This window comes from Helianthus annuus, chromosome 12 (assembly GCF_002127325.2).
Source record: "Helianthus annuus cultivar XRQ/B chromosome 12, HanXRQr2.0-SUNRISE, whole genome shotgun sequence".
NCBI lineage: Eukaryota > Viridiplantae > Streptophyta > Magnoliopsida > Asterales > Asteraceae > Helianthus > Helianthus annuus.
The window spans coordinates 137,909,449-137,981,537 of NC_035444.2; the positions used below are offsets into that span (position 1 = coordinate 137,909,449).

Consider the following 72,089-nt stretch of genomic DNA (forward strand, 5'->3'; position numbering starts at 1 on the left):
AGGTAACTTTATAGCCACTTTTCCAAGCCTTCAGTGCTGTCCAGCTGGCTTCTATTTGGCTTTCACATTTTGTTACCTGAAACACGTTTAAAAACATTTGGTGAGTGAATCCCAGTTTAATCAAGATAAGTAAAACCACTGTACAGTATTGAGGGCGGTCGTGCAATTACATTTGTTTCCATCTACTTTAATTACCACCCACGGTACTGTCAACCCGACTTGTGGTCATGTTACTACTCACAATGTAGTAACAAATTTTGTATACAAAACCCCAACATACCGACGATAATTGTAGAATAAAAATACTCAATAACTGTTTAATATAATATAAATTAATTGAGGTTTTGTAAAAACAATTTGCAAAAAGGAGATTACTCACAAAAAGGTTTACACAAAAAGAGGATTACTCACATTGTTGTCTTAGGGTTTTTTGCTTTAGGATTTCCTGATGATTATCTATTAATTACAGAAATGCACACGCGTTAGTATAATAACCCAATATTTACATTAGTAATACCCTCCCCGAGACGACATTCCAACAGCTACGTCGGGCAGAACCTCGACAGCCATTACGGAACCCTAGATCAATCGATCAGCGTATCTAATACGTAACCAGGGCTATGATACTTATAACGAGGCAGAACTTCGTTATTTAGGGGGTATAATGCCCGAGTATAATGTCTACTATATAGAAATTGAGAGAGAATGTTTGAGAATTGAACAAGTTGGACTGAAGGCCGATCAAGGGAATTTATAGGGCTGTTCGTCGAGTTGGTCGCGCCCCGCGAAAGCCCACCCGGGATCTTATGCGCCCCGCGAGCTAGGGGTGTAGGCCCTAGCCTCGTCGAATCTCACGCATAGCTTCTCTGGGTGTCCTGCCACGTGGGGGGCTAGGGTTTCGCCACCCGTCACTCGGTCGCGGCCCGCGTAAGACTAAGGCTAGGTCTTCGCAGCCCGCCACAGCCTAAAAAATCTGATTTTTAATTAAATTCAATAAAAATAAAGGTATTCGGGACCCGTTTTCGTATTCGGGGTGTATTTTTGGACGTATTGGGATATTTTATATATTTTTAGGGTGTCAAAATTATTTTGGAGAGTTGTTATATCCTCCCCACCTTGTTTTAGAACTCGTCCTCGTGGTCTACTGGAATAGGTGTGGATATTTCCTTTGCATCTCTGATTCAAGCTCCCAAATATACTCCGGTCCTCTTATGGAATCCCATTTTACTTTGACCAGGACTAATCTCTTGTGATTGAGATTCTTGACCTTTCTGTCTTCAATCTGTAGCGGTCTTTCCACAAACTTGAGTTTTTCATTTACCTCTATATCCTTAAGAGGTACTTCTAGTGATTCATCAGCTAAACATTTCTTGAGATTAGATACATGAAATACATCATGAATTCCTGTCATTTCCTCTGGTAGTTGTAGCTGATAAGCTACAGGTACTATTCTTCTAATAATCTCAAAAGGTCCAACATACCTGGGGCTTAGCTTTCCCCTTTTGATGAATCTTACCACTCCTTTCCAAGGAGAAACTTTCAATAATACCTTGTCTCCTATGTGAAATTCCAGTGGCTTTTGTCTGTTATCAGCATAACTCTTCTGTCGATCACGTGCTGCTTTTAGTCTTTCCTTGACTTGAAAAATTTTGTCGGTTGTTTCTTGCACTATCTCAGGTCCGGATAGTTGTTTCTCTCCAATTTCTGCCCAACAGACTGGCGTGCGGCACTTTCGTCCATAAAGTGCTTCGAATGGTGCAACATGTATACTGGTATGATAGTTGTTATTGTAAGAAAATTTTATCAGTGGTAAGTGATCGTCCCAATTACCTCCGAAATCAATTACACAAGCTTTAAGCATATCTTCCATTGTCTGAATTGTTCTTTCGCTTTGCCCGTCCGTTTGAGGATGATAAGCGGTGCTTAGATTCAACTTGGTTCCCATTGCCTTTTGGAAACTTGCCCAAAAATGAGAGGTAAAACGGCTATCTCTATCAGAAACAATTGATAAAGGAATTCCATGTAATGAAACTATTTCATTTACATACAATTTAGCTAGTTGCTCCATACTAAAAGTCTCTTTCATTGGTAGGAAATAAGCTGACTTAGTTAGCCTATCTACAATCACCCAGATTGTATCATTACCTTTTCTTGTCTTGGGTAATTTGGTAACAAAATCCATTGTTATTAATTCCCATTTCCATACGGGCATCTCTAAGTGTTGTAACAATCCTGAGGGTTTCTGATGTTTAGCTTTGACTTGTGAACAGGTTAAACACTTAGAGACATAAGCTGCCATATCCTTTTTCATTCCTATCCACCAAAAATTCTTTCTTAAGTCCTGATACATCTTATCACTTCCAGGATACATCGTATACTTAGATTTATGGGCTTCTTCTAATATACGGTGGCGTAGGTTTCCTAATTTAGGTATCCACATTCTTTTCTTATGGAATCTCCAAATTCCATCGGTTCGTTGTTCTAATTCTTTACTCATTCCTTTCAATTTCTCAGTATCGTCCTTGATTACTGATTCTTGTGCTTCTCTAATCTGGTCATTTAAATCTATTTGTAGGTTTAATTTAAGAATTCTTGCTTAAGAATTCTAAAGGCTTCTTCTTGTTTTGGTCCCCATTCAAACTTAACAGATTTACAGGTTAGCTTAGTTAAGGGAATGGCTATTCTAGAAAAATCTTGAATAAATCTTCTATAATAACCGGCCAATCCTAAGAAACTTCAAACCTCGGTTGGTGATTCAGGGGTTTTCCATTTGGTAATTGCTTCAATCTTTGTGGGATCCACATGAATTCCTTCATGATTGACTAAATGTCCAAGAAATTGCACTTCTTCTAACCAAAACTCGCATTTTGAAAACTTGGCGTAAAGCTTTTCTTTTCTTAATAAACTTAGAAGTGCATGCAGATGCGCTGCATGTTCCTCTTTACTCTGAGAGTAAATGAGAATATCATATATAAAGACAATTATGAATTTATCCAACTATGGCTTACATATTCGGTTCATCATGTCCATAAATGCGGCTGGGGCATTGGTTAAACCAAATGGCATGACAGTAAATTCATAATGGCCATACCTTGTTCTGAAAGCGGTCTTAGGAATGTCCTCTTCCTGTACCTTTAATTGATGATACCCTGATCGTAGATCGATTTTAGAGAAAAATCGAGCTCCTTGCAACTGATCAAACAAATCATCGATCCTCGTTAATGGGTACCGATTCTTAATCGTGACTTTGTTCAATTCAAGGTAATCAATGCACATTCGCATCGATCCGTCTTTCTTTTTGACGAACAGTATAGGTGCTCCCCATGGCGATGAACTCGGCTGTATGAATCCTTTCTCCAACAATTCGTCTAACTGCATCTTTAACTCTTGCATTTTTGCTGGTGCCAGACGGTAGGGTGCTTTGGCAGTTGGTGTTGTTTCTGGTAGTAGATGGATACTGAATTCAACTTCTCTGTCTGGTGGTAACCCTGGTAATTCTTCTGGAAACACATCTGGAAACTGAGATACTACTGGAATATCTTTTAGTTCCTTTCCCTTAGTGTTAGTGACTATAGAAATCAAATACACTAATGATCCTTTTCTTATATAACTAGCTGTTTTCATCATAGAGATGAATTTGTGGATCTAGGTGGTTTGTCTCCTTTAGTTGTGATCTTTTCACTCTTGGGTGAATTTACATGTACTGACTTTTGATCACATAAAATACTGGCTTTATTGGCTATTAACAATCCATTCCTAATACAACATCAAATCCTGCCAGATTTATTGGGTAAAGGTTTGCAACAAACTTTTGATTTAAAAACTCTATTCTTGCTCCCTGTAAGATTTTGGAAATCTTAGTGGTTTCCCCATTTGTTGTCTCTACTAGACATTCTTGTGGGAGTTTAGTTAATGGTTGATTGAGAAGTTTGCAAAACGAAGTATTAATAAAACTTTGGTTTGCACCAGAGTCAAATAATACTTTAGCAAAAACATCATTAACTAAAAACGTACCAGCAATCACGTCCGGAATCATCTTTGCTTCTTCTGCGTCTAGAACAAATGCTCTAACATTTTTAGTAGTCTTGTTGTTCATGGCTGGAGCTAGTTTCGGACAGTTCGGCTTGATATGACCCTTTTCTCCACAGTTAAAGCACATTCCATTATTAGGTTTCTTCCTACAGTTTTCATCCTTGTGTCCTGGTATCTTGCAGAAATTTACAATAAGTGGAGCATCTTCCTGAATGTTTCTTCTTGCAGGCCTTGCAGTAAGGTGCAGAGCTAGAACCTATATTTTTCCCACGATTGGAATTACCGTAGCGGAATTCCTGGGTAAGCCTTTGAGCTAGGTTTCTCCTCTGGTCTTCTTCTCGTGTATGCACTAATTCATCAGTCAAGGTATTTGCTAGTTCTACAGCTTCTTCTATAGTTTGGGGTCTAGCTGCCTTGACTACATGCCTAATCTCACTGATTAATCCCCAGATGTAACGGGAGATTAATACTAGTTCCGGTGATGCAAGGGTTGGCACTATTCTAGCATATTCAAATAATGTAGTAGTATAACCCTTACTATCCACTCCAGCCATTCTAAGGTTTAAGAACTTATTTGCTATCTGTTCTTTTTCATTGGGAGGGCAGAATTTCCTTTCTACCATGTTCTTAAATTCCTTCCATTCTGTTGGTGCATGCGTCTGTCGACTTCGTCTTGTATCGAGTCTTGTATAGAACTAGTTAGATCAGGGCACGAAAAACAAGAAAGTGTGAATTAGAGGTGATTCCGCTTGAAATGACACCAGGTCATTTCAAGCGAAGTCAAAATGATTCTAGTTCCGCTTGAGTTAAAATGTTGATTTCGCTTGAATCATTTATGTTATTTCCGCTTGAAATGAACATGGTCATGTTCAACCGGAATCACAATGCCTATATAGGCCATTCCAAGCGAAATCAGATAAGAATTTTCCGGTCTGAGCAACGAAGTGTTGCCGAAGTGTCGTCACGCTGTAAAACGTCATTATATCAATAATATCGACATTTAAAGTGTAAATCTAGCTGAATTGACCTCGATACGTCTGTTTCTGCCTTTCGTATTGAGAAAAATTCTTCTGATCGACTCGTTCGGGTCTGAAAACGATCCTACAAGTGGTATCAGAGCTCAGGAGGAAGAGTTCATACCAATTCAGCTGCAAATTCTGATTTCTACACCTTCTTTTTAAGAATTTACAACTTTTCACGGTCAAAATGTCTTGATTTTTACACATCTTACTCGGAATTGTGTTTTAACAAAACCTTGAAAGTTTCAGGCTAAAACTCGATCTAAAAGTGACAAAATTTCTAATTTTGCTTCAAAATCAGCAAGAGAATGATGACATCAGTAGCATTTCAAATGGAATTAGAGCTTAATTCCGCTTGAAACCGGTATTCCGCTTGAAATTTCATCGTGTTTCCGCTTGGAATTTGTCCTGATTTCGCTTGAAAGTGGTATCTCGCTTGAAATTGTTTTGTTATTTTGCTTGAAAACGATATTTCACTTGGAGTGATTCCGCTCGAATCACTATTCCGCTTCAAAGTTAATCCTGCTTGAACATACCTGGTGATTCCGCTTCAAGGTGCTATTTCGCTCAAAGTGTATTCAGCTTGAAAGTTGATTTCGCTTGAAAGAAATTTTTGAGAATTTCTTGAAAACCAAAACATGGCAGAGGAATTTTATAACGCTTTTGCTACCCCGATCATAGTTGCTCAGCAGACAATGCTGGAAAACGAAATAGGCACTGTGCAAAAACCACCCAAACTCATGAACATCGAGGAGTATAAGGGTTGGGAAGAATGTTTTGAGAACTGGGTGCAAGCTAATTACTTGGATGCTTGGGAATGCGTTGAAACAAAATACGTTAGACCAACAAATGATGACGAAGATGTGATTCCTATCAAAGATCTTAGTGCCGAGGAGAAAAAGAAATACAAAAATGAAAAAATGATGATCAGTTTACTACAACAGGCAGTTAAAGAGGATATCTTGGTCTTATTACAACACACTGGGAGTACATATTCGATTTGGAAAGCATTACGATCTAAGTTTGTTGGAAGCCAAGAGATGATCAAAAACAAGAAATCACTTCTAAAAAAAAGAGTTTGATTTATTCCGTGGTTTGAAAAATGAAAGTACAAAGCAGATAATTGAAAGATACTGCAATCTGTTGGTAAACATGAAGAGACTTAGCATCAACAAAGAGAATGAAGAGTTGATTGAGAAACTGGCTGATGCATTACCACATGAGACTTGGGGTACATACTTAATGATGCTAAGAAACAAAAAAGGTTTCAACAATCTAACACTGAGCAAGTTCATTGAGAAGCTTGAAGTCCAAGAAATGGAACAGATAAAGATTTCAAGAATGAAAGTGTTTGATGGTGAACAAGACATCAGTTTGTACTACAAAGCAGGATTGAATAAAAAGACAAACATGTCACCGAAAGTTGAAACTGCATTCAATGCAAAGGGTTCATCTAAAGGATCAAGTAGCAAAACAAGTTTTTCTTCATATCCATCATTTGATCCAAATTTGGCAACAACAAAGAATGGCAGGAAATTACAGTGCAATATTGTTTTGAATCTTGAGGATGATCAAGATTACACAGAAGAAATTGCAAAAAGTCACATGTCTTTGTTGGGAACTGTTTTAGAATCATATGGAAGTTTTGTTGCAGGTAGGATCGGGAATCCAATGCTCACTAAGGAGGATTACGATCAGATCAATGCTGAAGAGATGGAGTTAATGGATATTAAATGGTGTTTAGCTAGTGTGTTGTGGATATTAAATGGTGTTTAGCTAGTGTGTTGAGGAGAGCTGAGAAATTCAAGCAGATCACAGGAAGAGATGATCTTCGTGAAGCTAATGTTTCTACTTTAGGTTTTGATAAATCTAAAGTCACTTGTTTTCGTTGCAGGGAAAAAGGACACTTCAAGAGGGAGTGCACTAATCGCGAAGCAAGTGGAGCTCAAAATCCTTTCAACAACAATGATTACTACCGAAAGGCCATTTACCATCAAGTTGCTCAACAACCAATTCAACAACAGGCACAAACGGCACATGGAAGGAATGTGATTGAAGAATCTTCAAAGAGAGCTTGTATGGTGAATTAAGATGAGAAGAAGTCATCAACAGGATTTAACTGGGACAAATATATACCAGCTGATGGTAAAGCATGTGTGATTGATCAAGATGATGAAAAATTACCTGAAGGGTTTAGCTGGGAGAATTTCAATTGGGATGATTATGATCCTAACAAAACTCCAGTTCACACAGCTTTCGTTGCCCAAATTGAAGAAGATAGTGATGATGAAATTGAATATTATGCAAAAAGAATGAGGGATCATTTGAAAATGCTGGCTGAAAGTGACAGTGAAGATGAAAAAGCGAAACAGAAAAAGAAAAAGGTCAAAACACCGGTCAGTAGTGATGATGAGGATGTTCCGGTGGTCAGGAGAAAAGTTAAAGAAATTCCAAAGTTCAAGATTAGTGAAGAGGTTGATGCCAGAGAGATTCCTCTAAATTGCGAAACCTGTGAGATTATAAAAAAGAAAAATAGTGAGCTGATCAACAACATGAACAGGTTAAAGGAATCTTATGATGTGTTGAACAAAGCCATGAATATGTACAATGACACAAGTGAAGAACAAGCAACAGCAATGAAGACACTTCAAGGAGCGTTCATGATCAAACAGAAAGTTGTGAACAACTACATTGAGAAGTGTGCTGTTTTAGAACAGAAACTGGAGGCTCAAAGATTTGAAACTGAAAGAGTTAATCATTTGTTGAAAAGTTACTCATGTACTTTTTTTTTTGGGTAAGGGTTACCCCGATGAATTTTATAAATGAACCAATAAAAACAAGGGTGTGTCAAAGCAACACACCAACTAGGCTTGGCATACCAAGCCTAGGAAAACAAACAAACAACCAACAAAATAAAACAACCACACAACATATCAAGTCCTAGACACAACCACGGCCAACAACACGACCGAAACAAAAGTCTAAACTAAACAAAACTTCTAGCCCGGATCAGGATGATCATCGTTGCTGTCATTAATCTTCCAGGCGCTGAAAATCCTCCTCCTAGCCGATTCCAACCGAAACTTGAAACCCATTAGTCTTAAACGAACCGAGCTTTTAATCCTCTCCGCAACCTGTGTCTCCGTCAAATGACATGAACTAAACAACCGACTATTTCGCTCTTGCCAAATATAATAGGAAGCCGCAGCAATTACCAACTTACACACGATATCATCCACTTTTTTTGACTTGGAAGATTTATCAATCCAGCCCATTAAGGAGTGCCATGTATTATCCACACTCTCTAGATTCACCATGCTCTTCACATTTGTCCAAACTTTGCTCGCAAAGGCACATTGAAAAAACAAGTGATCTCGACTATCTCTTCCATTTTTACACAACGGGCAACACATAAGGTTTAGGTTAGTTGCACTCCCAGCTTCACAAACCGCTAAACGATCCTGAGTCTTCAGTTTGTTCTTAATGACCAGCCACATATGAAAAGAGTGCCGAGGAACACATTGAGAGAACCAAACCATATGAGCCCAGTTCGCAATGTTATCCCTGTTTCGAATCGTGTTCCATATTTGAGCTGCTTCAAAGTCACCAACATTACCCTCCAAGTCTTTCCAAACCAAGCGATCACAAACATTTTCAACTAATTGAGGCGTTTGAATAGTTATTAGAACCGGAAACAAATCAAACCAAGCTTGGGGCCATCTCCAATTCCCATTTGCATCAATAACATCCGCAACCGACAACTTCAAATTAAAACCTGCATTTGCTATAGCACGAGGAGTAATGAAAGAACGCAACGGACTTACATTGCACCAATTATCGCTCCAAACATTAGCTTGCCGACCACTTTTGAGCACATACCAGATGAAAGGTCTCATAATACCCCGAATGGACAATATTTTCCTCCAACCCCAACTCATGCTACCCCGACAAGGAACCTCCCAAAAATTCCCCCCTTAAGCTTGTACTCATGAATCCATTGCACCCAAATAGAGTCACGTTTACTTATAATACTCCAAATATGTTTGGCCATGAGCGATTTATTTACATCCGAAATGGATTTAATGCCCAACCCCCCCCTCTTCTTTAGGCAAACAAACATCTTTCCAGGCAACTTTAGCACGAATTTTACCCTCCGAGCCCGCATTCCACAAAAATCTTCGAATTCTTTTCTCTAGCTCATTGATAACACGAGTGGGGATAATGAAAACAGAAGCCCAATAAATATGCAAAGATGAAAGAACCGAGTTAATAAGTTGAAGCCGGCCAGCAAATGATAATGCCTTCGTCATCTAATTAACAATCTTCTTATCAAGACGCTCAATAAGGACTTTGCATTCTTTAAAGCTAAGTTTGGAAGAAATGAGCGGAACCCCCAGGTAACGAACCGGTAACTCACCTTCCTGAAATGGCATGATATCCAGAATTTCCTGTCTAATCACTTGAGGAACATTGCAGAAAAAAACAGTGCTTTTCGCAGGACTAGGAACCAACCCAGAAATATTAGTAAACGTATCAAGAGCCTGCTTAACCTTTTTAACCGAGATAACATCACCATGCACAAAAATAAACAGGTCATCAGCAAACGACACATTAATTATTTTTTGCTTAGCACAATTAGCATGATATTTGTATGGAAAACTAGCAGCCTGTTGAAGCAAAAGAGATAGAACCTCCATGATTAAAGTAAATAAATAGGGAGACATTGGATCACCCTGCCGAAGCCCGCGTTTGCCTCTAAAATAACCATGAAGATTACCATTAATGCTCAACGAGTACGAGACTGTAGTAACACAAGTCATAATCCACCCAACCATTTTATGATGGAACCCAAATCGATTCAAAACCTCTTCAAGAAACGACCAATTAACCGTGTCATAGGCTTTCTGTATGTCAATCTTGAAAGCACATCTCGCCGGACCCCTATTGAGGTGGTAATTATGCATTAGCTCTTGTGTAAGTAAAATATTATCAGAGATCTTTCGCCCTGGCACAAATGCAGATTGATTGATGCTAACAAGAGTTCCCAAACTTCCTTTTAAACGGTCCGTGATGATTTTGCTTATGCATTTATAGATCACATTACAACAAGAAATCGGCCTGTAATCTAGAACTGAATCAGGAACATCTTTTTTCGGAATCAAAGCAAGGATAGTGTGATTAACCTGATTTAGAATCTTCCCATTTTCGAAAAATTGTAACACTGCATCAGTGACCTCATTGCCCACAATCTCCCATGCATGTTTAAAGAAAGCAGATGTATACCCGTCAGGCCCCGGGGCCTTATCCTCTCCAATACTAAACATGGCATTCTTGACTTCCTGACGAGATACTTGAACAACCATATGATCTGCAGCCTCCCTACTCAATACATTAACGAAAAGATTATCCATGTTAACATTTTCAACCGTGCCATCAAATCCCAAAAACTCCTTATAGTGCGAGAGAAGAGCATCCGCAACATTATGACCTTCATGTCGAACTCCCAAACGGTCCGTAATACTACATATTTTGGTCCGAGCATTTCTGGGCTTCACATAATTGTGAAAGTACCGAGTATTAGAGTCTCCCGCTCGAAGCCATGTTACCTTCGATTTCTGTTTTAAGAAACACTCTTCGTCATATGCCGCTGATTGAAAATCTTGAAGGCATTGAATCTCCATTTGCCTAAGCCGAGCATCCAAGGGGTTCTGATCAATCCGGCTCTGAATATCATCCAAAGACTTCCTCAAGTCATTCACTCTAGCATGTAAATTACCCTGGTTGAACAGAATCTTCCTCAACATAGGTTTCAAATTCCTCATTTTCTTCACAACAGAAAGCATAGTGATACCTTCAACTGTTTTAACCCATTCTCTATGCACCACCTCCTTAAACTCAGGTTTCGTCACAATAAAATTCGGGAATTTAAAAGGTCTCGGCTGATTCCCAATAGATGTCAACGTTTTTAAAATGCACGGGGTATGGTCGGACACTCTAAAAGGATGAAACAAAGCAAAAGCATCTAGAAACTGATCAATAAAAGCAACATTACCCATAATTCTGTCTATCTTTTTGAGAAGGCCCACCCCACTCTTTGGCTTTTGACTCCAAGTATATTGCAATCCATGAGCCTTAATATCAAATAATTCAGCTTGCTGAACACGGTCATTAAATTCACGCATTCCAATAGACGAGTTGGAAGGCCCGAACAAAGAATCTTCTATATTGAGAGCCGAATTGAAATCTCCCAACACTACCCATGGCTTATCATGACAGAAAGCCTTATGCTTACATAAATCATCCCAAAGGCGTCTTCGATCCTGATACTTGTTCTTAGCATAAACAAAAGAACAAAAAAGAAGCTTTTTGCTATCTTTAAAAATAACCTGAACATGCGTAAGCTGATCTGATTGAAATAGGACCATAATATCAAACACATTAGGATTCCAACCGAGAATAATCCTTGTACCCCGAGAGCATAACCCACCATTAGACGTCCAGCACCAATTACGGAACACATACTTACACACTTTAGCCAACTTAGAGACATCTACATGAGATTCAAGAATAGCACACATATCTAGTTTGTTATCTATAACAATAGAACGAACCTCACTTTGTTTCAGGGGCCGGTTCAAGCCCTTAACATTCCAAGACATTATGCTACCCATTTAAACCATTCAGCCCGGGAGTGCTTGCCCCCTCAGAATTAGTATACTGATTATTAGACATAAAGTGTGCCATCTCAGTCGGAGTAACCTCCTTCACCTCGTCACCTGTGTTCGTAGACCGATTAGTCTCCACATGCAGCCTAGTTTCTTTATCAACATCTCCAAGCTTCTCTCCATATCCTTCCACACTCGCTAAAACTTCAAATGGATTCACTGTTTTAATATGACTAGACCCCGAGCTGTTGTCATGCTTCGTTCCTGAAGTGCTCGCACCCGATTTGTTCGGTTTTGGCTTGTAAACAAACTTTTGTTTCTGTTTTTTCTGTCCAACCCCAAACCTAGCAACCTTTCTTTTATCCGTGACAAAACCTTCCTCATCCACCGTTACTTGCTTTTGGCTAACATTAACATTCTTAGGACAGTTTTGGTCATTATGACCAAAAATGCAGCAATTAGCACAATGATGCGGTTTCCATTCATACTCAAGTTTAACTTTTTCCATGATAAACCCATCCTCTTCCAGCTTTGGTATAGCAACAACTATTTGGTCCTTAAGAACATTATCTGCACTAACTTCAATCAAAGCTCTGGCAAAGCTGCTCCTACCCCAGCTATCCGCACACATGTCCGCTGTATAGCTATCCAACCTTTTCGGTGTTCCAATTTTCGACGCCAACAAACTCAACCCATCATCCGTATAGATAGAAATAGGAACATTATGAAACTTATCCCAAATCGGGACCGACTTAATTCCTTCTTTTTTCAAGCTAATCGAAGGAGACCAGATGTTAAGAAAGATAGGGACTTTACGAATCAGCCAAGGCCCGCCCTCAAGAGCTTTATTCATACCTTCCCTAGTATCAAATTTAAAGAAGAAAAATCCTTCAGCATTCATCATGACTTTAGCCAACCCAAACTTTGCCCAAACATTTTTAACATAATACTCCACAACAGGAAATGGCAACCTGTTCCCCAGAAAATAGCCAAATAGCACGTTCTCAAACCTGTCTTTAACCGTTTTAACTACCTCCTTTGGAATGACAATGTCAGCTTCCTGATGAGTCTCTGTTTTATCCAGCTTCCTAAAGTTAACTTTACGATTAGACTTAGAGTTCATCATCACCTTCTTGGCATAAGATACCTGGTTCTCCTGGTTCTCTTGTTGTTTATCAGCATAAATGTTCTCAACCGGAACCGTTATTTTCTCCAATTCATCCAGAACATTAATAACCCGAGGCTCAGTCCGATCATTCACAACCACTCCACGTCTCGGTGCCATCGTTTTGCCATCAATATTCAGAATTTTACTCCCCAAACCCTTCAGCACGGTTGACGGCTTCCCATACACATCACGGTAATCAACATTCAAAGATGGTGGTTTCCCAAAATTTTCATTAATATCAGGCGGTTCAGAATTCATCTTCGTATGAACTAATCACATGCAGACGTAAAAAAAGTAGCTAAACAGGATACGGAACAAACCCTAATCAGCCGCTAAAGGAAATCCCACGCGAATCAATGACCAAACCCTAATCCGGCAATAACCAAGAACTTGACAAAAACAGAATAGTAGCTAGACAGAAACCCTAATCCGCCACCAAAACAGTATCTTGCAACGTACCAGAATTATCAAATCAAGAACAACCCAAGCGACTTGGCAGCAAACCCTAGCAACAGAAACGAAAAAAAACAAACCCTAAACCTGATTTCAAAAGATTAGGAACCACGGTAGAAGTCTAGAAACCGTACTCAGAAGGATCGACAACACCACAATTGCTAACCCAGATTAATCAAGAATAAGATCAGAATGAACAAGAAGCTAGGGTTTCTCAGTAATCACCAGAATCGCCCAGAGCCATGCTTTGTAAAACAATGTCATGTTCTTAAGTTACTCATGTACTTCTTATGTCATTGACAGGATTTATCCAACTGTTGAAGGCATGAAGGCATTTGAAGAGGATGAAGTGACAAAAGAACAAACTGAAGAAAAGACTCCAGAGAAGAAGAACGAAAAGAAGAATGACACAAAGAAAAAGACTGACAAGAAAAATTCTGGTAAGAAACAAGGTGTCAGCTATAACAAGTGTCCACTCCGCTGGAAAATGGATATTTGCCCAGAAATCCAAATTCTGAAAGAGTCCAAAAGGCAACAAACTTACAGTGGGAGTCGGAGTCCTAAGTAAATTTGCCAGAAAATATTGATGTCACATTTACATCGTCTGACACTGATCAACATTCTCAATTGATGAAGGAAGTGGTGGATCATGTTTTAGATAACGATGAAACAGAGGATTCAAAGTTGGAGTTTATGTCGGAGTCAAAGTTCGAGTCCAGCACTCCGGGTCAAAATGAAAAACAGGGCAAAAGAGTTTATGATAAAGAATTCCTATTATCAAAATCTAATTTGAATGATGAAACATTTAAAGTGGCATATACTTTGAATGATTCGGACAAATTATATTCTAATGAGGAATTTCCAATAAGAGGTGTCAAAACTGAGATGATAAGAAAGGTTTTTAAACTAATAGAAATCAATATTTCTGAAATAAAAGATATAAATCTTACTGATAAACCTAAAAAATACACCTCAAGAGTTCAACAAAGATTAAACAAGAAAAACGGTTACAGTTCTGGTTCTGGTTTTCAAAAGAAACCAAACCATAACGGTAATTTCAAAAAGAAAGGTCTTGGTTTTACTCCAACAGAAAAATAGAAAAATGAAAAACATGTTCGAGATTTTAAATCAAAGATGACATTTGTTTCAGGTACATCTTCTGAAGAAGAGAAAGAAAAGTTATTCAGAAAGCAGTCAAACAGAGAGTTCCTTGTAAAGAAGCAAGAAGAAATGAAGACTGTTTATCAGAAGAAGGAAACTCGAACCTGTTTCAAGTGTGGAAAAACTGGTCACATTTCCATGAAGTGCTCACAGGCAATTCAAACCAAACAGGGTGTTTCTAAACTAAAAGAGAAAGTGATTGAGTTTGAATCACCAATTGATAGAACCAAATTATTCAAAAATTCAAAATTTGATATTGGTGAATGTTCAAATAGATTTTACAAGAAAAGAGCTAAATCTGACAACCAGAAATGGGTTGTTAAGAAGTCTGGTGATAGTTCTAGCGATGATTCTGATAGGTCAAAATCAGAGGAGCTATCTTCTGGCGATGAATCTGATTCCACAAAATCAGAGGAGCCACAGGTTGAAGAAAAAGGTGAAAAATTAGTTCCGACTGTGGATGATGAGAATTTTCTACCACTTCGGGCTGAAAATTTCAAGAAGAAAATTGGTAAAGTTGAAATTTCAAACCAATTTTATTCTGACAAAAAGGTTTTTGATGTTGAAAAGGCCTTTAACCCCAAAGTGAAACACATCTTTGGAAAAATGATTGACCGAAAAGTCAAAGGGGTTAAAGAGTTCTATGAGAAGAAAATGGGAGGTAAGAAACTGAGCGCTGGTAACTCGGTAACACCCAAGGCTGGTCAGGCTTGGGTGGATATATTCTTTGAATAGAAAAACCTGACTTGCCGGAGATCCCAAGTTTGTAATCGTGGATCAGGAATCGGCATCATTCTTAAAAGATTGTTTTATGAGAAAATCTTAAAATGGTTAAATTTTACAGGTTGTGACTTGCCGGAGCTTCCAGGTTGGTAAGTGTGAAGCATGAATCAGCATCTTTATTGGTAAAATGAATTTGTGTAGATGTTTTATTCCTACATGTGGTTAATAGGTTGGGATAAACCTTCAAGTGGTAATAGGTTGGTTCTTACAAAGCGATTAATCAAGGTCATTAATTTGAACTTGATGTAATCTTCATACAAGTGGTTAAAAACAATATGGTGAATTGATCCCCATTTCTTACAAGTGGTAAAATCAACAAAACTTATTTTCCGGAAAAACCATTTTGATTAAAACAAACTTAAGTGTTTTGAAATCTTAAATGGGAAAATAGTTTGTTGAGAGGGGGAGTTCTGATTGTTTATGCCGAATGGATGGCGATTTGAAGCTATTCATAACAGTTGTCAAATTTCTTGTACAGTTTGTTTTCAAATTTCTTTTTTTTTGGGTAAAGGGTTACCCCGGTGATTCTATATATTCACAACCAAAAAAGAACAAGTGGTGTAGAAAGCCTACACCAGTTCAATCATGAGACATGCCCCATGAAAGTAAAGCCAGTAAAACAAAACCAAAAGAAACCGAACGCAACAACCGGACATAAACACCTAGACACTCATCTAGACAGAACCGAAACTACAAATAAACTAACTAATTAGCCTCCGTCATCTTTCGTTTCAGTTGCAACATCCCAATCCCCAAGCAGCTTCCGCACCCTAGCGTTGATCTTCAGCTTAGCTCCCATCAGCTTGTATCTCACAGTTTTCAGAATAGCATCCTTCACCATTTCAGGTGGACGTAATTGGTTTCTGAATAGTCTAGCATTCCGCTCTTGCCAAATCGTATACGCAGCAGCCGCAACTAGAAGCTTCGCGACATAAATCTCCACTTTCTTTGACCGAATGCGAGCACATAGCCACTCGGTGATATCCGCCCATCTCGAACACACAGCCTCCATACCCACTTTACCCCGAATCATATTCCAGACTTCGTCCGAAAATTTGCATTCAAAGAATAAATGCTGATGAGAATCAAAGTTCTCGTAGCACAATAGACAGCACATCATATTCATGTTTTTCCGCCTTGAGAAATCCCACTGCAGAATCTTGTCTTGAGTAAGGAGCTTTCTCTTCATAATCAGCCACATCATAAACGCGTGCCTAGGGATACATTGAGCAAACCAAACAATACCACTCCAATCAACCTCTGATTCTCTATGACGAACCGAGTGCCATACGGCTGACGAAGAGAAATCCTGACATTCGTTCCCATCTTTCCATAGCAATCGGTCAGATTTTGACGGGTCTAAACGAAAGTGATCCAGCTGAATAAGAACAGGGAAAAGATCCCTCCATGCGACAGGCCAATTCCAAGTATCGTTAGAGAAAATATTGAAAACAGTGTCATCTAACCGAAAATCAGCATCCGTAATAGTCCTTGGTGACAGAAAATCACCAAGAGGGCCTAAATCACTCCAAAAATCAAACCAAGCTGATGTATCACGGCCATTACCCACATCGGACCAAACATATTTCCGAATAACATGCCTCAACTGAATGATTTTCCTCCATGACCAAGTAGAATTTGAAGTAGCTTTGCAAACCCAGAAATTCTTTCCTTTAAGCCGATAAGAGTGAACCCACTTGACCCAAAGAGAATCCCGCTTCATCACAATACTCCAAATATGAGACGCCATCAGGGCTTTATTCATATCCCCAATCCGTCTAATGCCTAAACCACCTTCATACTTAGGAGTACAAACCACTTTCCACGAAACTTTAGCTTTACCTCTATTGAACGACACATCTTGAGACCATAAGAAATTTCTCATTCTAGCTTCAAGCTCCTTAACAACCCGCACAGGAAGCAAAAACACAGAGGACCAATAAATATGCATTGAAGAGAGAACTGAGATAATCAGTTGAAGCCGCCCCGCAAACGATAACAATTTATTCTTCCAGTGCATAATACGTTTCTCTAATTTTTCCACGAGCACACGGCAATCACTGTACCTAAGCGTAGAGGAAATAAGAGGGACACCCAAATACTTGACCGGTAACGTACCTTCCACAAAAGGCATAATGTCCAGAATCTCCTGTTTAACATGATCTTTCACATTGCAAAAGAAGACCGTACTTTTCTGGTTGTTAGGCACTAGGCCCGACATCTTAGAAAATTTTGAAAGAGAGGTCATAATACAATTGGCCGAGTTCACTTCCCCTCTAGCAAAAAGGAACAGATCATCCGCAAAGCAAAGATTTATAATCTGCTGTTTTTCACATCTGTTATGATATTTGAAGGAGGAATCTATCCGAACAGAGTGCTGAAGAATACCCGTCAACACCTCCATTACAAGAGTGAAAAGATAAGGAGAGATAGGATCCCCTTGCCTTAACCCCCGTTTACCTCTGAAAAACCCATGAACCATTCCGTTAACACAAACCGAAAATGAGGTAGAGGAAACACACATCATGATCCACCTCACCATATTATCGTTAAACCCAAACCCACGAAGCACACTTTTCAGAAACCTCCAGTCCACCGTGTCGTACGCCTTCTGAATATCAACCTTAAACGCACATCTTGGAGGCCCCACACTTCGATGATAGTTGTGCATTAACTCTTGCGTTAATAAGATGTTGTCCGAAATTTTCCTGCCCGGGACAAATGCCGATTGATTAATGCTAACAATCTCATTCAAACCTCCCTTTATCCTATCAGCAATTATCTTGCTGATACACTTGTATAGAACGTTACAACAAGCAATCGGGCGAAAATCAGTAACAACCATAGGCGTTGGCACTTTAGGAATAAGAACTATAAGCGTATGATTCAGCTCCCGAAGCAAATTACCAGTATCAAAAAAATCTTTAATGGCATTAACAATATCATTACCAATTAGCGGCCAAGCATTCTTGAAAAACGCAGCCGTAAAACCATCCGGACCCGGAGCTTTATCATTGCCAATGGAGAACATCGCCTTTTTAACTTCCTCCTCCGTAACCGGCCGCACCATACTCGTAGCAATATTGTGGGGTAAAACTTTCGGAAATAAATCTGGAGTAGGTTGTAAGGAGATATCATCTTTGTTGCCAAAAAAATTTCTCATAATGTTGGACGAATGCTTTAAACACATTATCACCTTCATAGAGATTCCCTTGAGTATCTTTAATGATATCGATCCTACTACAATGATAACGAATTTTCAAAGAGGAATGGAAAAATGCCGTATTCATGTCGCCCGCACTCAGCCAATCTACCTTAGCTTTTTGTTTCAGAAAACGCTCTTCATCCAACATAGCAACTTGAAGATCACGGCTAGCCGCAGCTTCCTCGTTCCGCAAATCAGCATTATGCGGCTCTAAGTCAATCTTTTGCTGAATATCATCTAATTTCAAACGGATAGTTTCAACTTTCTTGTGGAGATTACCCTGTTTAAACAGCAACGACCGAAGCGGGTGTTTAAGCGACTTTAATTTCTTGACAACTCGAAATTGGTGAACCCCATCAACATTAATTGTCCAATGTTTATTAACAATCTCCAAAAATTCTGGTTTAAAAACCAGAAAATTAGCAAACTTAAACGGCCTTGGTTTGAGTTTCAACGCTTCCGGAATAGACAAGATACACGGGCAGTGGTCCGAAAGTCTATATGGCTTGAACATGGCAACCGAGTTCGGGTATTCAGTAAGAAACGGAGTGTTTCCCATTACCCGATCGATTTTCTTTAGTAATCCCACACCGTTTTTAGGTTTTTGGCTCCACGTAAAATGAATACCTGAACGATTAATATCCACAACTTCGATGTCATCAACACATTCCTGAAAATCCCTCATACCAATCGAAATTGATGAAGAACCCATCGAATTATCTTCTATGTTAAGAGCCGAGTTAAAATCACCCATAATACACCATGGCCGATCCGCGACAAAAACCTTATGCATAGACAGAAGATGCCATAACTCCCTCCGCGTAACATAATAATTATCGGCATAAACAATGGAACAAAAAAGCACTCTCTTATCCAATTTAAACACAAGCTGTAAATGCATAACCTGAGGAGATTGAGCAACGATCATAACATCAAAAATAGCTGGGTTCCACCCAATGATTATCCTTGTACCTTTGTTACAGCACCCGCCATTTGAAGTCCAATCCCAAGAACGAAACACAGCTTTACACACATTGCCCAACTTACCGACATCCACATGAGACTCTAGAATAGCACACAAGCTCAAATTGAAATCCTTGACTGCCTGCCGAACCTCTATTTGTTTGAGAGGGCGGTTCAACCCCCTTATGTTCCATGCAGCGATACTAACCATTGGTAACTTTCGGAGAAGGAGTGCTTGCCCCTTTGTGATTCTTTATATTCCGGGTACCATCCATTATAAACCCATCCATTTCATCATAAATTTCCTCCACATCGTCATCATCCGAGTCCCCATCATTCAAGTCCGGTTGCCTTTTACTAGGCCCCGGTTCGTCCTCCACCTCATTAAGAACATCAAACGGATTGGCTGACCGAAAAGAATTATTATTTGAAGTACCATCCATACCGTTCTGAGACTTAGGTTTAGTAGAATCTCCTTTTGACTTTTGTCCCACCGGACGATATTCAAAATTAGGCTTCTGTGTATTCACGGGTATCCCAGTTTTCTTGGCCGCTTTCTTCCCATACACACCTGTATATCCCTCCTGATCCACAACAGGAGACTTTTTACCTTTCGGGTTCTTTGGACCATTCCGATTTTGCACCTGATGCAAGTTATTAGTCTTTCTCACAGGAAGTTTTGGACAAGTCTCGGACGTGTGGCCAAAGACACAACATGAAGCACAACGATGCGGGTTCCATTCATACTCCACATACATCGTTTCTTTTGTAAAACCCTCTCCATCAAGTTCAGGTATCGCCATTGTAATTTCCTCTCGCAATTCTCTATCGGCTGAAACTTCAATCAACGCTCTAGCGTAACTACTACGTCCCCAAGAGTCCATACACATTGACGTGGTAAACGAGTCCAACATCTTTGGTTCGCCAATAGTTGTTGCAATCAAGCTGAGGCCATCCTCCGTGTATGCCGCAATAGGAACTTCGTGAATTTTAACCCACACTTGCACTTTCGTTACCTCTTTCTTTTCGAGTTTAGTAGTTGGGGTCCAATGATTAAGAAACAAAGGCTGAGAACGTATAATCCATGGCCCATCCTGAAGAACATTCGCTATTCCAGCCTCATCTCTAAACTTGAAAAAGAAAAAACCATTAGCGTTCATCATAGTCTTTTGTAACCCATATTTCTTCCAATTCATCCGAACAAAGTAGTCAACCACTGGGAAGGCAATTCGATCCCCCAAAAAGTACCCATAAAGGGTGTTAGCCAACTTATCCTGGACCATACGTACTGATTCTCTCGGTAACACAACATCACAACCCTCCTGATTAGCAGAACTAGCAAGCGACCGAAAATTCACTTTTTTGCCATTATTTGCATTTACCGACTCAGCATATGACATGGGCTTGACAACAACCCCAGTAACCTTATTAGCCATCGTGGACGGTTCACCATTGGAGAAATTTTCAATCGGTTTGGAAATACTCATCAGCCCGTCCAAGACCGATACATTAGATGTAGAGAACATACCTCTTCTCGGAATTAAGGGATTGCCTTCAATGTTAGTAACTCTTAACCCGATCCCACGAATAGGTGCTGTTCCAGGTGTCGGCAACTCCTCACCAACAGGTTCATTCATACTATCAGCTCCCTCTACGTTGGTCGGTTTATTAGCAAAAGAAACAAGCGGGTCAGGCGGCTTACCACGATCATGCAGAACACTAGCAGTAGCGTCACCAAACTTAGACTGAACATCCATAACAAATCAATCAACTCTCACGTGAAACAAGAACCTTAAACAACCATGCACTCGATACCCCAAAACCCTAACGCCGCAACAAACGAAAACAGGAACAAGAACGATAAACCCTAATTCCTAAAACCCTAGAATCAGTCTGCCACCCTTAACCGATTAAGTTGGAGTTATCAATCTAGCTAAATTAAACTCAATTAACCGCAATCAACAACAACCAACGTAATAGATCAGGGTTTCATCACAGATACCTAAGGCGGCGATTAACGCAAAAAGAAAAGAGAAAACCCTAATTTAGATCGATCACTATTGCTAACGAGTTCGTTATAGAGTATTGAAAGGATCAAAACTCTAATCACAGACTGTTATACATCAGATCACGAAGAAAAATCAGGTTTCAAGAAGAACATGAAAATCGCCATAGGAGAGAGAGCATTAGGGTGAACCGTGACTCTATGGTTTTGTTTTCAAATTTCTTTTAAATGTGTTTGCATTTTAGGGGGAGTAAAAATTTCAGAAAATCCAAAAACATTAGAAAATTTGAAAAATACAAAAACATGATAAAATCAAAAACAAGTTTTGTTGTGAAAAGAGGAAATGATAGTACATTAGTGAACTATCACAACACGCTAAAGAATTGGAGAGTTAAATGTGATAAACAATCTCACTGTGGATGTGCCAGTAGGTTTTTACACATTCAGTAGATTGTTTCCGAGATATAAACCTAAATTTCAAACTTGTTTATCTCGTGGGTAACATTTCTTGGATATATGGGTAACCCCCAAAATCTTGTTTGAAAGGTCCCTCTTTCTGAGATACTAGGTCTTTATACTCAGTGATATCTGGGGTATTATCCCGGGACTTCTGATTTTGCGGAAGCAATGGCCTAGGTCCCGTATAATACGTTGCAAATTGCTTGAAATATAGCGCAGCCCTCAGTACAAAAAATGATGAAAGTTTGAAAAATGCTAATCATGTGCTGTTGAAGAAAAGATCCTCTAAAGGGGACACACCAAAAGTCGAGTCGTCATCTCTCTGCTGAACCGAAGTTCTGACCTGAGCTCTCACGGTTTCGCATCTAACCCCTTACAGATATCATCTAGGTATACTCACCTGTAAGACTGAATATTGGGATCTGGATACGAGAGTATATTCAAGTGGTGGGACATGCGAATAAGTTTAAGTTCTTAAAATAAAACATTAATCTAGTATCTCGAAACAGTTGAACTTTGTGTGAAAATTTAAAATGGATCAGTATACTTACAATCTAGGTGAATTGTTTAGAATTTAAAATGAAATAAAGCTTAACAATGTTGGTGATTTGTCTCAGAAACTGATATGATCCTCTTATACAAACTCACAAAAAGATTGTCTGTAAATATTCTTTACTGCATTTCTTTTATATAAAAATTTCAAAAAGATTTTTAGTGTGTTTTAGCATAAATTTTTGAAAAATCCAAAAAGATTTTCGACAACTGGTGTTGAAGAGCTGATTTTCAAAATTCCAAGTGCTAAACATGATGAACATTATTTTGGGGAGAAGATTGTGTTTAAAAGGTTTTAAAATCTTTCTTGCAAGTGGTTCATTAGAGATTTGCAAGTGGTGTCTAAGATTGCAAAATTTTTATGGTATAAAACTTATGATTGTGGAAGAGAATGTGCAGGTTTGAGTAAGAGCTGGGTTAATCGATCCTGAGAAGCTTGTGATTGAAGAGAGCCAGGATTTCGATTCTGAGCAGAGTGTTGAGCCAGGCAATGTTCTTGAACCTGTAAAAGCCAGACTGCGATCCCAGCTTATTGAAAGGGGGAGTCTGAAGATGCTAAGAGCCATGTTTTATTTCTGGAAGCTGGTAGAACACAAAAGTTGCTGATGAATTTAAAGATTCAACATTCGAGAGGGAGAGTATTTGTTCGAGGGGAGTCTGATGGTGATGATAGAGAAGAAAAGAGAGAGATTTGAGGATGCTTTTCAGTGTTAGATACTTCGAAGAGAAGCCCGAAGGCTGATAAAGACTGAAGATGCGAAGACTCGACACTTTAAGACTCGTCAACATTCGAGGGGGAGTCTGTTGGTGCATGCGTCTGTCGACTTCGTCTTGTATCAAGTCCTGTATAGAACTAGTTAGATCAGGGCACGAAAAACAAGAAAGTGTGAATTAGAGGTGATTCCGCTTGAAATGACACCAGGTCATTTCAAGCGAAATCAAAATGATTCTAGTTCCGCTTGAGTTAAAATGTTGATTTCGCTTGAATTATTTATGTTATTTCCGCTTGAAATGAACATGGTCATGTTCAAGCGGAATCACAACGCCTATATATAGGCCATTCCAAGCGAAATCAGATAAGAATTTTCCGGTCTGAGCAACGAAGTGCTGCCGAAGTGTTGTCACACTGTAAAACGTCATTATATCAATAATATCGACAGTTAAAGTGTAAATCTAGCTGAATTGACCTCGATACGTCTGTTTCCGCCTTTCGTATTGAGAAAAATTCTTCTGATCGACTCGTTCGGGTCTGAAAACGATCCTACACGTTCCATATTATAAACCCTGTCACTTCCCCTAGACTGGAGGATAGTGTTCCACCATTCTAAGGCTGAGTTCTTAAACAGATTGGAAGCAAACATTATCTTATCCTCTTCCGCGCACTTGCTTATTTTTAAAACTGCCTCAGTCTTTTCTATCCAGCGTAGAGCTGCAATGGGTCCTTCATTGCCCAAGAATTCTATTGGTTTGCAGGACCAGAATTCCTTGTAAGAACAACCATAAGACATGGTTCTTCTTCTTTTGGGAATGGGCACTTGAAGTATTGGTCCATTGTTTACGCTGTGTTCTGGTTCAGTAGGTCGCTTACTGCCATTGTTACTTTTATTATCCTTAACTGTTTTAATAATATATGACATTGCGTCTATAATCCCCTGTGCCACTATGTGTTGGATGACACTATTATCCACTTGGTTTCCATTATTATTGTTGTTCGGGTTATCGTTATTCTAGTTTTCCTGTTTCACTTCGTTGTCCATCTGGATTTTAAATATTTATCACATATTAATATCACAAAATTTAATGCAGACAATCACACAATACGCATATTGATCAAAATCGTCGAACATTGCGACTTACTCTATTTTATACTATGCATCCATATATATTACAATACAACTGAAATTGAAATTACAATACTATTGATGTGAGTAAAATACACATATTTGTCCCCTGTAAATTGTATAATTAATGTATAGTTTTTATTTGTTTTATTTAGCTATTAGTAGTATATTATATTATTTTGTGTTTTGCCAGGTGCTGGTGCAAATGGAGCAAAAACAAGTAATATGGAAATGACCAGCCAGTTGGGTAGAGTGGAGTGCCAGAGACCGAAGTAAAATTTGCAGCCATTTTCCATGATTTGGCCGAACCCACTTATCTCTATATATTAATTGAAGAAAGGGCTGCCTTATTGATTTTATATCTTAATACATCAACAATTACGATAAATATGTTATGTGTTAATTGAAGTGGTCTAGGCTGCTAAAAAATTATCAATAAGAAAAGGGGACCAGCCAATCAAAAGCATAATAAAAACTAGTGGGCTGAAAAAAATATGTTTATATCCAACATGTTTACGTGAGTAGGAATTTGGTGGGTCATGTGAAGATGTAAAGCCCATTGCGCATAGAGGGATCTTGGGACGCAAGGGGTTACTTTTGGTGGACAGCAATTGACGTCAAATATAAAATAATCATATACAACATCAGACGCAAGATCAGAGGCAGTTGGACGAATTTTAAGATCTTTGGTGCAAGAAATCAAGGCTACATAATCTACGGGATCGAGCGGGATGCTTGGAGAGCAAGGAATAAACAGGTTCTTCTACTCGATTTCTTTAGTTTTCTATTTTTCTTTGCTCGTTGTCGATGAATTCAGAATTGTTTATGATTGTTATTGCGTTTGTGGACATGTTTAGCGGCTAAATATCATAAACTACCTAGGCTTATGACAACGGTTTAATAAAGTTTGGATTTTATTCGTTAATAATATGGTTTATAGGTTTTCTTGAAAAGTAAACGATTATGGAATTTTGATTTGGTGTATATGCGTGCTTGATATTGTTTGATCATTGATTATTGCTTCGTACGATTCTTGGTGACGGTCTTTATCACATAATAGAGTCGTGCTAGGGTTTTAGATTTTGGTGAGTGTCTATATCACATAATAAATCTTTAATTCTTTAGGGTGAAATCGCGCGAAATAACCTTAGAAGTAATATTCGGTAATCGTATAAAATCAAGTGTTCTACTAATCTTGTCGCTGTAAGGCTCGGGGTTATTAATAGGTCTCGGTTTGGTATATAGATAGGATTAGGTTTTGTAAGAAATCGGTCTTAGTTCCCTAATCAATCTCGTGTCTATTAAACCAAGTTAGAAACCATAGTTGCCTTAGACTTTCACGCTGTAAGGTAGATTGTCATATTAGGGCACTTTTCAAGAAGTTAGAGGACTGTAAGGAAATCTAACAACCGGTAGTCGTAATGGCCTAGGTAGTGCCATAAGTTTCACCTCGAGAAGGGTTGAGGGGCTTAGTTGGTGTCTTAATAGGTTTTGTATCAAAAGATCCCGGTTTCATATCACATTAGTTTCGAATAGAAATCCATTCCAAGTTAAGCTTGCGTCTAGCCTAGGTAGTCTTCATCATCACTGATTTAAAACCTTCGTCCGAAGTCGCGTCTAGTTAGTCTAGTTAATTAGTTTAATTTAATTTTAATTATTAGGATTTTTAGAAACCCCCTCAAATATAAAAACAGTTAGAGTTTGTGTCAGTCTAAGTCTAGATAGGGTCTAATTAGCGTAATTAATTGAGTCTCGTGGGTTCGATACTCGGATTTACTTAGGCTATACTACATTGACCGGTACACTTGCCGGTTGTGTGGTCTAGGTTTTAGAGAGTCTTAGTTTATAAATTTAAAACTTAGAGAGTCTAGTTTAGGGTTTAATTTAGCTAATTTAATTAGACCACTTTTAGCACATCAACTATTAGGCATCAGTAGCTATTGTCTAGATTTTTTTTTTCAAACATACACACATATTATATATTATTATTTTATTATTACTATTATTACTAATGATAGGGGTTCATCCAAAAGTCCATATTACGCTCATCATATTTCCAGACGAGTCGTTCTCCTATCTGCCTCATCCTTTCACTACCTTCTAAAATCTCCTCACCAAAGGTTCGGAGTTCTTGCAAATTTTCTGCACTCATTGGGGGTGCAGGTGCTGGTATTGGGTTTGGGAACTGGGGCATGAGTTCTTGGTAAGGGTAAGGATTCTCTAGAATTTCCCTGATGTATTGATCATTATCATAATATGGGCCTAGATCTGGGTAAGCTGCTAGGTTTGGCATAGGTTCTTCGGGTATTGGGTAACGTTGCTGGTAATCCCTATGGTCGTCAAACCACGGGTCGTAGTTTGGGTCTAAGGGATTGGGTACTGGCACTCTAGGTATCTTTGCTGGGTCAAAATCATGCATTTGGATTTGGTTTTCTGGGTTGGCTTCAATCTCCATTGGTTGCGTGGGAAACAAGGGTAATGGTTGGGGTGCTATGAGTTGCTCTAGATTAGGGTCTGCAGCTGTAGTTGCTAAGATATGAAAGTTTGCTAGACTCCTATTGAGCATATCCTAAGTGTGAGCATCTGTTTTTCTCTTAGCAGCTGCTAAAGCACGTTGCTGTTGTAACTTTCTCATTCTTTTCCTACGTTCATGCGCTCCTCTGCTGAACCATCCTCTCTTCTTAGGAGGGAATGGCTCTTCAGATTGGGCCTTGAACACGAATATCTCATCTTCATTGTCAGCTGAATACCCTGAAAGGGTAGGCTGTGAAGAGGTGCCTTTGTCCTTAGGTGAGCTGGACAACTGACGGTAAGCGTCTGAAGGTCCTTGGTCGTTCATACTGTAAAATAACAAATAGTCAAATAACACACAATAATAAAATACAGATATGCACGTAGTTCCGTAGATAATTTCCTAACATTTTGAATAATATCTTGGTGTCAGCAGAACACTTCTGTGGCTGAATCAGTGGCTTAGCTTTGATACCACCTTCTGTCGCAACCCCCGTCCCCTAATAACCCGGGAACTGGCGGCCGCGACCAGTTTCAGCGGTATCGGTGTTTATCATTTTGGCAGCGGTCATTACATCAGGACCGTAGTTAGGAAATGTTTTATCAGAGTAAAATACCACACTTTTATAATATTCAACACGTGGGAAAAATCCCAAGGTTTAAGTACACACAGTTTCATAGGGATAAACCCTATTTTATTTAATAAAAACATCTCTTTATTTTAGGTAACTTTATAGACACTTTTCCAAACCTTCAGTGCTGTCCAGCTGGCTTCTATTTGGCTTTCACATTTTGTTACATGAAACGCATTTAAAAACATTTTGTCAGTGGGAAATACCGGTGAGTGAATCCCAGTTTAATCAAGATAAGTAAAACCATTGTACAGTATTGAGGGCGGTCGCGCAATTACATTTGTTTCCATCTACTTTAATTACCACCCACGGTACTGTCAACCCGACTTGTGGTCATGTTACTACTCACAATGTAGTAACAAATTTTGTATACAAAACCCCAACATACCGACGATAATTATAGAATACAAATACTCAATAGCTGTTTATTATAATATAAATTAATTGAGGTTTTGTAAAAAACAATTTGCAAAAAGGAGATTACTCACAAAAAGGTTTACACAAAAAGAGGATTACTCACATTGTTGTCTTAGGGTTTTCCTTTAGGATTTCCTGGTGATTATCTATTAATTACACAAATGCACACGCGTTAGTATAATAACCCAATATTTACATTAGTAATACCCTCCCCGAGACGGCATTCCAACGATTACGTCCGGTAGAACCTCGACAGCCGTTACGGAACCCTAGATCAATCGGGCATCGTATCTAATACGAAACCGGGGCTATGATACTTACAACGAGCCAGAACTTCGTTATTTAGGGGGGTATAATGCCCGAGTATAATGTCTACTATATAGAAATTCAGAGAGAATGTTTGAGAATTGAACGAGTTGGACTGAAGGCCGATCAAGGGAATTTATAGGGCTGTTCGTCGAGTTGGTCGCTCCCCGCGAAAGCCCGGGGGGGGGGGGGGTCTTACGTGCCCCGCGAGCTAGGGGTGTAGGCCCTAGCCTCGTCGAATCACACGCATAGCTTCTCCGGGTGTCCTGCCACGTGGCGGGCTAGGGTTTCGCCACCCTTCACTCGGTCGCGTCCTGCGTAAGACCAAGGCTATGTCTTCGCGGCCCGCCACAACCTAAAAAATCTGATTTTTAATTAAATTTAATAAAAATAAAGGTATTCAGGGCCCGTTTTCGTATTCGGGGTGTATTTTAGGACGTATTGGGATATTTTATATATTTTTAGGGTGTCAGAATTATTTTGAAGAGTTGTTATAAGTTTGATCGCGTCTAGGAGGCATTTTAAAAGAATAAGGAAACATGGGAAACGTGTGAGATTGACATTTGAATAAACAAAAGAGGTATTTGAAAATATCGACGAAATACGAAGGTTGTGACCATTCGTTCGTTAACTAAAACAAACAAACGTCACGGTGACTAATCAAAGTAAGTGGGTCTTTATAATGTATCGCGAATATATGCTTTAGCCTATAGGCGGACACTCACCCCAAGAGTTCCTAGGTAAGAGTGACTGGTCCGATGATATGGATTTGTACGAACACTCTAGCCTTAGACAGAAAACTCAAAGTACAGGCACCCACCCTTCCGGATTGCACATATTCACATTATTAAAGCCCAAACTTTGACGAGAGTTGAAAACAGCAAAGGTTTAAAAGCCTAAAACAAATCATCTAAGGATAGATGATTTCTTGTGAAGTTCTGGAAAAAGTTTTGACTCGAGAGAATGAATTGTGTTTTGTTTTTGTTAATCACCTAAGGATAGGTGATTGGTATTGTATTAAGAATCTAAACGCAAGAAAACCCGCGTTAGGGTCCTAGGAAGGTTATAGACTAGGTCAAGAGCATTACTAATAACCTAATTCCCTATAACCATGAGCTCTGATACCAACTTTTCTGTAACACCCCGACCGCGTAATATAACAAACCGCGGCGGAAATGTCGGGGAGTCATGTCACATAATCATTTTTTCATAACACAGGGTAATTTAAGTTTTGTTTTATTTCATTAATAGATACATTGTTTTGATACAAACTAAATAAGTACAACAATTGTCTTTCAAGTTTTATGTCACTAAAGCTCGCGTCCATTCTACATGAAGCAAACAATCAACAATTGTCACATAATAGAACCTGAAACATATGTGAAAACAGTCAGCATAAAAAAATGCCAGTGAGTATATAGGTTTTGTATGTCAAATTCATGGCTTCGAATTCATATTGTAATACCTCGACCAACTACGAGAGTTGTCGAGTATGTACCTTGAAATCAAAAGTGTATGATATTGCAATATGTTTTATCAACTTTACAAGTTGATATAAGTAAAACAAAACATTTGTAGCCAATTATCTTAACTGAAAACATTTGTCTTTGTAAAACCAAGTAGTAAATCGTCTTGCATGAAAAATCGTATGGTTTATATCTTTAAGTAAACCTCGTTGTGTGTCATTATTTGAAAACATTCGTCCAAGTGATCTAGATAACGCTACAACACGTAATGTGATAAAAGCACTTATATATAGGAAGTACCAGCGGCGTATCCACCATGCTTTTATCACATTACACCCGTCCCGTTATCTAATCACTTACCATAAACCAATCATTCAAAATCGTTCAAATCGTCCGTGTTACAAACCATCGTTCAATCGTTCGTGTTATAAACCATCGTTCAATCGTTCGTGTTTTAATTGTGAAAACAACTTTTGGTCGTTCTTTAAAGAGTACATTCAAACCTGTGTGACTCGACTATACCACCCATGGGGTATCTTTAATAGACCCCGAAAGGCCTCTTTAACAAGACTAACAAACCAACACATGATTTGTTAATCAGTAAACAGTTTCTGTCGTTACCCACATTACCCCCATATCCACGGTGATAGTCTGATAACGGGATTTGTCAGATCCTATGGTACCATAACATACTACTGGTCGGCTTGATCAAAGCTAATGAATGTCATTCATGTTATGTACTAACACACCAACAAGTTCGTTCACATTATTGAAATCGTTATGTTTTATATAAACCATAGACTTTGTTTATGAAAAATTGAAAAGCATTTAGCACATATGAATCACCCCAAAACAATTAAAAGCGTAAAAGAGTTGAGCTATGTACTCACCTGAGATTGCAAGGTATCCTTGATTAAGTGAACTAACAAAGCTCGGGAAACCAAGGAATCAAGTGGCACCTAGTATGGAATCACTATGTTAATAATCGGGACCTAAATCGGGAGATCGGGTATAATGAGGTCTTGTAAACCAAATGAGTGTTGGAACTCATATGATATGGTTTAACAAAGCCTACATTCTGATTTGAAATCAACCCTAAGTGCTTTTGACCCGTTATGACTCGTTAAGATAGTTTACGCTACTTTAACGCGCGCGCAGTTGCGTGCTCGGATGGTCTAACTAGTCCTATGATAAGTGTTATATGCCTAAACATGTTTAGTAATGTTGCACAATCAGTTTACGTGTCAAAATTTGGGTTACATATGCTTAAATTGAAATTATGCGCAAAAAGGGCATTTTGGTCATTTTCCTAAGGCATATAAACTACCTATCATACAACTAATCAAACGTAGTGACCATAAGGTATAACCTCAGAAGGTTATTCCCTATACAGCTATGGTCACAAAATATGTTTGGTCGGATCTTAATGATCGACCAAATGGGTCGGGTTCGAAAGTCTAAGCGGTTATTGAGACCGCTTGACTTACGACCCTAAACAAGCACTAAACTAAAAGTGACGAGTTAAACATGTTAAAACATGTTTAACTAAGTTAGAAAACAAATTTGATATCAAAACAAAGTGTTTTGATACCCGAAAATAGTTACGTCGCAAAATGCACATAATCGTGCATTTTGACCGAAACTTGTCACACCCCGACCACGTAAAACAACAAATCGTGGCGGAAACGTCGGGGGAGTGTTGTAACAAAATCATTGTTTCATAACACATGGAAATTGAAATTTTGTTTTATTGATTAAAAGTAGTTGCAATGTCTTAATAAACAAAGAAACATAACATAATTAACTAGTCTTGCGTCTTTTAATGTCACTAAGGCCCAAGTCCGCCTAAGTGTATCTTGATTAATCCTATGCATCATTTCCTGAAACACATGTGAAAATAGGTACGTCAGCATAAAAATGCCTGTGAGATACATAGGTTTTATTGATTTAGGATTCATGACTTATAAGCTTAAAGAAAATGTTTAACAAAAGTAGTCATGATCCTTGTAAAACGTTTTTGTTTTATAAATCATAAAAAAATCGATGAGGAAATCGATGATATAAAAGAATCAATGCAAAATGCAGTGAATAACCAAGTAAAGATGAGTTTGTATAAAATGTTGTTTGTAAACAATGTTTCATGAAAATATGATATAAGTGTAAAAATGTATTATGTCTAACTTGAAATGGTTTAAATAACGCTACGATATGTAATATCATAAAAGCACTTATATATAGGAAGTACCAGCGGCGTATCCACCATGCTTTTATCATATTACACACGCCTCGTTACTTAAATCACTCACCAAACAAACCACCAATGTAAAAATGTTTATGTATAATCAAATGTCAAAATGTTTATGTGAAAACCGTGTCTAATGTCAAATTTAAAGCATGTAATGTATAAACAATGTATGATGAGCAAAAAGTAACTACTTAACCATATGTAAAAGTGTACAAAACAAAGTGTTTGAATAAATCAAAAGTTATGCTTTGTGAAATAATGCATGCTTTACTGATACAAACATCTATGCGGTGTTGTGAAAATGCATACATTCAAGCCTTGTGACTGTGGCGATAAGCCCCTAAACGGATTTAAAGGTTAAACTGAGTTATGTTTATCGAATTCGGTCATTCCTTCCATCCAAACATACCTAGGATGTTAGGAATGAGAGTTGTCAATTCCTATGGTACCACTGCCTACTAACGAACAACGTGATCAGTGTTAATGAATGTATTTTGGTCCCATTTAAACAAACCAAATGTCATACCAAAATGTAAGCATGTGATGAAAAGCAAATGTACTAAGTATGCAACAAATGGACATACATAGCATGTGACGTGAAACAAATGTACTAAGTATGCAACAATGAACATACATAGCATGTGATGTAAAACAATGCACTAAGTATGCAATAAATGGACATACATAGTATGTGACGTGAAACAAATGTACTAAGTATGCAACAATGAACATACATAGCATATGATGTAAAACAATGCACTAAGTATGCAATAAATGGACATACATAGCGTGAAATGTAATGTAAAACAATGTACTAAGTATGCGCAAATAAATGGACATACATAGCATAAAATGACATGTAAAACGACGTACTAAGTATGCAACAAAGGACATACATAGCAAAAACACAATGAAATCATGTACTATAAGTGTACTAATGAACATAACAAGCATATGATATGAAAACATGGAAAGCATGAAAGTAACAAGTAGGTACATGTGTTTCACCCCAAAACGTTTGAAAAACAGTAAAAGAGGGGTCTATGTACTCACTTAAGCGTGCTTAGAAGTCTTGAATAACAACGAAGCAAAGCTAGAGGGATCACGGAATCAAACGGCACCTTAGGTAACTATGTAAATAAACGGACCTAAATCGGGGGATCGGATAAAATGTGGTTTCGTAAACCAAATGAGTATAGGAACTCATGTAATATGGTTTAACAAAGCCTACATTCTAAAATGAAACTTATACTAAGTGCTTACGACCCATTACGACTCGTTAAGATAGCTTACGCCACTTTAACGCGTCGTTTGCGTAAAACGCGTACGGAACGGCTACCTAGTCCTATGACAAGTATTATATGCCTTAACATGTCTAATAATGTTTCCTAATCAGTTTGGATGTCAAAAATTATGTTACATATGCTTAAAATGAATTTTGGCGTAAAAAGGGTATTTTGGTAATTTACCTAAGGCATATAAACTACCTATCATACAACTAACTAAACGAAGTGACCATAAGGTATAACCTTGGAAGGTTATTCCCTATACAACTATGGTCACCTAATGTGTTTTGGTCGGATCCTAATGATCGACCAAATGGGTCGGGTTCGAAAGTATAAGAGATTGATTAGATCTCTTACCTTACGACCCTATATAAGCATAAATCTAAAAGTGACGAGCTTAAACATGTTAAAACATGTTTAACGAAGTTTGAAAACAAGTTTAATATCAAGACAAAGGGTCTTGATACCCAAAAGTAGTTTGGTTACAAAATACGCAAGAATACGCATTTTGGCCGAAACTACGACTCGTCACTAAGCCTAGATAACGTGGTAATCGGTAGGTATAGTCGCTAGGGACTATAACCATCGTGATTAACCTCACGTTATGAAGTTCAAACGGACTTCAAGTTGACCTTAAACTGGTCAATGCAGAAAGTCAAACAAAGTTTGACTTTCACGACAAAAACGCGTAAAAGAACGAAAGAATACTTACAACAGGTCCAAGAACGGAAGCTTTGATCCAAATATTCTCAGGTATGAAGTGATAAACACATCAACTTAGAGAACCAATTCAGATTCAAAGGTGTGAGTTTGAGAGTGAAGTGGGTGTTGCTATTTATAGGAAAACCAAGACCGTTAGGATCGTTTCTTGAAATCCGAGCTTCAATCTGGACTTTCCAAGTGGGCACAAGGTTTTGGAATACTAGGGGTGCCTCAAAACCATCAAATGGTATTGAAAATGTTACAAAATAGTCCCTAAACTTTAAGTTAAATGCTGAAAATGGACCTGCAATTGCAAAAATGGAGTTTCTGCCCAGATGAGGTGCTGGCGTTGCGCCACGGCAGAGGCCTGTGGTGGTGGCGCAGCGCCACCAGGTACCAGTTCCAGAAATTTTCAAATATTTACAGTTTTGGTCCCTGCACATGTTTAAGGCCTATTTTGATGCGTTTAAACCCCGTTAATCCATTTTCAAGGCTCATTAATGAATTTTAAGTATAGGGAACATGAAACATGCTCAAAAACATCTCGGATGTCAGTTCGTTTGGTCGTATGGTTGCGCTGTTCGGTTAATTACGACGAAACACGAACGGACGCGAAAAACGATCCAAATTACGCGACGAATGGATTTTTATCAAGCCAATCACTAAAACATAATATTTTAATGATTACATAAATTTTTGGATGTCCGGATGTATTCAGGACGTAAGTTATGCGCGAAAATGCAAACTTATGCACTTTTTGATGCTTTTAGTCCCTGAATGACCAAAAAGTTTATTTTAGCACATCGAACTCCTCAAAGCCTATTTCTAAGCTATGTAAAGGATATTTAGGGTATGTTTAACTTATGATCATGTTCCGGAATGTCTGTTACAGTACGAATCGGCATACTTTCGCAGTTTGTTGAATTTAGTCCCTGTAAGCGAATAAACTTGATTTCGGCACACCAAACCTTCCAAAACTTATTTCTAAGTTATGTAAAGGTTATTTAAGGTATTTTAAGCCTATGTCACTGTTCCGGAGTGTTTGTTGCATTAAACTAGTTATATTTACGCATCAGTGCGCGTTTAACCTTCCAGAAAGCGATTTAGAGCTCGGAATTGAACAAGAATTGATATGTGCAAATGATACACATATTTATATAAATCTCAAGTATGAAATACAATATTTCATTGGTTTGGTATTTGTTTGATGGTTGAAGTGACACAGGTGTCAAAGTCTCCCCTACTTCAGGAAATTTCATCCCGAAATTTATCTAGAGGAAACTTGTGAGAGCTTGAAACATGAAGTTGAAAAGATCAAACAACACTGGTTAGAGTCCTGAACTTCTAGTAACTTTAAATAACATCGTGCTTGCAATGTATGAGGGACACTTACATACAAGTATATAAAGCGCCATTGGTGCGTCCACCGCACCTCCATTACATTGTTCACATTTCGTTATTGTTGCCACTATCGGTTCTTACACATAATAAATCTTACTGGGTTCCTATGCACTGAATTTCATAATTATGTACGCGTCCATAATTACGTAATTCGTTGCATAGTTCACAAAGTGTATTTTATAATGTGTAGGGGAAAACCAATGAACAAACCTGTGATGAGTGTGACCAGACCACCCTAGGGTCCTTTTAATTGAATCAATAAATGATCTCTTTAACTAGACCACCAAGGTGTCTTTTCAGCTTGTATCATCACATATCATTCTTAACCAGATTCTGAATCAATCTTTTTGACTAGACCACTCAAAGGGTCTCTTTTTGAATCATGGAATGGCACTATAAAATCCATGGGTCTTAACTATCACGGAGAAGCCCAATTAAGGATTTAAGTTAGTACCTTTTGAATATCCTACTATGAATCCCTCATATGAAGATATGGAAGATTCTACGAGGATTTGGATAACGAATTATCCAGATTACTCAAAAACACAAAATGCATAAAAGAAAACACAAAATGCATAAACACATAATCACATAATTGTTTAACTTGATTTTAAATTTGTTATCATTTTGTCAATTTGTTTTGTTAATTGTGCACATGTATTCAAAGCACACCAGAAATCCAATCCATGGATTTCATTTGGCACTTTAAACTTTTCCAAGAATCTAATTATGAAGATAGGGAGATCTCAGAAGAAAATTCGATTTCGATTTCAAAGAATCGTAATATTCGAATTATGGTACACAAGGAATCCAATGAAGGACTTTGATTAGAGCGATGACCATCCTTAAGGATCTAATTATGAAGGTAATAAGATCCCATATGGATTTTTTTTTAGAATTTGAAAAGCGGGAGGCGTTCAAGACCTTGCACTAGACGTGCTTAAGTCAAAACATGAGGTAAAATGCTTATGAAGTTGAGGTGCTAGATATGCCAAGGCGACATATGAAGCAGAATTTGAAAGTTAAGTCAATGTATGAGGAAAATATTTTTGAAAACTATGCATGGAGTTCTTAAAAAAATGTGTTTAATGTTTCTGAAATCTTACATAATACTTTTTGAAATCATAAAGTAGGTTTATTAGATAAGTATATTTATAAAATATTTTAAAATCATGCGAGATGAATTTTGAAATTATGTATAAGGTTTTTGAAAACATGAATGATGCTTTTGAAATCATGCACTTGATGTATTAAGTAGATATACTATGTTAAAAATGTTTTCAGACTATATGGAACATTTTGAAATCATGAAGGTTGTTTTTGAAAACATAGACAATGCTTTTGAAGTCATGCTTTTGATAAATATACCGTGTTAAAACTGTTTTCAAGTTATATGAAATATTTTGAAATCATGAAGGTTGTTTTTGAAAACAAACATATACTAGGTATATTGTTATGAAAACCAAAATGTGATGATACGGGTATGAGATAAAAAAATACCTTAGTTTTCTAACCAAGGAATTAAAAGTACTGATGTGCAAAAGCACAATTACTCATAATGTCACTTTATTTCCTGTACTTCATTTCTTAGAATGAAATGAGTACTTTAGAATTTCCGAGGAAATTATGAGCGATCACTTGAATCGGAGAACCACAAGAGTAGTTTGTAAGAACACAGTTCCTTGTTGTAGGTATCATTGGGAAATGCCATACACACATGTAACTACACTTGTACATCAGAATTGTGAACAATCAATTTATTTATAAACAAAATAGATTGTTTCAGGGTTCAACAAAAGATACAAAGCATGAAAGTTCAGATTATTTAAAGCAGCAGCTTCTTTTGATCGGCCAAACGCTCATTCGTGGGTTGGATTTGCATTGACAATCTTTGGGCATTTATTCCTGAAATAGCTCGTCTCGCCGTAGTTGTACCAAATACTAGATGGTAAACGAGCTTGAGCAGGGTTGACTTGGGGTTGGTTTGGACCACCTTGGATTGGGTTTAATTGACAAGCATTTGCCAGGTGACCGAGTCGTCCACATGAAGCACACAGACGACAATGCAGGTAAGCTCGGTGAGGTGCATTACACTTGTTGCACATCAGTGCAGTACCGGCATAAGGTTTCCTTGCAGGAGGTTGAGCAGCAGCAAGGTTTGCAGCAGCTCTGTCTTGAATAGCAAAGCCGAATATGCCAACCAAATGTCCCCATTGTCCACAATGGGTACATTTGAAGCAGGGTATCTGATTTGAATGATGACGGTTGCACCGATTGCACCATGGGGCAGCTCCCAAGTATGGCTTCTTGGCTGGTGGTGCTGTCACCAGGCTAGGTTCTGCCTGTTTTGGTGCAACGACTGGAGGGTTCTTTGAAGCTTTACGCTTCCTTGACCTCTTCAAAGGCTTGGCTTCTGCTTCTTTCGATGCTTCTTGGGTGGCTCCATCATTGAGACGAGACATGGTGATACCTAAATCCACAGACTTCAGGATTACCTCGCCTATTTGCTGGGCAAATTTGGCAGTTTGCTTGGACATTTAAGTGTTGCTGAGATGAAGAGACATTCTAGAAGAAATGAAAAGCATAGGAAGAAACAAGTGAAATGTCATCGGATAAACAACACAGAATGGCAATGCATAAAAATTGCGATCATTTGTTTGTTACCTAAGGCAAACAAATGAGATGGTGACTAATCAAAGTAAGCGGGTCATAATAATGTATTGCGAAGACATGCTTTAGCCTATAAGCGGACACTCACCCCAAGAGTTCCCAGGTAAGAGTGACTGGTCCGATTATGTGGATTTGTACGAACACTCTAGCCTTAGACAGATTACTCAGAGTACAGGCATCCACCCTTCCAGATTGCATGTGTTCACATTATAAGACCCAACTTTGATGAGATTTTGAAAACTCAGAGGGTTCAAAACCTTATAATAAATCACCCTAGAACAGACGATTGGCTTTCAAAGCGGATTTGAAATTTGTGTTCTTGTTGTGGTAATCACCTAAGGATAAGTGACGGTATTGTTTTAAGATCTAAACACAAGGATCTTGTCTTAGGGTCCTAGGAAGGTTATAGACTAGGTCAAAGCATTACTAATAACCTAATTCCCTATAACCATGAGCTCTGATACCAACTCTTCTGTCACACCCCGACCACGTAAAACAACAAATCGTGGCGGAAACGTCGGGGAGTGTTGTAACAAAATCATTGTTTCATAACACATGGAAATTGAAATTTTGTTTTATTGATTAAAAGTAGTTGCAATGTCTTAATAAACAAAGAAACATAACATAATTAACTAGTCTTGTGTCTTCTAATGTCACTAAGGCCCAAGTCCGCCTAAGTGTATCTTGATTAATCCTATGCATCAGTTTCTGAAACACATGTGAAAATAGGTACGTCAGCATAAAATGACTTATAAGTTTAAAGAAAATGTTTAACAAAAGTAGCCATGATCCTTGTAAAATGTTTTTGTTTTATAAATCATAAAAAAATCGATGAGGAAATAGATGATATAAAAGAATCAATGCAAAATGAAGTGAATAACCAAGTAAAGATGAGTTTGTATAAAATATGTTGTTTGTAAAACAATGTTTCATGAAAATATGATATAAGTGTAAAAATGTATTATGTCTAACTTGAAATGGTTTAAATAACGCTACGATATGTAATATCATAAAAGCACTTATATATAGGAAGTACCAGCGGCGTATCCACCATGCTTTTATCATATTACACACGCCTCGTTACTTAAATCACTCACCAAACAAACCACCAATGTAAAAACGTTTATGTATAATCAAATGTCAAAATGTTTATGTGAAAACCATGTCTAATGTCAAATGTAAAGCATGTAATGTGTAAACAATGTATGATAAGCAAAAAGTGACTACTTAACCATATGTAAAAGTGTACAAAACAAAGTGTTTGAATAAATCAAAAGTTTTTGTGAAATAATGCATGCTTTACTGATACAAACATCTACACGGTGTTGTGAAAATGCATACATTCAAGCCTTGTGACTGTGGCGATAAGCCCCTAAACGGATTTAAAGGTTTATCTGAGTTATATTTATCGAATTCGGTCATTCCTTCCGTCCAAACATACCTAGGATGTCAGGAACGGGAGTTGTCAATTCCTATGGTACCACTACCTACTAACGAACGAGGTGATCAATGTTAATGAATGTATTTTGGTCCCATTTAAACAAACCAAATGTCATACCAAAACCATCAAATGGTATTGAAAATGTTACAAAATAGTCCCTCAACTTCATGTTAAATGCTGAAAATGAACCTACAATTGCAAAAATGGAGTTTCTGCCCAGATAAGGTGCTGGCGTCGCGCGACGGCAGAGGCCTGTGGTGGTGGCGCAGCGCCACCGGGTACCAGTTCCAGAAATTTTCAAATATTTACAATTTTGGTCCCTGCACATGTTTAAGGCCTATTTTGATGCGTTTAAACCCCGTTAACTCATTTTCAAGGCTCATTAATGAATTTTAAGTATAGGGAACATGAAACATGCTCAAAAACATCTCGGATGTCGGTTCGTTTGGTCGTATGGTTGCGTTGTTTGGTTAATTACGACGAAACACGAACGGACGCGAAAAACGATCCAAATTACGCGACGAATGGATTTTTATCAAGCCAATCACTAAAACATAATATTTTAATGATTACATAAATTTTTGGATGTCCGGATGTATTCAGGACGTAAGTTACGCGCTAAAATGCAAACTTATGCACTTTTTGACGCTTTTAGTCCCTGAATGACCAAAAGTTTATTTTAGCACATCGAACTCCTCAAAGCCTATTTCTAAGCTATGTAAAGGATATTTAGGGTATGTTTAACTTATGATCATGTTCCGGAATGTCTGTTACAGTACGAATCGGCATACTTTCGCAGTTTGTCGAATTTAGTCCCTGTAAGCGAATAAACTTGATTTCGGCACACCAAACCTTCCAAAACTTATTTCTAAGTTATGTAAAGGTTATTTAAGGTATTTTAAGCCTATGTCACTGTTCCGGAGTGTTTGTTGCATTAAACTAGTTATATTTACGCATCAGTGCGCGTTTAACCTTCCAGAAAGCGATTTAGAGCCTGAAATTGAACAAGAATTGATATGTGCAAATGATACACATATTTATACAAATCCCAAGTATGAAATACAATATTTCATTGGTTTGGTATTTGTTTGATGGTTGAAGTGACACAGGTTTCACAAAACTTTGAATCGTCACTTCGACTAGTCAACGTGGTAATCAGTAGGTATAGTCGCAAGGGACTATAACCATCCTGATTATGCTCACGTTGCAAAGTTCAATTGAACTTTGACTTGACCAAATCATGATCAAAGCTGAAAGTCAAACACTGTTTGACTTTTAGCTTGAAATAAATAAACAAGCCAAGGAAGAACACTTATAAGTGCTCTAGGATGGAAAAGAAGTCTAAGAATGCTCAGGTATGAGGCCTCCAACAAGTGTGGTAGCCTCAACTTAGAGCTTAGAGAGAAGTGAATGGAAATGAGCAAAGAAGAATGAAGATGGGGCTTGCTATTTATATGAATTCTTGAACCTTTTGGATCATGACAAGTGTTTTGTGTGGTGATCAAGGAAGCAAAGATCATTACAAGTGTTAGGCCAGGAAATTAAGCCTTGTTGATCACACAAATAGCCCACAATAATCAGAAACAAGGATTGAAAACAAGGGCAGCAGGCTGTTTAAATGAAAAACTGGTTTCTGCCTGCATCGTTTCTCGTGCCCCGCGACCCAAACAAAGGTTTCTGTCGCGGCTCGCCAGCCAGGGTAGTGGTCTGAAGTTTCAGTTTTGGCAAAACAGGTCCCTACAGCTTCGAAACTTGTTTTTCGACGCGTTTAACCCCCGTTATCCCAATTTCAAGGCTCTAAAAGGATGTTAAAGCATAGGGGACTTGAAATATGCTTGGAAATATCACAGATGTCGGTTCATTTGGTCGTACGATTGCGTTTTTTGGTTAATTATGATGAAACTCGAACGGATGCGAAAACGATCCAAATTGCGCGACAAATAGTATTTTTGCATTCCTATCACTAAAATATAATATTTTAGTGATTACAAAAATTTTTGGTTGTCCGGATATGGTCAGAACGCAAGATATGCACGCATTTGCATACTTTCGCAGTTTTGACGCTTTTAGACCCTGTGATCAAATAAGCGTATTTTCGCATACCGAACCCTTCAAAGCTTATTTCTAAGCTATGTTAAGGATATTTAAGGTATTTTTAGCTTGTGACCTTGTTCCAGAGTGTACGTTGTTACGCGAATCGGCAGACTTTTTCAGTTTGTTGCAAATAGTCCCTATGATCGAATAAACTTATTTTTGCCATACCGAACCCTTCAAAACTTATTTCTAAGTTACGTAAAGGTTATTTAAGGTATGTTAAGCTTATGTCACTATTCTGGAGTGTATGTCGCGTTAAACTGATTACGTTTACGTAATAGTTTTGCGTATAACTTTCCAGAAAGTGTTTAAAAGCTTGAAGTCGAACAAGAATTGATATGTGTAAATGTCACATGTAATTGTACAAATCCAGAGAATGAAACACAAGATTTCACTGGATTCGTATTTGTATGATGGTCGTAGAGGCACAAATGTCACATTTAGCCCACAATTTACCTCAAGAACTTAACAACGTTCATCCAAGGTTTCATTTCTCGAACCTCAAGAAGTGTCTAGCTGAAGAAGGACTTCAAGTTTCTCTCGAAGATCTCCAAATCAACGATACTTTGCATTTTATGGAAAAACTTGTCAAAATCATGGACCGAGGAACCAAGAATTTGAGGCGCAATCAAATTCCTATCGTTAAGGTTCGATAGGAAGGAAAACGTGGCGCTGAATTTACTTGGGAACTCGAGAGTGATATGAAGACCAAGTATCCACAACTTTTCATTAGTACTTCCTAAATTCGGGACGAAATTTCCTAAAGGAGGGGAGACTGTAACGCCCAGCTTTTTCGTACTTCCCATAATTAGAAAGTCTTTTTTGTATTTCTATTTTTGGAAGTCTTGTGTTCTTTTAATCGTCTTTCCGTTGTAATCAATGTAAAATCCGAGACTTGAATCATAATGAAATTCGTATTCTCTTTACATTCATGTTGCACACATTTCATACTTATTCGTACAAATAGATTGATCAAACATATGACACTTTATTCACCATTTGTGCAAAATGCGTCAAACTTACAAAGATGTGACTTTTATGCAAATTTGATACTAAATCATGACAAATATGCTTAATTATACTTATTTACATTATTTTTATGATTCTATTTCATTACATATCCTTACTTATGTTCATTGTGCATAAAATACCTTAAAATACGCTCATTGTGCTTAAAATACCCTAAAATATACTTAAAACATGCTTATATGAAAGTCTAGGGGGTGATTATGTCAAAAATCAAACTTGAACCACATCCCGGGCGGCTCACCGGTTGCGACTCGGCCACCCTATGTGGGTCACGCCCCGTGAGTGGGTTCGATCCGCAGAAACATTGAACAACTCGTTTTATTGGTGGGTTTTGGTGTTTTTATTGAGTTTAAACTTGTGTTTTCTTCACTAATTGCTCACCAAACTCAACCTATCTCTTCCCTATAAAGCCAAGCATCTTCCACACTTTTTCCACTTTGCAACTCACTCAAAACACTCTCAATTCACTCTCAAATCTGCTGGAAATCAGAAGCAAGATCAGAATCATATCAAGTCACTTAAGTGAGCAAAACTTCATCATTCTTCAACCTTTTTCTTTGATTCTTCTTTATAATCACTTGGAACAACATTAGGATACGTTTCCACAAGTTTTCCATGGAAAACCAAGGCCTGGAACATCACCAAAACAGGCTCCAAAGTGAAGAAAACTTTCTGTTTTGATTTAAACACTTGTTAAACTATTTAAACTTGAGGTTTCTCATAAACATTCCTATGTCCTTATGCTTATAATTAAACCTATGGTTAGTTGGGCTTAAAAATAAGGTTTTGACATGTAAAATCAGAGGTTTAATCCTCATAAAAGTTCTGTTTTGATAGGGTTTTAACCCACAAGTAATGAACAAGTTTGAAGCTTGAAGATTGTGTGATTTTAAGGTTAGCTTGGGCTATCCTACTTGAAAATCCACACATTACTTGATGATTTCTTAGATTAGTTGTAGTTAATTCATTCTTTATTGTATGTTCATGACCCTCCTTGTTGTCTATGACAACATGTGTAGTGGTGGACACCAAAGAGGTACCTAAATGGAAGACTTGTTTTTCCTACCTCATACATGACTTATGTGATATACAAAAGAGGTTTCTAAATGGAGGATTTATCCTCCTACCTCATGCTTGACCTATATGATATTATAATATACTATATATAACTTACATATTATTCAAGTAACCAAACTTTTGATGATGAACTAGTGGTCATTTGTCAAGATAGTAGGTTACATCATCTAAAGCCATGATACTTGTTACGATTCTAATGGGCATTTTGACCCATGAAAAGATTCTAACTCTGTTGAGTTTCATAGTGTCAAGAACAAGTATTATGTGTGCTAGGTGATTACTTTTCTCATTTTACTTTCATGTGACTCAAAACTCCAAATCTTTACTCTACCGTTATCCATCCAATACTCACACGCCTACGTTTCTTCGTGTAGAAGGACACGGTGTTCCATTCTAATCAACCAAACACTCGTGGGATATCAAGTAGGAAGCTTACAAAACCGTGAGTATACTCGATCCCATTTTACTTTTTCATTTTGGGTGCAACATGTATGCTATACAAAATCACACAACACTTAAACTATTTTAATCTTTATCCATGCTTAACATGAAACTATATGATGCTTGTGAATCTTGTATGCTATGTAAACTTCTTGTGTCGATATATGCTCATTAACTTTGCTAGCCTACCTTAACAATTATAGCGCTATAGGATTAAAGCACCGCCCACGAAACTTGGGGTATTGTTAAGTTAAACATGTTAACCTCCCGTTATTCTTTGGGATAGGCAAAATTAATGCGTTGCATACTTGGGTTTGAACATATATTACACCGTTTCAGCATATTAGTAACTTGCATATTGTGATTCATGTTGGATACAAGACTTTAAACTTTTTAATCTATATTATGCTATGTATAAAAACTTGTATACTCGCCAACTTTTTTGTTGATATATTTTAATACATGTTGCAGGTTGAGACGAGATGATGCTAAGTCAAGAAACGAGATTTAGGTGGACTTAGATACACACCTAGATTAAACTTTTATTTTGATGTTATGAAACAATGTCTTTCTTTATTTGGATGTTGTATGACATTTTTTGTCTTCCTATGAAATGAAATTTAAATTTTATTGTCACATAGTGTTATGATGTTTTGAGCAATTTGTTCGTCTCATCCCGCTGTTTCCGCCATCGGTTGGGGTGTGACATTAATGAATCGTAACGAATTATTAATAGTGCCACGAACGCCAAAAAATTGACCAAGGAAACGCTATAACGCCAAAAAAACTATCTATGTGACACAAAAACAATTAATTAAACGTGACAGGTCTAAGAAACATAAAATACCAAGTAGTTAATGAATATAATTAACGCCAAAATAATCTTAGATGCCAAAAATGAAGCAGCATGTTACGCATAATTGGGAAATAAAAGAAGATTGAAAAGACAAAAAAACCCCTCACGCCCTGATCATATTCCACGCCACATGTTGGGCCAGGATGCGTTCTCACCGTTCTCACACTTTATGGTGTTTTCTCCTGACCCCTCACGCCCTTAAAGCACAAAGTTGGTGGCTTTTACGCCACCGACCCTCCCCTTTTCATAAGAATACAAAGCCACCCCTTCCACTTTTCAATAAAATACAAGGCCATCTCAACATTGAGAAATAATATTTTTAGCCCTTACTCTATACAATATAATAAATCCAACCCCTAACTTTGCAAAATGGTATTTTAGCCCCTATTGCATTTTACTCCCACCTCGTATACTTTCAAAGTTTACATTTTTAACTCTTTTACTCTTAGTTTTACGTTTTTTCCCAAAGTTTCGCCACATTACAATTTTAGTCCCTTGGCTTTACAGACGTCAAAGTTTACATTTTAACTCGAATTTATAGTGATACCTAAATAATATGCGTTTTTTACATGTTATTTTCTTTAATGATTTTCGTTCGCTAATTTCTTTTTTGAAGAACTAATTTTTCGTTAATCTCCTTGAATTTCAAAAGTTTCGAATTTACCCTTTTTCGTTCCTTTACTTGAGACAAAAAAAATTTAGGTACGGATTTTTATGTACGTGTCGGTATAAATTCAAGTTGATCTACGTTCAGATGTAACTTTTTTAATGATTTTTGTTTGCCAATTTTTCTTTAAAGAATTAATTTGTCGTTAACCTCTTTGAGTTTCAAAAGTTTCGACTTTGCCCCTTTTCTTCTTTTAATTGAAAAAAATTATCTTTTTATATGCGAATTTTTATGTAGGTATCAGTATTAAAATCGTTTTGATCTCTTTTTAGACGAAAACTTATCTTGGGAAATGAGTCAGTGCAAGTATAATACGTTTTTTACATACCATACCGAGTGTCATTAAATATAATATATTTTCATTCGATGGTATAAATTCGAGTTACTATGCGTTTCGTATGTTTTCTATTTTTTAAAGCTATAATAAGTCCCTTTTGATTGTTGCGCATCGATCGCGTTACATAGCACTTGCGCTAATCCATTGAATATTTGCAATATACCCGCGCCGCAACGCGCGTGGGTCTATTTACTAGTATAATATATATATATATATATATATATATATATGGGTCTATTTACTAGTATAATATATATATATATATATATATATATATAGGTACGGGATCAGGAGAAAACGCCCTAAAGTGTGAGAACAGTGAGAACGCATCCTACCCAACACGTGGCACGGGATATGATCAGGGCGTGAGGGGTTTTTTTGTCTTTTCAATCTTCTTTTATTTCACAATTTTGGGTAACATGTTGCTTCATTTTTGGCGTTAAGATTATTTTGGCGTTAATTATATTTATTAACTAATTGGTGTGTTATTTTTTTCTTAGATCCGTCACGTTGAATTAATTGTTTTTGTGTCACATAGATAATTTTTTTGGCTTTATAGCGTTTCCATGGTCAATTTTTTTTGGCGTTTGTGTCGTTGTTAATAATTCACTACGATTCATTAATATTTTCATAAGATTACAATAAGACCAATTTTTTTTATTGCGTTTAGTCAATTTTTTTGGCGTTTAATACTTTGACAAGGTGGGATTTGCCAGCACCCGTTCTCACCGTTTTCATACTATTAGCGTTTTGGTGTTTGTAGCTTTTGGCGTTTTGTAAGCAATAACTTTTTGTAGTATTTTTTTTGGCGTTTTGCAACTAAATAGAGAAATATAGAATTTAATTATCTTAAGAAAGAAAAGATTACACAGAAGAAAACCAACCAACAAAAAAAAATTAAAACTCCTCATCAGAAGGTACTTTATCCGAGAAGTATCCATCACTTCTGTCGTCTTCTTCCTCGGAGTCTTCATCTAGACTTTCATCCATGTCATCACCTTCACTTTCATCGGCTTCTTTTTCATGAAGATTCTGAAGCCTCCATTTGAGCATGTCCTGCATCAACGCCATTTTTGAGTCCATGTCTGTGTTCAAACAAGTGGCGTTGTGCAATTCTTCCATGAACCCAAGCCCCTGCTTTGTCATGATGTTTTCAAGCAGGTAGTCTTCCTGCTCTCCGCTGTCGTATATAACGGTCAGCATGTCTATTTCATCATCAAAACGCCATGATGTCATGACAGGGTTCGATTTTCCATCTGTTTTGATTGGTCCAAATTTCCTTGTTAATGTTTTCATAAGCTTATGTGTTTCATGACATTCGTCATCCAGAGCGATGCCAAGCGATAAGATACCCCATGTACCTCTTCTTCCATCTTCAAAATTGCCTTGATCGTCCTAACATACACCCTCCTTCTGTTGTTAAAACGTAGGACAAATCGCCTGATTGCCAGAGTGTATCTCCACCAAACGATGGTTGCCGTTTTTGGTAAAAGAAATTTTTGCAAAATGATAGATTGAAGTGATTATAGAAGCGATGTTTAACGTCGTTTATATCATGATATTTTTGGCGCGTAATTTAGGAGGGAATTTCTTCTAGTAAATGTTAATAACTGAATTTCAGTTACTGTGTTGTTTCCTCTTCTTGTAATCTCCAACGCGTTTTATCACTAATTTTTGGCGTTTTGTATTTAGTGGCGTTTTATTTGTTTTGAATGGCGTGTTATCATTTTTTGTTGGCGTTTTGATTTTGAGCGTTAAAAGACCCTTTTACCATTAATGAAGGGCGTCCACTTAATAGAATTGGTGTTATTTACGATAACGCCACCGCGCCAATATAGTCCATAGATTGTTTTGATCTGACGATCCATAACCGTTCTCACACTTTCCCCTGTTTTCTCTAAATCCTAACCCTATATATATATATATATATATATATATATATATATATATATATATATATATAGGAATGAGATCAGGAGAAAACAATTTGAAGTGTGAGAACGGTGAGAATGATTTTCAGCCATAGGATCTTTGTGATTTGTGGCTAAGATGAGGCGGTGACATTTTTGAAAATAATCGGAACCTTATAACTAATAGAAGGGGTAAAATTGGAAGATCCAAACAAGGGGGCACATGCTAATCACATGCCATTTTCCCCATCATATTTAAACGCCAATAACTTTTTTATACGTGATTATTTTTCTAAAAAAATTACACCATGAAACTCAACGTATTTTTATCTTTCCAACGAGTATACTATTGATATACTTTTCGAAAAAAATGAACTGGGTTTTATGGTGTTTTTCTGAACTGAGTGTTTTATGACGTTTTAAACAAGGTATTTTCATGGCGTTTTTCTAAACTATATGTTTTATTGGCGTTTTAACTATGATATCTCATGCAATGCCGTCTCATGTGAGGGAGGGTATTATTATTATTATTATTATTATTATTATTATTATTATTATTATTATTATTATTATTATTATTATTGAGTAAATTACAAGTTTTCTCCTTTATGTATGTACCAAATTGCAGGCGGTGTCATTTGACTTTAAAATTGACTGGTTTTGTGCTTAACATTTCAAAATACTTCACGTTATGTCCTTTAACCCTAACCTAGTTAGATTTTTTGGTTAAGTATGGTCATGTGCAACACATGAGGGTATTTTTGTCATTTCACCTTCTTAAGGGGTATTGTGTAAAGAACTTTTAATGAGGGACTGTTTTCTACAAAACCAAAAAACAAAAGGATTTATATAAACCTCTCTCTTTTCTTTCTCTCTCTCTCTGATCTGATTTTCCCCCTCTCTCTTCTCTCTCTCTCTCTCACTCTCTCTCTCTCTTAATATAATCTGAAATTCCATCCATATCCTCTCTCAAAAATCCGGTGGTAAGGCGGGGTTGGTGGGTTGATGGCGCTTCGGTAACACCAATGTTCAGACGTGGTGCCATGGCGGTGCTGTAGTGGTACGGTGGTGGTGCTATAGTGGTGGCGACTTGGTGGTTGTGTCGCGGTGTCGGGGGTCGTTATTTGGAGGAGAATCAAAATGGTGGCTGTAAACACCAACACAATAACAAATTGAAGTCAAAATTCTCAATTTTATCTCGCACTTAGTTCTTTGACCAAGCATATATGCTTTTAAAAAAAGATAAAAATTAAAAACCATAGTCTTTAGTTCAAGAAGCTTAAAAAACATGAAATTCAGAATCAAAATAGTGGCTATAAACACCAACACCAAATCCGGGTTTGTCGGTAGTGTTAGAGATGGAGTGAGAAGGCAGCTGTGGCGGTTTCGTTGTATGGTGTCGGAGTGGCGTTGATGGCCGGTGGTTGGGTGGGTGGCCATAGCTCGTGTAGATGGTATGGGGTGTAGATGGCCGGTGGTTGCGGTGTAGATGTCGGTTGAAGTCTGGATAAAGGATAAGAGAGGGGGGAGATAAAATGATAATTGTAAAAATTGCATATAAGTTATATATATATATATATATATATATATATATATATATATATATATATATATATATGGTAGGGATATGGTAAAAAGTGTCCAAAGTGTAAGAAGTGTAAGAAGTGTTTTAAACCATTGGATCTTTGATCTAATGGTTGAGATCAAAAGGGTATTAAAATGTAAATTGTGTTTTAATTAGAAGGGGCTTTTGTAAAATTGAAGGGCAATAGTGTCTTTTCCATTCTTTCAAATATGGTAACCGTTTCAAACACAACCATCAAACTCCTAAAAATCAGCGAATTATATGTAACCGCCATCAATCTCCAAAAAAAAATCAGCGAATTTCTTCATACTTTAAAACATTCCCAGATTTTTAAAACGTAATCGCAGATTCAAGTCATGGTGTTTTATCTGGAGACATTGTTGATGGCGTGGTGTTTTATCTGGAGACATTGTTCGTGGCGTAGTGTTTTATAAATACAAAACATTCCCAGATTTTAAAACACCAAGACTAGGATTCAAGTCATGGTGTTTTATCTGGAGACCTTGTTCATAGTGTGGTGTTGTAAAACATCTATGATTCAAGTCATGGTGTTTTATCATGAGACATTATTCATGGCGTGGTGTTTTATCTGGAGACATTGTTCATATCGTGGTGTTTTATCTGGAGACATTGTTCATGGTGTGGTGTTTTATCTGGAGACATTATTCATGCCGTGGTGTTTTATCTGGAGACATTGTTCATGGCGTGGTGTTTTGTCTCCAGATGTTTAAAACACTATGCCATGAACAATGTCACCAGATAAAACACCACGCCATGATTCAAGTCATGGTGTTTTATCTGGAATCCCCAGCAACCTTCTATATAAAACACCATGACCAACATCATAGTCAATTTATCCAGTTGTTTTAAAACACCACGCCATGAATCTGATTATAGATCTATTTATGATAAAGTATGAAGAAATTCGTTGATTTTTTGGAGATTGATGACGGTTACCATATAATTCGCTGGTTACCATATAATTCGCTGATATTTGAATTAAATGACAAAATGTACAATTACAAAACTACCCTTTTGAATTAATTAAGAGGATGGACACTTGTCATTCCAGGAATATTTCTTACACTTCTTACAAATTAAGCACTTTGTACAGGATCCTAAACCTATATATATATATATATATATATATATATATATATATATATATATATATATATATATATTACACAATACTCCCTACATATAAGTTATTTACACCAAAATAGTCCCTGAAAATAAAATGACAAAAATACCCTCATGTGCAAGGCACATGACCAAGCTTAACCAACAAAATTAATTAAGTTGTGGTCAAAGGACATAGCGTGTAACATATGAAAACATTAAGTACAAAATTCCTCAATTTTAAAGGAAAATGTCACCACATGAAATATGGTATAAAGATAAAGAACAAAATTTGTAATTCACTCTATATAATTTATATCATGTAATTTGAATAGTGGATTTACCCAACTATAAAAGTTTAAATATATGTTACAACATTTTTTATCACAATATTAAAAAAAACCAACATAAGATCTCTTGTTTAAAATAACGATTAAGCATGTAAAATCCTAGTAAAACCGATACTAGCCTTGGTTCAAATGTCATGAAAATCTTTGATATCGTCTAATCTTAGGTTAAATTCCAAGTTTCACTCATTTGTTTGGTTCAGTTTATTATATACAAGCAATTAGAAACTGAATCAGGTTGTCATTGAACAAAATTTAGAAAAAAAATTACCTCATTCATATATGCAATATATAGCCTCATGTTCTTTCTCAAACGACCAAACATGCAATACAAGTTTTGAATCGGTTTGTGATACTTGCATAGACTCATAGGTTGAAGGTTACTTGATTTGAGTGTTGGTCCTAGGTGGTATCGCAGTGATTTCAACCCCTACGCATCAAACGTGATTGGTAGAAGTGGGCAGTGCCTACAATATTTCCCTCTCTCCTCTCTATTCTTGGTTGAGATTTTGTATGCAAATGTTGCATGCATTTCACTAGCACCTTGAGTGAATGTGTTCTTGGTTTTTCTCTATAAGAAAATCAACTACCACGATATACTTCTTGCTAGTTCGATTATACGGAAACTTTAGAGTGAATAGGCGGATTGAAGATGGAATTCTTCAAGTCTCACAATTATATTGCAAGGGATTGATTGAAGCTAGTATGTCATTGATCCATATAACTCGTTTTTCGTGTGGATACATGTTCAGGGAAGCTATATTGGTTCATCTCCACCCTTGTCATCTAGGGATCAAATCAGCAGGAAGCCATAATTTTTTTCCTATCTTATCATTTTTTTTTAAATACTCAAGTTTATGATAAACCAAAGTCAATTTTTTTGGATTGGGTTGGGTCAGGTCAAGTCGAATGACATACTAAATGCCGATATCATTATAAAAGTACAATATCATTAAAAAAATGTGACAACCGGCAAAAATAATGGTAAATCTGTACAACTTAACAATATATGTATACTTTAATTGCATTCATTATGACTTAATTGATGCATGATTAGGTCACGTAAAGTCTAGCAATCATAGGACATGGTTAAATTTTTCAGATGATAATGAAACATTCGTCGCGTCGCGAGAAAACAACAAACTATGTCCGAAATGTTGGCTAAAATTCTAAAAATTACTATTCACTTGAACACACTATTCATGCCAGCTAGTTCTGAAACCTGTCCGAACGAGCAACGGATGGGATGAAAGCTTATTATCATTGAAACATGAATAAACACCCCTAATTAGGGGCACAAAATGCTAAGACACATTAACTTTTCGGAAAATGCATATAACTATAAAGTGTCCGATCCGTGCCAAACTGTAACAATAATATTTGTCCGCGATGCTAAAAATTCAGCATTTTAATATTCGTAAGACTTGTATATAACGTTAAACATCTTAAATAAGCTTAGGGATATCAATGGGATACCAAAACATAAGCTTCCGGTATCACGCCGCAACTTTCACAACTTCCCTGATTTCGAGCCGATAGGCGGACAAGTGGTTTTTACCATTCAAATGCGTAAACTAGGAATCTAGCGAACCAGTTAACCATCATTTGACGTCATAAATGCCTTCAATAAATGCCAAAGCATCAATGGTAGATTAAAACCATCGCTCCCGGTATTATATCACAACTTTCACATGTTAATCAATTTCAAACCGACAAACGAACTAGTGGCGTTTTACTATCCAAGATCAATATCCACTAAACTAGTGAACTAGTTAGGCTTTATTTAAATCCCTAAACTACCATTAACCCCTAATTACCCTAATTAACTTAATGACTAAAACATATACAAGTTTAATATATGTGCACATGTTTTATATGTTAAAAAATAATATTAATCACCATACCCCCCATTCGGCCATACCCACCATCATCCTTTTCATTTTTTAATTAGATAGTGCATGGTCTTGAAAGATCATGCTTTGACCAAGTTGCAAGAATTGGAACTTTATAACATTACCTTATCATCATCCTTTTCATTTTTCTACAACACTACAAGAAACCAAATATCTCTCCACTCCCCTCCTAACCTTCGGCCACAACGACACCACCACTAGCCACCATTTTCATCCATTAAACACCATAATTTACACCCTTTTTAGCAATTACAAGAAGGTTTAAGGAACTTGCAAGCATGGAGGATCATTAGAGGTCATTTTGGAACTTTCATATCTTCTTAATCTTCATCTAAAAGTCCACTAATCACTTGCGCAGTTGTAAGGCTTCATACACTCCTTTTTAAGCTTGTTATGTTATGTAGATTTATAGAGTGCATGTTAATTATCTTGAACCTAACTTAAATCAAAGATTGAAACACTAATCTCAACATAAAAAGTCTACTAATATGATGTATCTTGTGTTGATGATGTTGCTTAGTGCTAGTTAGGTTATAAACTCTTGATGTTATTGTTAAAGCAAGTTGTTTAGCTTGATGATCTTGTATGGAACTTGATTAAAAAATGGTGATTTAAACAACTTGATGTTTAAATCTTATCAAGATCATCATCCACATAATCCATTAACTTTACCACAATATAAAAGTGATTTTTAACATGTTATGACTTTTATAAAGGTTAAACACCATGATTTACACTAAGAGGATCTTAAAAAGTAGCTTAAACAAATGTGTTTAGACAAAAGATCAAGACTTTAAAGTGTGATAAAAATAACGGTTTAAGTAATCTTGTTAAAAGATTTAAAAAGTGTCATCATTTTTTTTACTAGAAAGGGTGGTTAAAAATATATATAAAGATCAAGGATTATGAGGATAGTTATGTGTGAAATGTTACATGCAAAAATTGGGTTTTGAAACTTGATTGGAAGTTGATTGTGATTAAGGGGCTTAAACATGGATTAAATACATTTTTAAAACGTGGAAAACACCATAGTTTAGGGGAAACTATGGCGAAATTTTCTTAAAATCTAATCGCGATTAAAGTATAATTAATGGGGTGACTAACAAGGCCAAACGTGATTAGTGACCTTAATCGTGATTAAGAAAGTTTTAACAAAAAAGTTTAAGCCCTAATCTTCCAAGGACTTTAATAAACAATTACATATATTCTTATAAGTTAAATGGGTATTATATATATATATATATATATATATATATAGGGGACCGCTAAAATGAAAACCACCTCCAGTTGTAAGAACCGCGGGAACCACTTTCTGGCCATTAAATCTTCAAAATGGATGGATGAGATTAAAAGTAGTTAAAAGTAATATTAAATTCTTTTTGTCTTATTATGTCTTTAATATTTTAATCTAAAAGGGTATTTAAGTAATTTTGTTTTTTTTTTGTCTTATTAATTTTATTGTTTTTTATTACATTTTTGTCATATTGCATTAATTGTTTTTTTTTCTAAATCAGAATTTTTTTATTAAACAACATTTTGAAATCTGATTTTTTGATAAAAAAAAATTTACGCGTGTATTTGACCCGTTTTTTACGCGCGTTTTTTATGACCCGTTTTACGCTCCGTTTTTTCACCCCGTTTTTGCGACCGGGTTTTTTAGTGCCGCTTTTTATGCCCGGTTTTACACACCGTTTTTTGCCGCGCCGTTTTTTACGTCACGTTTTTACAAGCCGTTTTTACGCCCCATTTTTTACGTCCCGTTTTTACGCGCCGTTTTAGCGTCCCGTTTTTACGGGCCGTTTATACGGCCTGTTTTAGCGCCGTTTTTTACGCCCCGTTTTTTTCACGCCATTTTTGCGACCGGGTTTTTACGTATGGTTTTTTATTCCCGGTTTTATGCACCGTTTTTTAGCACGCTGTGTTTTACGTCCCGTTTTTACGCACCGTTTTTCTCCCATTTTTTCTCGTCGTTTTTTACTCACCGTCTTTTTACGCGCCGTGTTTTAAGCCTCGTTTTTACGCGCCGTGTTTTAAGCCTCGTTCTTACTCGCCGTTTTTTTCGCGCCATGTTTTTTACGCCCCATTTACGCCCAGTTTTTTTACGCCCCGTTTGCGCCCGTTTTTTTATGCGCCGTATTTTACGACCCGTTTTTACGCGCCGTATTTTACTCCCTGTTTTTACGCCCCGTTTTTAACGCGTCGTTTTATACGCCCCGTTTTTACTCGCCGTTTTTTTACGTTTTACGTTAAAAAGTTCATGTTTTCCGTTAAAAAGTTCACTTTTACGTTAAAAGTTTACATTTTACGCTGTACGTTTTACGGTAAAAAGTTTACGTTTTACGTTTTACATGAAAGTTCACGTTTTTACGTTTTACATAAAAAAATTTTACGTTTTACGTTGTACGTTTTACAATGTACCTAAAAAAGTTTTACGTATTACGTTTTTTCACGAAAATGTTTTACGTTTTACGTTTTACAATTTGCGTAAGTTTTACGTTTTACGTCAAAATTTTTATAGTTTTACGTTTTACGTAAAATTTTTCAAGTTTTACGTTTTACGTTAAATTTTTTACGTTTTATGTAAAATATACGTTTTTTGGCATCATCACTTCTTAATCCTTGCCGCGCCATCGTAATCAAAATATACGTTTTTTTTTTGGCATCATCACCGCCTAATCCAACAGATCAAACCAACAGGTGGCGCGGCAGCAGAAGGTGGCCACCACCGGTTCACACCCCCTTCACCCACCCATTGCCGGAGAAAATGACAGAGAAACCCAAGTCCGTTACCAATAGTCTACATGTGTTATAAAAGCCACCATACAAGCATTGAAAAAATAAGTTACTGGTTCTTTGCTTGAATGTATAAGAAAATACATCTAAAAAAGGAAAAAAAACAAAATAGTAATTGCCAAGAATTCACAAAACATAACTGGGGATAATCTACTGGTTCCCGGAACAAATTATAAACAAAATAATTAAAAACTACATTTTTTTTACAACATGTTAATGTGAAGTTGGAATTTATAACCAAGTTTTGGTAATCTCTGTCCTTAAATCATTTGAACTCTACATAACTTAAAATCCTCCATACTCATATTCAAAAACCAAATAAATTCATTCAACTATTTCAATCTAGCTCAAATACATCCCAAAATATAGCATCTGTATGAAAAAAAAAAAACAGAACTTTTTAAACATAAACATTTGAAGAATGTAAAAATGGGGGAAAGTTAAAGGATGAAGACATGAGTAATGAAGATGAATAAATAGAATGTAGAGTTAAATACCTGATTGTGTTGTAAGAATAGAATGGGAGTGATAAATTAGGGCTAGGGTTTTCTCAAAACTACTCGGATCGACGCCGTGGAGTTTAGGAAGATATTTGCAAGATAAAAATGGGTAGATGGAGGAGATTCAAGTGACTGATTGAGCAAGATCATATGCCGGTACCCATGTCCGTCGTCGCCAACCGGATTACTCCAATCACCACCACCATTACCCCCCGTTCCGCGGCCCGTCATCGTCGTTGTCCCTTTGACTCGTCGGAAGACACTCGTGTCAGATCTAAGGGGTTGTGGTGCTGCTGTTGTTGTTGAGGTAGCAAGAAGAAGGTGGGATGAAGAATTTGGTTGTGGAGGAGAGAGACTCTTATCTATTAATGACAGATAGAGACAAAGAAAGAAGGGGTCGCATTAAATGTTGAGAAAAGGGGATTTGACATTTGGGGTAAAATGACCAAACTATCCTTTTGGTTGGCAGAATATGATTGGTGGAGAGTGGTTCTCATGGTTCTTACAACTGGGGGTGGTTTTCATTTTAGTGGTTCCCTATATATATATATATATATATATATATATATATATATATATGTATAGAGGATCAGGATTTAGAGAAAACGGTGAAAAGTGTGAGAACAGTGAGAACGGTTATGGATCGTCCCATCGAAACAATCTATGGACTAGATTGGCGCGGTGGTGTTTTCGTAAATAACACCAATTCTATTAAGTGGACGCGCTTCATTAAGGGTAAAAGGGTCTTTAGACTTCTCTACCCAAAACACCAAACTCATGAATAAAACGACATTACAGGCCAAAACACATCGTATATAAACAAACATCTCAGACATTCATTAAACACACCCCGAACCGCAAACGCCATATTTACTACTATATATCATTCATCTTAGAAACGCCAAAAAACCCAAAACATCAAACACACCAAGCTCAAAAATGCCATATTTTACTATATATCAATCATCTTAGAAAACGCCAAAAAACTCAACATCAAAGATTACAATCGACGTTTCTTTTAGATACACTATTTTCTCAGTAAAACGCCAAAAATGACAAACATCGTTTCTTGTATATTCAATATTGTTCTACGCGAAGTTTCGTAGAATGCATTCTTAGCTGAGGGGGTGTAACACGATAACATTTTGCTGCATGAGATGGACAAATCTTCAAGAAAAAGATGCTGATGTCAGACTTAAGTCATTTTCTGGGATTTGTTCTTGTTGAATATTTGAATGGCATGAAGAAACGGATGACACTGATGAGTGGTTGAAGATAAAAATGAAGATAAAGATAAACTTCAAACAAAAAACTCACGTCATTTGTGCTTCCAAACAGCGACAAAAAGGCTACTTCAACAACAAAAAATCAAAATGAAGCATACCAAAGTCAAACCGCCAGTGAACATGTTTCAAAGAAGAAAGAGACTGGTGACAGTGAATTGTTTCTATTTTTATTTTTTAATTTTCTTTTTCAGTTGTTTATTATGTATTTTTCAGCTAAGAACAAATACGTTATTTTAATAAAAACACCACACAGACACAATGCTTGTGAAACGCCATCATGCCATAAAACGCCAAAACTCCCAAACTATAATAAAAGTACTTTGGACAAGTATTATTAAAAACTCAAAAAAAAAAAAAAACGCCAAAGACTACGTAACGCCATTAAAAAAACGCCAAACTTGGAAGATGGGATGTCTATCACCCTAAACTCATAAAAAAGCTGAACAAAATAGTAAAATACACACAGTAACTGCAAAGACGGTTATTTTATTAATATCATTTATAATAATAAAATCCGGCCTAAACTACGCGCCAAAAACATCCAATAAGAGAGACGTCTCTGTACAATCAATTGATCAAACCCCAAAAACAACGCCATGTTTCCTAGAAACCACTCGCTTTAAAAACACCAAAAAAATATTTAAAAAAACCACAGATGGGAAACCTTTCTATATCGAGTATTGTTCTGAACGAAGTTTCACTAAATGAATTCTTCTCTGAGGTGGGTACCTCTATAAGCTTTTGCTGAATGAGATGGACAAATATTCAAGAAAAAGAGACTGATGACACTGATATGTCATCATGTCACTTTGTTCTTGATGAATATATTGATAGCATGAAAGGATCAATACCAGTGTAAAAAAATGCTATTTTGGACTCCATTATTATATTAGCATTCGAGCAGGCATTGATCTTCAACATGTCACAAAACAAAGAATATATTAAACCAAAATACAGGATGCCACTAAAAATAAGCTTCTTCTAAAGACGGACATTATGTAGGAAAATTGGCATCTAGGTAAGGTATTCAAAAAGGTTCAAAATGCCAAAAAGGTTTAAGAAGAAGAGGCTGATGACAGTGAAGATTTTAATGAGAAACTAGATTAGCATTTTTATTTATTTTTTCATTTTCTATTGTTTGTTATCTAATTCTCTGTTGTTTATTATCTAATTCTCTACTAATAAAAAAAATTGAGTATAAAACACTAAAAACTACAAACATCAAAACACTTGATAGTATGAAAACTGTGAGAGCGAATGCTAGCAAAGCACGTTATTGCTATATAGAAACGCCAAAAAATGCCAAACAATGTATTATTAGAAAACAATACTAATTGACAGATGAAACTGAACGAACCAGTAACTACAAACAGTAAAATGAAGAGACGGGAACAATATTGCTAAACATTTATTATAATAAAAGCCACTACATGAGAAATTGAATTTATTTATCTTTTCAAAACGTCATAATTGCCTGTCACATTATAGGCCTGCATCCTACATGGCACAACAATTGATAAAAAAATACACATCAAGAAAATTACTGATGTTTTTTACTGCCAAAAACAAATATCTACCTGGTCCTCCCCCCCTCCCAAAAAAAAAGCTCATTATATAAGTACAACAGCTAAACAAAAGCTTCACACTCCACACATTCACTAAAAACACCACATCTTGTCTAAAACGCCATATAATTTAAAAAAATGGTACATGTTATTGCATGGAGGTTTGAGCGGTCAGAGGACGTTTCGTCATTAAGTTCTCTGACAGGAGAAGGGTGAAAGTGAAAACAATCAAAGCCATACTTAGTATGGATGAATCCGTTCAGAGGGATATTCTAACCCTTGGGGTCCCAGTGGCCTACGAATGTGAGAGGAATCGAAGGGGAATAAAAAGATTAGAGAGAAAATTTCTAGCAAATGATGATGATGATGTTGAAGATACGGATCTACCAAAAGTTACCAGTTGGATTCTGGATGAACAAGCAAGAACGGTTACATCTCAGATATAATACCATCCACAAAAGACTAGTAGTTTTTGTTTGGTTTCGTCTTAGTTGTACTGTTTTAAATTTCTAATGAATTTAAAAACGCCATGAACGCCAAGAAATTTACCTTGATAACCTATATAAACTGTTGAAATCAACAAAAAATGCCTAATGAATTCGGGAAATGCCATGGAGGAAGATAACTTATAATTACTAAATGATTTTATTCAATTTGGGGGGCGCACATATAACGCCAAAATATTTACTAAGCTCCTGATCTAAAAAAACAATAAAAATGCCATTTATTTGTTAAACGCCAAAAAATGGAGAGGTGTTGTGAGACACGTTTAAAAAAAAAGAATATAAAAGGACAAAAAAGCCCCTCCGCCCTTCACTATGTCGCGTGCTACGTGTTAGGCTAGGATCCGTTCTCACCGTTCTCACACTTTAGGGCGTTTCCTCCTGATCCCTTACACACACACACGCGCACACACACACACACACACACACACACACACACACACATATATATATATATATATATATATATATATATATATATATATATATATATATATATATCTGTTTCATTCTGGACTATAAAGCATTCCAGATAATTATGCCTAGGATATACAACTTGAAATACGACTTTGCTTCAAAGAACTTATTTAACATAATATTTGCTAAGCAAAGGTAAATACTCCTAGCCTAGTTTTATTTGAAAACTTGGGATACGACATTAGCCGCTTGGAGTGGGTATTATATAAATGGGGAAATTCTTTCATAAATATAAGAATCCGGTTTAATCTGTATTGCTTGAATAACATTAAACACTAGGGGTAACTGTACCTTGTTCGGGCGTCCTGACTCATCAATTAGGAATGGCTATATAAAATACGCGAAGGGTAATAGGAATACTCCCAGAAGACGTATTAAAGGTGGTGTGTACCATCATCACATACCAGCATAGATTTCTGGTACCCAGCTGTATTGACAAGTATGTAAAACTTGGTGACAAGAAATCTATCCCAATGAAATACTAAATGATTAACCCATGGGTTATCATAATATATATCAAATGATTTATGAAAATGATTTTTTAAGAACGAGTTGGTTAATTGTATTTACCAGCGAAAGCTGACGTATTTTCAAAAGATTAAACCGCAGGTAACGAGCCCCAAATATAGGGTGGAATTGCTAGGTCAAAAGAAAAGCCTTGGAATTTGCGACTCCTCTGCTTAAAGGCCTATGATGTCCTAAGCTCGCTTTTTATATCAGATCCTACCTCATGGGATATTTTATCGAACCATTTATAAATTTTATTTAATAAAGTTTTAAAATTTTATGTTATTACTTTATCATCCTATCTTCCACTGCATATTTGTGAAACTGTTATCAATCATCAGGAATAAACCCACCGACCGGGCCCATTGGAAACCAGGGTGTGACAGGTTGGTATGAGAGCCACAATTTGAGGGATTTAGATACTAGCCTTTTGTGTCTAAACTCAAATATCACAATTGTAGATTCCTTAAGAAAATTTTGAGTCTAGGCCCTAAGACCACTCCTATCTATACAGTTATTGATTTTATATTTCTCAGGAAAATGCCACCAAGACGACGAGGGCAAGGTAAAGGACCGATGATGGGCCGAGGACCACGACGACCCCAACAATCCCACTTGCATTATTCCAGTGAATCATTCCATGCTTCTAAATATATAAACTCACCTCACCCAAGTCAGATACCTCAAGACGATGACCCAGACCTAGAAATGGCCAACTCTGGAACCGAATGACATCCCATTGAATTGTCTAGTGATAATACCTCTTACCACGATTCCCCATACCATAGTCCTGATGAATGGAACATGTATTTTAATCAATTTACCTTTTATACTACCCTTGAACACCAATCATCCGAACATCCCCATACAATTTCCCAAGAACCTCCTCAAACTCCACTACCTCCACCAGATGATGCCCCATTATTACCTCACCAACTGGTGGAACAACAACAGGCACAACCAATAAGGAACTGCACCAAACCGAGGATATCGGTGCGACCTGGAGTTTTTTCAAGCTCACTTCCTCCTCTTCCTCCTAGTCACTACGCACCGATGTAAGAGGATCCCTAGATGGGAGTGATGTATTGCAAAATACATCTATTTATCATGTATAGTTTGTATACTTTTCATATTCGTTTGTTTCAATTTTTAGGTGTATATAGTTTCTTTTGATAGTTTTTGTGTTTACAGGTCTTGGTTGTTGAAACGAGGAGAAAACGCTTAAAATCTGCTGGAAAAATGTTAGCAATGAGAATCTGGTCGAGCTGTAGCTGAATGGTAACGAAAATCGAGAAAATCTGGAAAGAGGGGACCGTCACGCTACGCAACGGTGAGACAGAATAGGCTTTGCGGTACGCGAAGCATTAAAATATGATTTCTAGAAAAATAAAGTGTTGCAGTACGCGAAGCTCAAAGGGATTACACGTCGCGCTACGCGGCGGGGCTATTATTCGGCGGCAAACATATTTTTGAAACTGGATTGTTGCTGAAAACCTATATAAACATCATTATCATGCAACTTAAACCTTGTTAGGAACCAGCAACAACTTGGGCAGTATTTTGGACATCTTTTGGAGCGTTTTCGAGAGATGAAAGCAACTGATTGAAGTTTGGAAGCTAAGGAAGTCATCCGAGTTGTTGTTTTGCTATTCAGGTGTCTTTATTCTTCGTTTCTTACTTTAATTATGTTTCTTCTTATTGAAAATACTTTTTTTTGATTCCTTCAATGACTTTGATTAGCTAGATTTTTTATACTACCTAGATTGGATGATTGGTTTGTAAAGTTTTGATTTTTATTATGGATATTTAGTTGTTTATGGATTATTTGCGAAAGTGATCGACTCGGTTATTGTTTTGATGTATATGCATGCTTAAAAGTGTTTGAATATTGTTTATTGCTTCGTGAGAATCTTTGTAAATGTCTTTTATGGAATAGGTTCATGCTAGATTATAATTTTATATTGTGATCCTTAGGGTTAATTGGCCGATACACCTTAGAAGCGATAATCGATAGTTAACTAAGTTTAAGTGTTCTACTAATCTCAATAGCTGAGAGGTGTGAGGTTATTGTTAGGTCTAAGTCATTAAATTTCTAGGTAGGAGCTTTGAGAGGAGTCTGAACTAGTTGCCTTAGTGACCGTTGTCTAACAAGTCTAATCAAGAACCCGGGTCTATCCTAGGTTTATGTCCTGAGAGGGAGCAAATCAAATTAGTGTACTTTCGTAAACCACTTAGATGTCTTGAGACAGAGACTAACCAACCAGTGTTCGTAACAGCCTTTAGAGTGCCATAAGTGTCTTCCTGAGAAGGGTCGGGGTCTTGTTTGGTATTTCGACAGGTTTAGTACTTGAAGATTCCGGATCCATAATAACTAATATCCTAATAATATCATTACTGATGCAAACCAAGATTCCAGTGTAGGTAGTTGTTTTCACCATCTGAGTAAAACCCGAGTTAGTTCGTAATTACATAATATTAATTTAATTTAATTGCAATTTTAGGATTTTAGAAGCACCCCCCCCTCAAACATAAAAAACAGTTAGTATCGCGTCAGTGTCAGCTTAGATATAGTAGTTAATGTACTTAAATAGAGTCACATGGGTTCGATATCTGTGAATGCATATGTCTATAGCTTCCGTCAATCATGTATCATAGATAACGAATGAAACAAGACAAGGTTAAGAAGTGTTAAAATATAACGTACATATGGTCAATATGGATCCGCACGGATGAAGAATCCAAGTTTGCACAAACCTGCGTTTAATTAGGGTTTCATGTGTTAGCTGATCCGTGCGCACCTACCAAGTCCATCCGCAACTATATGTTGGTCCGCACTAAATTGCGCCCATCTGTAAATACTAGTATATGCGGACCTAGGTTCACTATAAATATGTTGTCTTGTTATTTCATGTGTAACTTGGAGGACTAGAGAGCTGAAACTCTGTCCTTTTGTTTTCGTGGTTTTGTATTGTTCATCAATCAATAGAAAATAGACTATAATTACTTGTTCTTGTTCAATCCACTCTCGTACTTGGATTCCGCAAAAGATACGAGATCTACGCAATCAACGGAGCATTCAAGTGCATCGGAATTGATCCTAACACGCACGTTCAAGTGGTATCAGAGCGGGAGATTGATTGCAAGGACTGAAGACTCAAGAAACAAGCTGAATTCATCCAAATCAGAGCTGATTTCATCACATTCTACTTATTCTTCTTCTACTCATTCTTTTTCAAGCTTAAATCTTAGATTTACGTTGAATTCACGGTTAAAAACGACTGATTTTTGAACATGTTGTGCGAAGTCAGTGTTTAATCAACCCTTGAAAGTTTCAGATCTAAATTCGAACAAAATCATAACAAAATCTTTGAAAACCTATGAAAAATGAAACACTTTTGTGCGCAGATTATTAATTGCGGATCTGGAATTGATCTTAGTTGGTTCACGCGGATCTAGATCATACTTTGCGCATCCGCACAGATGAAGAAATAGAAAAACATAAAAATGAAAAAAATTGTTTGTTTTTTATATTGTTAAAAAAATGTTAAGTGAATCTGCCAAAATCCTCACGGCTGAAAAAACATAACTTGGTATAACAAGTTTCTCAAGTGGTTTTAACATGTCAAAAATCATGTTTTGTTAATCATGGGGGTGTTTGTGTTTAAACAAAGAATGTGAAGCAGAAATGGATGGCGAGATAAAGCTATCTACATCGGTTTGTTAAATTTTCGTTAAATGTTTTGGATTTTAGGGGGATTAAAAATTTTTAAAATACAAAAACATTTGAAAATTTGAAAAAGTCAAAACTATAAAAAATTCAAAAGAGTTTTGTGTAAAAAGAGGAAATGATAGTACAACAGTAAGTCAGTCACACCATGCTAAAGAAATGAAAAGTTAAAAAGTGATAAACGGTCTCACTGATGATATGCCAGTAGGTTTTTGCACACTTAGTAGATTGAGTTCGAGATATAAACCTAAATCAATAACTTTCTTAACTCGTGGAGAACATCTCTCGGATATATGGACTTCGTACTCCAAAATTTCGTTTGACAGATTGCCTGATTCTGAGATATAAGGTTTTTATTCTTATTAATATTTGGGGTATTATACTTGGTCTTCTGATTTTGCGTCAGCAATGGCCTATACCTCGTATAATGCTTTTACACTTAAAACTTTCCCTCTGTATAAAAATTGTGAAAACATCGAAAGATATATCAAGTGCAGTTGAAAAGAAGATTCCTACATGGAACACACCTTAAGTCGAGCCTTCATCTCTTTGACTTTTGACTGAATGGAAGTTCTAACCTGATCTCTCAAGGCCGCACACTAACACTACAAATATCATTTAGGTATATTCACCTGTAAGACTGAATCTAGGGAATCTTGATAAGGGAGTATATTCTGAGGTGGGACACACGAATAAGTTAAGTTCTTAAAACACTAAATCTTGTATCTTGAATCAATTGAAGTTTGTGTGAAAATTTAACTGGATCAATATACTGACAATCTAAGTGAATCACTTAAACCTTAAAGTTTATATAGATCAACGGTGCTAGTGATTTGTCATAAACTATAAACTGATATGATCCTCTGACGCGAACTCAAACAAAAATATGTTTGTGAATATTTCTTTATTACATTTCATTTCAGACAAAATCACAAAAATATTTTGAATGTGTTTTACCATAAACTTTGTAAAATACAAAAAGATTTTGTTTCACTTTATGTTTTGAAAACTGATGTTGGAAAGCTGAGTTTCAAAATCTAAGTATGTTGAATATGTCTCAGAAAATAAACAAATTCATTATTTTAAAACTTGTGGTTTTTAATCAATAAATCCAAAAGAGTTTATGAAATCTCCAAGGTCATTAACTTGGACTTGGTAGATAATCAGATAGATCAAGGTCATTAAATTGAACTTGATTATCTGTGAGGGTTTGTAAAATTGGATGCTTTAATGTCAAATATATAGTTATTTATGTCACACCCTGGCTTTTGCGGAAGCGTGGGTTTATTGGTGTGACTTCTTAATACCATAGCAATAATCACAACACTGCTATATGATAAAAACGTAAGGTGTTCATCCATTAAAGTAGTTTAGAAAATGCATAACATATTGTCTTTAAAAACATCAACCACTGAATACGTTACAAACCATGACTTGTTTAAAATGAGTTCATAAGACTCGACAAAAGACTACCAACAACACGAGGATTTGAGACATGCAACCCGACCAGGAAGGAGTTACACTTCCCAAATCTACGACTCTGGATGACATCCTTATTTAGTACGCAGCTAACATGCATCACTTGCCAGATCCAATTAATTCCCTGAATTACATGTAGTTTAAAAAGTCAACAAAGAGGTTGAGCGAGTTCATGTATAAGCCTGTGTGTATAAACCGTTTAGTATGTCTGTATGTAAAATAATCCCTGATATGTAGCAATAAGGAAAAACTGATCACCATTGGGTTGCAAAGCCAATAGTATATGTGAACTGGTGTAGGAAGACTCAAACCTAGCAAATTTGTCTCCGGTATGAAGACATAGTCACCACTATGGGCCGCCCCGGCCTCATGGGTGTGGGCTCGCTACACCCAAATAGATCTATCACTCATGTCCCGTGGTCCTACAATGAGGATTAATGGCCTTAAGTGTCATGCCCACCACTCACTTGATCGCGTAGTAAAAACCCTCCTTAAGCTAACCATACCATGTATAAATGTCTGTAATAAATTGTAACATGTATTCCACCCCCGAAGTATAAAACTAAAAATAGTTAAGAGTAAAAGGGGGACATGAACTCACAGTAGTGCGTCTTGAATCGACTTTCAAACTCTGTCCGCTACACGACAACCTACAACGTACTAATGTCTATTAGACGAACGGGCCGTGCCGTGCCTTGGCTTAGAGTTTAGTGTTTTGAGTTGCGTTACTTTGGTATTATTTTGTTAAAATAACAATAATTATTTTAACTTAACTATCGTCTTTAGAAAAATAGTTAGGCAACTATTTCGTATCTATATTTCTCGAATATTTTTACTAAGTGTTCGGATTTTCGGAAAATTTCACCATAGTCTCCTTTGTAAACGGAGGTGTCCATGCTTAATAGCATATCATTTTCTTTTACATATATCCCGTGGATCGTTCTCAATAATCAAACCAACATTTAGACATACAAAGCATTACTTACTTTATTTCAGCTTTATTACCCAAAACTGGACTGTTTTCGAGGATTTTTATAAAATAGTTAACCTTTTCCAAAAATTCCCAAATTTTTACAGATTGTCCTATATGATCCAAATCTTATTGTGTAAAAATATCAGGGACCAGTTCGTTATCAATATTTTATAGAAATTCATTTACCCGACTGCAATCAGATTTGTTACTTTCTGATTGCAGTTTACGGAATAATTCACTAAAAATTAACCGTAAGTCCGATTGACGAAATTCCAGTTGGAGGATCACCGTGACAACGGTGACCATCTACTGTAAAAATTCCATGAGTTGATTTTACTCAGGTTTCAAGTTATGACTCCGAATACAACACACTTTTTCTGCAGTAAAAACACAGCTTGAGCTGCTGTCCAAAAACAGTCCTTTAAAAATAGTAAACAACCTCGAAAAATTACGATTCCAGTGCCATTTTCTCGGTTATTCAAAAATGCATATTTTAGGCTTTAGAAAATCAGTTTTTCGATTTAAAACGGTCCAGTTACAGCCTGTTGAAGTTGGCTGGAAATTCCAATCAACATGCTTTTTACAATGTAAAAGTTACTAAAAACGCATCTCCAAGGGTCCTAACCATGGTTTATCGATGATTTAATGATCAAACCTCATGCATGCTTTAACCAACCCTAATCCAACCTGATTTCAACTTCATACAAGCTTTTTATGTAAGGTTTTCATGTAAGGTTCCATGTTCATCTTTTTAGTGTTCTAGTTCTTGTGATTTGAACAAATAACGTCATGCTTCACATTTTGACTAAAAATAAGATGGATCAAGGTGTACAGACTTACTACTAGCACAAGGCTAGGGTAGAAATCTAGTGAAGATGATGGTGAAAAGACTAGAACAAGCTCTCTTGAAGTCCCTTCAATCTTGCAACTTCCTTGAATCCTCTTGAAGCTTGAATGGACTTGAATATTGGAGAAGATGAAGATGATGGAAGGTGATGGTGGTGGTTTCGATTATGGGGGAGCCGAATGGGGGAGAGAGGGGTGAGTTTGGAGTGTGGTTTTAATGTGATGATGAGAATTCTTGGAATCCATGAGCCACCCTAAACCCTATAGTCATCATTAGTTAATTTTTGGCCAACCAAGGATCAAGAGAATATAAATTAAATCTAAACAAAATATTTGGTAATCATTTGGCTGAAAATTCGGTTGGGGGGGGGGTAAATTGTAAAATTTTGGTAATTAGTGGGTGAATAATTAGGAGGTTAAGGGTATTTTCTAGAATAGTGGGTGTATGACATGTTTCTATAGTGTGTGGGGATTTTTGTGACCGTGATTATTTAGGAAAAATAAAATAATGTTTCTGACAATATTTTGGTGTCCTGGGTAATGTCTGGTTGCTCGGTTACGTATCGTTCCGTTAAAGCGTTTAATTGTACCGCATAGTGTCTTTTATGCATCTTTTTGTAGCGAATTTAATTTCCAACACTTAGGAAAGCGTTCAGGACCATTTTGTCAATTCTCTGTATAACACGAGTGTGTTAAGAGCTGAGTTGTTACTGAAAATGCAGAATTCTGTACTTAAAATGAGTTTTAGGCACTTTCCAGCACTCAAACTATCACCTAGTGACACAGTCTTATGGTCCTCACTTCCCTACACTCCATACTGGTGTAGTACTTTATCCCTGGCTCATACTGGCCTCAATATAGTGTTTGTCTATGTGCTGGCATTGTTAGCATGTGTCTGAGTTATCCGCTCACTGTGCTAGCTGTGCTTTGTGCATCAGGTTTGTCACTAAGAGTCTGTATGAATAAATGGAGTGACTGTATGTAAAGGATGCACATGTATGTATATAACATAAATCAGTAAGCAGTTCCAGTGCCATTTGCTCGGTTATTCAAAAATGCATACTTTAGGCTTCAGAAAATCAGTTTTTCGATTTAAAACGGTCCAGTTACAGCCAGTTGTAGTTGGCTGGAAATTCCAATCAACATGCTTTTTACAATGTAAAAGTTACTAAAAACGCATCTCCAAGGGTCCTAACCATGGTTTATCGATGATTTAATGATCAAACCTCATGCATGCTTTAACCAACCCAAATCCAACCTGATTTCAACTTCATACAAACTTTTTATGTAAGGTTTTCATGTAAGGTTCCATGTTCATCTTTTTAGTGTTCTAGTTCTTGTGATTTGAACAAATAACGTCATGCTTCACATTTTGACTAAAAATAAGATGGAACAAGGTGTAGAGACTTACTACTAGCACAAGGCTAGGGTAAAAATCTGGTGAAGATTATGGTGAGAAAAAGTATGGTGAAAAGAGTAGAACAAGCTCTCTTGAAGTCCCTTCAATCTTGCAACTTCCTTGAATCCTCTTGAAGCTTGAATGGACTTGAATATTGGAGAAGATGAAGATGATGGAAGGTGATGGTGGTGGTTTCGGTTACGGGGGAGCCGAATGGGGGAGAGAGGGGTGAGTTTGGAGTGTGGTTTTAATGTGATGATGAGAATTCTTGGAATCCATGAGCCACCCTAAACCCTATAGTCATCATTAGTTAATTTTTGGCCAACCAAGGATCAAGAGAATATAAATTAAATCTAAACAAAATATTTGGTAATCATTTGGCTGAAAATTCGGTTGGGGGGGGGGGAATTGTAAAATTTTGGTAATTAGTGGGTGAATAATTAGGAGGTTAAGGGTATTTTCTAGAATAGTGGGTGTATAACATGTTTCTATAGTGTGTGTGGATTTTTGTGACCGTGATTATTTAGGAAAAATAAAATAATGTTTCTGACAATATTTGGGTGTCCTGGGTAATGTCTGGTTGCTCGGTTACGTATCGTTCCGTTAAAGCGTTTTATTGTACCGCATAGTGTCTTTTATGCATCTTTTTGTAGCGAATTTAATTTCCAACACTTAGGAAAGTGTTCAGGACCATTTAGTCAATTCTCTGTATAACACGAGTGTGTTAAGAGCTGAGTTGTTACTGAAAATGCAGAATTCTGTACTTAAAATGAGTTTTAGGCACTTTCCGGCACTCAAACTATCACCTAGTGACACAGTCTTATGGTCCTCACTTCCCTACACTCCATATTGGTGTAGTACTTTATCCCTGGCTCATACTGGCCTCAATATAGTGTTTGTCTATGTGCTGGCATTGTTAGTATGTGTCTGAGTTATCCGCTCACTGTGCTAGCTGTGCTTTGTGCATCAAGTTTGTCACTAAGAGTCTGTATGAATAAATGGAGTGACTGTATGTAAAGGATGCACATGTATTTATATAACATAAATCAGTAAGCAGTTCTAGTGCCATTTGCTCGGTTATTCAAAAATGCATATTTTAGGCTTCAGAAAATCAGTTTTTCGATTTAAAACGGTCCAGTTACAGCGTGTTGAAGTTGGCTGGAAATTCCAATCAACATGCTTTTTACAATGTAAAAGTTACTAAAAACGCATCTCCAAGGGTCCTAACCATGGTTTATCGATGATTTAATGATCAAACCTCATGCATGCTTTAACAGACCCTAATCCAACCTGATTTCAACTTCATACAAACTTTTTATGTAAGGTTTTCATGTAAGGTTCCATGTTCATGTTTTTAGTGTTCTAGTTCTTGTGAATAAACAAATAACGTCATGCTTCACATTTTGACTAAAAATAAGATGGAACAAGGTGTAGAGACTTACTACTAGCACAAGGCTAGGGTAGAAATCTAGTGAAGATGATGGTGAGAAAAAGTATGGTGAAAAGACTAGAACAAGCTCTCTTGAAGTCCCTTCAATCTTGCAACTTCCTTGAATCCTCTTGAAGCTTGAATGGACTTGAATATTGGAGAAGATGAAGATGATGGAAGGTGATGGTGGTGGTTTCCGTTATGGGGGAGCCGAATGGGGGAGAGAGGGGTGAGTTTGGAGTGTGGTTTTAATGTGATGATGAGAATTCTTGGAATCCATGAGCCACCCTAAACCCTATAGTCATCATTAGTTAATTTTTGGCCAACCAAGGATCAAGAGAATATAAATTAAATCTAAACAAAATATTTGGTAATCATTTGGCTGAAAATTTGGTTGGGGGGGGGGGGGGGGGGTAAATTGTAAAATTTTGGTAATTAGTGGGTGAATAATTAGGAGGTTAAGGGTATTTTCTAGAATAGTGGGTGTATGACATGTTTCTATAGTGTGTGGGGATTTTTCTGACCGTGATTATTTAGGAAAAATAAAATAATGTTTCTGACAATATTTTGGTGTCCCGGGTAATGTCTGGTTGTTCGGTTACGTATCGTTCCGTTAAAGCGTTTAATTGTACCGCATAGTGTCTTTTATGCATCTTTTTGTAGCGAATTTAATTTCCAACACTTAGGAAAGCGTTCAGGACCATTTAGTCAATTCTCTGTATAACAGGAGTGTGTTAAGAGCTGAATTGTTACTGGAAATGCAGAATTCTGTACTTAAAATGAGTTTTAGGCACTTTCCGGCACTCAAACTATCACCTAGTGACACATTCTTATGGTCCTCACTTCCCTACACTCCATACTGGTGTAGTACTTTATCCCTGGCTCATACTGGCCTCAATATAGTGTTTGTCTATGTGCTGGCATTGTTAGCATGTGTCTGAGTTATCCGCTCACTGTGCTAGCTGTGCTTTGTGCATCAGGTTGGTCACTAAGAGTCTGTATGAATAAATGGAGTGACTGTATGTAAAGGATGCACATGTATGTATATAACATAAATCTGTAAGCAGTTCCAGTGCCATTTGCTCGGTTATTCAAAAATGCATATTTTAGGCTTCAGAAAATCAGTTTTTCGATTTAAACCGGTCTAGTTACAGCCTGTTGAAGTTGGCTGGAAATTCCAATCAACATGCTTTTTACAATGTAAAAGTTACTAAAAATGCATCTCCAGGGGTCCTAACCATGGTTTATCGATGATTTAATGATCAAACCTCATGCATGCTTTAACGAACCCTAATCCAAACTGATTTCAACTTCATACAAACTTTTTATGTAAGGTTTTCATGTAAGGTTCCATGTTCATCTTTTTAGTGTTCTAGTTCTTGTGATTTGAACAAATAACGTCATGCTTCACATTTTGACTAAAAATAAGATGGAACAAGGTGTAGAGACTTACTACTAGCACAAGGCTAGGGTAGAAATCTAGTGAAGATGATGGTGAGAAAAAGTATGGTGAAAAGACTAGAACAAGCTCTCTTGAAGTCCCTTCAATCTTGCAACTTCCTTGAATCCTCTTGAAGCTTGAATGGACTTGAATATTGGAGAAGATGAAGATGATGGAAGGTGATGGTGGTGGTTTCGGTTATGGGGGAGCCGAATGGGGGAGAGAGGGGTGAGTTTGGAGTGTGGTTTTAATGTGATGATGAGAATTCTTGGAATCCATGAGCCACCCTAAACCCTATAGTCATCATTAGTTAATTTTTGGCCAACCAAGGATCAAGAGAATATAAATTAAATCTAAACAAAATATTTGGTAATCATTTGGCTGAAAATTTGTGGGGGGGGGG

At 36.9% G+C, this 72,089-nt stretch overlaps 2 protein-coding genes and 2 long non-coding RNA genes across 4 annotated transcripts; 2 read left to right on the plus strand and 2 right to left on the minus strand.

The window, feature by feature from the left end:
* Positions 1 to 8,050: 8,050 nt before the first annotated feature.
* On the minus strand, positions 8,051 to 8,947 carry LOC110893370. Its single transcript, XM_022140481.1, has one exon. The coding sequence runs from the start codon at positions 8,945 to 8,947 to the stop codon at positions 8,051 to 8,053; it is 897 nt and encodes a 298-aa protein (XP_021996173.1).
* Positions 8,948 to 18,415: 9,468 nt separating this feature from the next.
* Positions 18,416 to 21,206, minus strand: LOC110893371. The gene is made up of 2 exons (XM_022140482.1): positions 19,658 to 21,206; positions 18,416 to 19,551 (listed from the first exon to the last, which is right to left on the minus strand). The coding sequence occupies exons 1-2, from the start codon at positions 21,204 to 21,206 to the stop codon at positions 18,416 to 18,418; spliced, it is 2,685 nt and encodes an 894-aa protein (XP_021996174.1).
* A 3,648-nt stretch (positions 21,207 to 24,854) lies between these two features.
* LOC110897042 lies at positions 24,855 to 44,660 on the plus strand. Its single transcript, XR_002568389.1, has 2 exons — positions 24,855 to 25,063; positions 44,496 to 44,660. It is a non-coding gene; the product is annotated as an uncharacterized LOC110897042 (long non-coding RNA).
* Positions 44,661 to 52,907: 8,247 nt separating this feature from the next.
* Positions 52,908 to 62,248, plus strand: LOC110895727. The gene is made up of 3 exons (XR_002567336.2): positions 52,908 to 53,121; positions 60,929 to 61,447; positions 61,584 to 62,248. It is a non-coding gene; the product is annotated as an uncharacterized LOC110895727 (long non-coding RNA).
* The last annotated feature ends 9,841 nt before the right edge of the window (positions 62,249 to 72,089 follow it).

Excerpts from the sequence above, each read along its gene's own strand:
- LOC110893370 (XM_022140481.1), bottom strand. The coding sequence starts at position 8,947 with ATGAGACCTTTCATCTGGTATGTGCTCAAAAGTGGTCGGCAAGCTAAT.
- LOC110893371 (XM_022140482.1), bottom strand. The coding sequence starts at position 21,206 with ATGGATGTTCAGTCTAAGTTTGGTGACGCTACTGCTAGTGTTCTGCAT. Across the intron at positions 19,552-19,657 it reads TTCTCCGAAAGTTACCAATG|AGTCTCATGTGGATGTCGGT; the intron begins GTTAGTATCGCT and ends GTGCTATTCTAG.